General features: G+C 47.9%; 2 protein-coding genes across 2 annotated transcripts; one reads left to right on the forward strand and one right to left on the reverse strand.

The window, feature by feature from the left end:
• The first annotated feature begins 3577 nt into the window (after positions 1 to 3577).
• LOC119323093 (transmembrane protein 208-like) lies at positions 3578 to 6845 on the forward strand. Its single transcript, XM_037596668.1, has 5 exons — positions 3578 to 3739; positions 4319 to 4518; positions 4869 to 4953; positions 6283 to 6351; positions 6439 to 6845. Exons 1-5 carry the CDS (start codon positions 3656 to 3658, stop codon positions 6529 to 6531), a joined length of 531 nt encoding a protein of 176 aa, XP_037452565.1. The 5' UTR covers positions 3578 to 3655; the 3' UTR covers positions 6532 to 6845.
• A 147-nt stretch (positions 6846 to 6992) lies between these two features.
• On the reverse strand, positions 6993 to 8991 carry LOC119323091 (purine-uracil permease NCS1-like). Its single transcript, XM_037596667.1, has one exon. The coding sequence runs from the start codon at positions 8931 to 8933 to the stop codon at positions 7311 to 7313; it is 1623 nt and encodes a 540-aa protein (XP_037452564.1). The 5' UTR covers positions 8934 to 8991; the 3' UTR covers positions 6993 to 7310.
• Positions 8992 to 72089: the final 63098 nt, after the last annotated feature.

The following is a 72089-nucleotide window of genomic DNA, read 5'->3' on the forward strand; positions in this document are numbered from 1 at the left end:
TCAAAAGTTTTGACGAACACTCTCGCCAAATCATCCCAACAGAATATGCTACCTGGTGGAGTTGTGTCAGCCAAGCCCGAGCGGAGCCCTCGAGCATCAGCGGCAGGTGCTTCATGGCCACGTTGTCATTACCGCCGCCAATCTGAACTGCCACCCGGTAATCTTCCAGCCAGATCTCTGGCTTGGACTCGCCGGTGAACTTGCTGATCCCCGTGGCCAACTTGAAGTTGCTGGGAATCTCTGTTGCCAGTATATAACGGCTGAAGCACTCGGGAACCGATGGTACGAACCACTTGGAACATCAGGATCTTGGCCTTCTTGCAAGGCCCTACCCCCGTCGACCAGATTCTGAGCGAGAACGGGTCTCGCATTGAACTGCGGGTCTCGGGTGTCTCTCGTGTGACTTAGCCTATGATTGCCGCCGTGTGTCCGTCTGTCGTTGTAGAGCTGGCGCCCGTACGTGCCATCTCGCGGTGGAGGCATCAGTGCATGATCGTAGTCGTCGTGATGACGGGGCGATGCAACTCGATCGCGCCTCCGATCTTCGTAGTGATCTCTTGAGGAGGATGTGGCCCGACGCCTACCGGAGTCGAGTGGGCTGTGAGCCGACTGAATGGTCTCCGCACACATTGATGCGCTATGGATACGATCTCTAGATTGGGACACCGCTGCATTCTGTGATAGTGTCGTCTTCAGGAGCACCTGGATCTGCTGAATCCCTTCCCCGGCCACGGAACCGGGGGGCTGGATGGAACCCGCGATCCAAGTAACGGCTGCCAGATTTTGTAACGGTGTACTGAGGACTTGATACTTACGAGGCTAGTTACTCGAGAAGAGCCGACGCTTGTGCCGACTGGAACCGGATTGACGGCGCTCACGTTCGTCCAGCTCCCGCCGAAGTCATTCGAGGCGATAGCGCTAGGCCAAGGTGGCCAGGCGAGTCGACTCCATAGCCAATGCCTCGGGGGTCGTCCCGGTGATGTGGGTGTTCAGGAGTTGTTTGTTCCTGCGACAAAGCTCATCTCGCTTCTCCCGGGTGAGAGCTTGGGGTACGTACAGCTCGTGGCCCGGGGCACCGCCGTTAGTGTTGTCATGTGACGCACCCACACGGCCGTCCCGGCCATCCGTGTGCCCTGGGAGTGCGCGTTGCTCGGAGTTGTTCGCCATGAGAATTTCGGCGGTCGACTCGATACTTTCGCACTCGGACTCCTCAGGGGAATCGCGGAGTGACCCGTTGGAGAGGTCGAGGGAGGGCTCGCGGCCTGGGTAGCCACGGCGTGCTTGATCCAGCACTACAGCCGCGAGCGCCCGGAACGCTTGCGGCAGCGTGCGATGGTAGGGTGGGCGGCCACTCGGTATGGAGCTGAGGGCTGCCGGAGAAGGAATCTGTAGGATGATGCGTAGAAATGCGCCGCGCCGCGAACGGGCAGTGGCTCCACATCCAGAGGGGCCTCGCGAAGCCACGCTGGGTCGTCGGCGATGAAGGAGAGTGCCCTGAAACGGATTTAGCCGCCGACTGACATGATGATGAAGAATTCCACCTACACCGTGAGACTTTGCTAGATGCCTAGCCCCACCATGGGCGCCAACTGTCGGGGTTACAATCCTGACAATGAGTACTGGGGGTACGAATAAGGGGCCGAACCTAGCTACGGTGCAGGTGTAACACTCGGTGTTTGACGAGTTTAGTCCCCTCTCAGTGGAGGTAAAAGCCCTATGTCTCGTGCCCTAAGGCTTGCTTTGATTTGATAGGTATGGTTACCAAGGTTGCTCGTGCTCGGTTATGGAGGGGATGCGGCTTATATAGAGTGCGCCACAGCCCCACATCCTCCATGTCGCTTAGGCATTAAATGACACTGAATGTGTCAGTTACAGGTGTAATGAACCTCTACTACGGCAGTTACAGGTAACGGTAGCCACGACTCTGTTTAATAGATGACTTAGGATTCCTCGACCGTTGCAGCTCCCACGTCACCCGCTTGCCTCCTTGGTCCGAGTGGTGGTTCGTCAGCCGAGTGGCGGGTGGTCGTCCTAGTGCCGGCGAGCCGTCCGAATGGACTTCTTGATGTATGCATAGTTGCATACGAATGCCGACATAGTCCAGGGACCTACCCAAGGTGGTGATGGGCCCCATGTGGGCCTCAAATGATGGGTCCTTGACCCTATCTATAATAGGTGACTTCATCAAGGGACAAAGCTCAGGCGGAGGTAGGGTGGTGCAGGGAGGAGGTCGGTGGTGTCTTGCCACGAGAGCGATGGGGGCGTAGGCCACTTGGGATTTTTTTACCAACTCAGCATGCAATGCCACATCAGCATGATCAGTCAGTACTCAGTACGGTTAAAGACAAAACCACCTCAAATTATGTCCAAAACCTCTCTGGGAAATATTTATTCGGTTTTACATACCTGAGGGGGTTGAATAACCGGTTTTGGGAACATCCAAAGTGTAGGCAGGATTACAATCGGATGAAACCAAGTCAGATAGTAGTAGCCTATGGACAGCTCCAACATTTGATTTTGGACGCCGATATCCACCACACTTGTGGTATATTCGACATGCGCCCACATACCGTGTATGATGTGAGCAAGAGGCAGCCCACACGGACTGTGTGTGGACGGACATTAGAATTGCCCACATGTGTGGGCGCGGCTACTTCGTGCCACACGCCCAACAAGTACTAGTCATCTTCACCCTGCGCGTGTGGCACGAAGCAAAAATGCCTGCACGTCTTGGCGCAGCTACGTTAGGTACCCCGCGGGATGACGATTTAGTTGCCATCCTGATTGGCAGATGCAGTTATCCGGGATGACAAGTGTAGTTGTAAAGGCATAACAACTTTATTTGTTTTGGTTAACTATAGTTGCCATGTCTAATTTATGGTAGTTGTCACGTGTAATCAAACCGTAATTGCCGTGTGTGATTAACTACTTGCCATATATGGTCAAACAATAGTTGCCATGTGTGTTTACCTAGTTGCCACGTGTGGTCCAACCATAGCTGACATGTATTGTTAATCACAGTTGCCATGTGTGTTTATCTGGTTGCCACGTACGCGCAACTGCAGTTGCCGTCTAGCAAAGAATCACAGTTGCCATGTGTGTTTACCTAGTTGTCACGTTCGCGTAACTGCAGTTGCCATCCACAACATAGGAGTGTCGTGTTGGCGAAAAGCAGGTGGTGCCTGTGTGGGCAGAAACTAGTTCGCCCACACAGCGCAGCTGGCAAACAGTGTGGTGCGGGCGTGTGGGCAAACTCTCCAACGCCCACACACCAACCCCGTCCTACGTGGCACACCAAATCCATCTTTTCATATCAAGATTCATGCAAAAGACAGTGAACGACGATTCAGGAGTGTAGGCGAGTTGGGGAACGCCCATACGTGTCCGCGTTAGCGTTTCCGTTGATTTTTTTTTTGAGGGTCGTTTCCATTGATTTTGATCCGATTGGCCACATCTTGGGGAAAAACTATACTCTACTGTATATGGTACTGGGCCGAAAAGCCCAGGTGGATCCAAGCCCGGTTAGAGTCAGCCCAGTTCCCTAATATTATTGTTGTTAATATCGAAGATTGACTCGACAGAGAAATTACACACCGGAAGAGAGAAACCCAACGACGACGAGGGAGAGAAGGAAAGGATCTCGTGCAGCTCGGCCATGGCGAACCAGGGATCCAAGAAGATTGTGGAGAGGAACAGGAAGCGCATGGATCTCCTCTGGCGCATAATCCTCGTGTCCAACGTGAGCGGCCCCCTTCGATTCTCCCTTCCGCCCCCCTCAGATCCGTGAATTACTTGGGACTTTCGTAGATCGTTGCTGCTCGATACTTTGTATTTGACGGAGTTCGACTGATTTTGAGCTTGCCGTAGTGATTCCGGTGAAGCCTACTTAGGACCAGATTAGCTCATCTGGCCTGGAGCAATCGTCTGTACTCTGTAGTCTGCACACTGGAGTAGTAGTCCGTGTCCATTCCGTCTCTTTTTCGAAGGCGTAGAATTGAACCTTGCATGCCAGTATGTGGTGTTGGGAAGTAAAAATCCAGTAGGAGGGAGGAGCGCTCTGCTGAGAGATGGCTTAATTTTATTCAAGGAATCTCCTGCGCTGCCTTGTTTAGTTTTGTTTAATGGCCTGCCGAGACTTTGTAGCGTCCTTCTGTGAATTACATTTGTTGAACCACATGTAAGAGCTACAAGGTGTATTTCTGGATGTATACCATCATCTAATCTAGTTATATAATTTTACTAACTATCTGACAGATTTAGCCATTTTGAGTTCGAGGACTAGTTCATCTGTTCATGTGTAACTTTTGCTTCTTTGCAGGTTATTTACATAGTAGTGAGGATGGCTGTAATGTACTCTTCTTTCACCTGGAAGCATTGGATTGGCCTCGTGGTGACATCTGCTGCATACTTTCTTTCATACAAGCAACTCTCTAGTATGACAAAGCCCGAATATTCTGACGCGGACAATCGTGAACTTCTGAGTTCGGGTTATGACTTGGCCACTGGTGGGCTTTCTGAGTAAGGAACTGCATGATGGTGTAATACTTAGCTTTTGATCATTGAACTTGATGACAAATCACTGATTAGAGGATTACATAGTCTATGGCTGTCTTTTTTTTTTGCGGGGATAGTCTATGGCTGTCAGCTTCCTTACAAATAATGTACAGTACCAACTTTAAATGTACATTGATAACTACTCCCTCCGTCCCACAATATAAGATCGTTTTTCAAGCTAACATAGTTGGAAAAAATGAGAAGTTGAGAAATTGCTATTTTTTCACTGGAGGATTATGTGAACTTGTATATGCGGTGCTTCTTTTATTTCCTATAACCCAGTTACAAACTGTTTTCTGTATCTTTTCCTGCAGATATATAGAGGATGTGATATACATCACAGCATTTGTGCAGCTTACGTCCATTATTTCTGGAAAATTTTGGTGGACATATCTGGTGGTAAGATATGCACGACCTGGGACTTCATACTGTATTCTTGTTTACCATAGCAATTCATTGCTGTCCTGCTAAAATCACCCTAAGGTTCCTTTTTCTTAATAAAGAGCATATTAAATATATGGTACAAAAGCCTGCTTATTGTGTAATCCCGACTCCAAAAATAAGGTGCACACGCTTTTCAAGATTCAAGTTTGGTGTGAATTTAACCAATAAAATGTGGGTTACATGTCATTATACCATTAAATTCGTATTTGAAAGAATTTTTCCAATGGCATAATTTTAAGTTACATGACTTGTATATTATTTGTCTAATTGATGGTCAAAGTTAAATCTCGAAAAGTATGCACACCCTCCTTTTGGAGTCGTAGGGAGCAGTATCTTACAAGATGGACCTTGGATGGAAATAATTTATCATTCTTGATCCTTTTCGTTAGACAGACGACAGCTATGTACTATTATTGTTGCGTATGACTTTAGCTTCCACTACTGGTTCATTCTTAGGATTGTTTTGTCAAGTTTGCAACTAGTGTTGCAATATATGGCAGCTGAACTGAAAGATTGTCACAACCCAGTCCAGTTAGAATTTGGTCCAACTGCAGCCCATTGTTGGCTGTATGCATGAGCACATATGCGATAATAGTCTCCATTGCTTAGTGAAGATAGAGCACCATCAATATATATTGCCAAGGGTTCCAAGGGAACTAACCATGTCGCATGATTTCTGAAAAATGCAAGTGGTTAGTTACGTAGTATGTGGCCGGCCCAAATAACGGGGCTGTCACAATGATCAATGTAAATTACCTTCACCTATCGGTACATGTTGCAAGTTTTGTTCTATATATATCTCGACACTTGCAGACAACTTACATCTCGGGGTAAAGCAGGCTTTAGTGTTTCTTCACTAAATAGACATCTGACTAGTTACTTCTATTATTTGTGCTTTCACGCAATTTTCCCAATCCACAACATTTCAATTTTTTAAAATCATGGGCACACTTCATGCTATAATTTATATATACTTGAATTGTTTTGTGCAAAAAATATGCATCCTGTATAAAGAAAACAGCAGTGCAGTTTGAATAGTCAATGCAGTAATGTGTTATCCAAATTTTACCACTCTGTTTTGAGTGGAATACATATGGGTCATATTTTTGCACCAAACTTGCAAGTGCTTTGTATAGCAACAGGGGAAAACTTTTTTGAGTGGAAAACCCATTTAGAATATAGTATCTACTCTGTTCTCAAGAGTTGTAGACACTACCAAGAGGGTTCCCCAATATTGTCAACTTCTGATTATATTGCTTATTATCTATACATTCCTATATGCAGATACCAGCTTTCGGTGGATACAAGATCTTTTTTCTGTTGAAAGGAACATTCTTCGGTGGTGGTTCAGAGGTAAAATAGACCACGTACCAATGTTAGCAATTGTTACCATTCAGGGTTATTGAAATGACACATAAGTATTGTACCTCCTGTTTTCAGGGTGAAGTCGAAGATGAGAAGTCTCGAAAGAAGAGGGAGAAAATGGAGAAAAAGGCATCTAGAGGGAAGATGGTGAAAACCAGGACCCGTTGATATGACACATACATACCCCATGCCTTGGAAGAGTAGGTTGGTTTTTCATATCATAGCTGTCCAACTAGAGTGCAAGCTGTTGGCGATTTTGCTAACATGAATGATATGATTCATGTATCATTTGATCCGACAGCTAGCACAAATGTCAACTAATCTTTAAGTTATGAATACCAGCATTGGTATTTGTATATTTTGTGACCCTTATGGTTATGTAAACCAACAATGAGGCATGGTAACCCAGACATCTTAGTGACACATTTGAGACTGATTTTCTTTTTCTTCTTCTTGGCTAGAGCATCTTGTCATTTCGCGGCTTCGAGCTTGTCTTTGTTACGAACTGCATATGTTGCCTTTGTGGTAGCTAGAAATTTCATTAGGAAGTGCTTCGCTTCCATTGCATACAAAGGAGTGGAAACACAACTTCTCTTGAACTAAATCGAGGCCTGATTCTCAGAGATACATTGCAGCACAGATAAGAATGATAATTCTGTTTTAAGTTTCTTATAATATACTACTCCCTCTGTTCACAAATATAGGATGTTTTGGATACTTCAATACGAACTACATACATCCGATTCGGAAAAAAGTTAGAACATCTTATATTTGTGAACGGAGGGAATACTTTGTAAGTTGCATGGGAGCTCTACTCGATTTCATTATGGGCAAGAACTGTAAATGTGTTATACACGCCTTCTTTTCTTCAGCGTGCCATTCAGAAACCCACTTTCAAAAGTATTTATTTCCAAATTCCAAAGGTTTTCTGCAAGCCCACTTCAGTATCAACTGCTTTGGTATTTCACTTCACCGCCTCTCCGGCGACAGAGCAGGCAGTAGACGGTGCCGGCGACGAAAAAGCTCACAAACCAGGCATTGTTATAGGCCGCGACGAGTGCACCGGAGACACTCGGCAGAACGCCAACCTTGTGAAGAAACCCCGGCACGATCGGCGCAACTCCGGCCGCCATCGCCACCATGGCGGCAACGTTGAAACCGCCCTGGAAATAGTAGGGGCTCTCCCTCTCCTCCGAGTAGAGCGCGTCGACGTCCAAGGCGGTGCGCCTCACAATGTAGTGGTCGGCGAGGATGACCCCTCCTATGGGTCCCATGAGCGCCGAGTAGCCGAGCAGCCAGGTGTAGACGAAGCTCTCGCTGGAGCTGAGCAGCCGCCATGGCTGGCAGGCGATGCCCAGCAACGCGGTGATGAGCGCCCCCTGCGAGAACGTGAACCTCCGTGGGCTCATACTGACGAACGCGTTCGCCGGCGCCACCACGTTGGCAGCGATGTTGGTCGTGATGGTCGCCAGGCTGATGCCGAAGATGGCGAGGACCGTCGTCGCCGGCCCGCCGATGCGCCCCAGGAGCTCGATTGGGTCGGAGATGATGTGGCCGAATATGGCCTCGGTGGAGGAGGTCACGGCGAGCCCCGCGAAGGTGAACATGCCCATGAACACCGGCAGCCCGGCCTGGCCGAGCACCTGGTCCGCTTGGCTGCGCGCGTACCGCGCGAAGTCCGGTATGTTGATGGCCACGGTCGCCCAGAAGCCAATGTTCGCCGTGAGCGCCGGGAAGAACACCTTCCAGAACTCGGCGCCCGTCAGCCGCGGCGGCAGCGAGAGGATGCGGCCGAAGCCGCCCGCGGACACGTATGCCCAGGTGAGCAGCGCGGAGGTGAGCACGATGAGCACCGGCGCCGAGTACCTCTCCAGCTTCCGGATGCCCTCCATGCCGTTCATGATGACGCCGAGCTGCGCGGCCCAGAAGGCCAGGAAGCACGCGAACTCGAGCGGCGCCGCGCCGAGGCCGGGCACCGGCGTGAGCAGCGGCTGGTACGTCTTGAGGGCTGACGGCAGGAGAAGGAACACGGCGCGTCCCCCGATCCAGGACTCGATGCCGAACCAGCCGCAGCCGACGAGGGCGCGGATGACTGCCGGTACGTGCGCCCCGCGGACGCCGAACGTGGCGCGCGCGAGCACCGGGAACGGCAGCCCGTGCGTGACCGCCGGCGCGGCCGTGAGCACGAGGCAGACGAGGACGACTAGGTTGGCGAAGGCGACCGTGGCGACGCCCTGGAGAGCGGACATGCCCAGGTCGACGAGGCTGCCGGCGAGGTAGTAGGACGGCACGCCGACCACGAGGCCGATCCAGAGGCTGGCCAGGTCCCAGGCCGTCATGGTGCGCTCCGAGAGCGGCGTCGGCGACAGGTCCGATTCGCTTCCCGAGAGCCTGGGTCTCGCCGGCAGCATCCGCGGGCGCGCGGCGAGCGTGAGGCTTGGTCCGCGAGGGGATAGAAGAGGCGGCCGCGGCGGTGACGCCTGCTGGGAGCTCGTCGACACGAGGCGGTGGCGAAAATGGTTGGGCTGGCGCACGGCGAGAGCTCTGGACATCGCCATGGACACGGCCATGGTCGTCGGAGGGGCAGGGGAAGGGGAAGGAGATGAGGGCAGAGAGAGCTCTTGACTTGTTGGAGCTTCGTTGGAGGCATGAAACGATAGGGGGGATCTTGTTGCTTGGCGGGTTGCACCACGGGTGACTGTGCAGCCGGGCCCGCAACCCTCGACAGCGAGATCAGATTCTGTTGGCGCTCGGCTGCCATGGTTCCTCGCAGTCCAAGAGTGAGCTGAACCGTCCGATGAGGAATGGACGGCAGTGGATTGATCAGGTGCACAATATTAAACACTTTTTAGATGCAGTGGAGGAAGTGATCGGGAAGGTGACGCCCGGGGATCTGGCGTGTTGGGAGATACAATTTGGTGTGATGGTGATTTGTTGGGTTGATGATGCTATAAGAAAGCCAGAACTCTGCAGTCCGTCATCTACAGCATGTTAGGGCCATGTGATGATAGGCCAGGCCAGTTTTAGTTTAGGAGCTGATCTCGTCCAAGCTGCCATCGACGCATAATTGGACGGAGCACTCAACTTGAGCATTGTTTATAGCGGAGGTAAAGTAGAGGTTATGACATGACCAACGACTATGAGTGTACCATATGAGTACGCAAGTCCATAACCAGTTAACCACGTTTCGTCGAAGTCGAATGATACAAACGAATGATTAGCTTTTCTTTGGGTAAAACTAAATAATTAACAGTGACCACTGATGGCCATTCAAGAAAAAAGGTGACCACTGATGCGGTGTGAGAGAGTTTTTTCGTAGGGGCAGTAAAAGCTTTTCCAACACGTAGGCTAATCAGTCAATCAGAAGTGATTGGTGTAAAAAATAAATCAACCAGAAGTGTTTTTTTTGGCATGGTAATACGTGTCTCATTCATATCATAAAGATCAAACTACAAGTCACGTTTGTTAGATCGGTGTTAGAGGTGTTCGGTGAAGCTTCGGGTTTAATGATCAATTACCAAAAGTCGATGGCTATCATGATCCATGGGGATAACAGCGACAGAGATCGGGTTGAGTCCCTTCTGCATTGCCAACTGGGCAACTTCCCGTGCAAATACCTCGGGCTTCAACTAGCCATTAGGCAGCTATCGAGGGCAGACTGACAGCCTATGATCGATCAATCTAAGAAATTCACCCTGGCTTGGCAAAGGGGGCTGTTGCATCGTCCAGGTCGTCTGGTGCTCGTTAATTACGTGATCGCGGCCAAACCTATTCACCATTTATGGTCAGGGAGGCTCCAGTTTGGGTGTTTGAAGAGACCGATCAATGGTTGCGCTCCTTCTTTTGGGCTGGCAAAGATAAAGTGAACGACGGTCAATGCCTTGTTGCTTGGAACTCAGTTTGCAAACCAACATGGCTAGGTGGTTTGGGTGTTCGCAATCTCTAGTTGCAAGGGTTGGCCCTGCGAGTTCGATGGGAGTGGCTAAGAAGGAAGGACCCTGATAGACTGTGGCAAGGTTTACCCATGGTTGTGGACAGAGAGGCTCGCGAGGTCTTTGACAGCATGGTGCATATCACGTTGGGGACGGGCAGCAAGGTCCTGTTTTGGAGAGATAGGTGGATTCATGGCTTTGCGGTTAAGGATATTGCGCCTTACATCCATGCTTTAGTGGACATGCGCACGATCGACCGCCGCACGGTCGAGGAAGGGTTAGTGGATGGGCGATGGTTGCTTGACATCAGCGGCGAGGTTAACTTTGGTGGCCACATGCAGCTTTTGCATCTCAACCTTGCGATCAGCACGATCGATCGTGACCCCACCAGAGATGATTCTTTCTCATGGTCGGCAGACCCGTCCGGTTCTTATACTGCCAAGTCCACCTATTTTCGGCTCTGCCAAGGTGCCGAGAAGTTGGGCTCTTTTGAAGTATAAAATCTTCGTGTGGTTGGCAGTGCAACACCGGATTTGGACGTCTGATAGAAGAGCAAGGCATGGCCTTCAGGATGCTCCGTCCTCTTGTTTCACGTGCCTTCAAGATGAGGACAATGCGGAACACATTCTCACACAGTGCGTATATGCCAGAGAAGTATGGTACTATATTTTCGAGCCGTTGAGCTTGCGGGGCAATATTCCTAGACCGGAGGAAACCTTACTAGATTGGTGGTTGACCACGAGGACTAACTTCAAGAAAGGTTTCAAGCGCGACCTCGACACAGTGATCATTGCGACCACCTAGGCTCTTTGGAAGCAACGCAACGCCAAAGTTTGTCACCGGATCAATCAGCAAAAGACTGCGTCAGACCTGGCCCTCGCCATCATTGCGGAGCTTAAAGAATGGAGATTCGCGGGATTGGATGGAGGAGGTTATGGCACGTTTTGTGAGAGTGTAGGCATAGGCTAGCTAGTGGGTGTGCGTTTCTCTTTGGAAGTTAACTTCCACCCTTGTACTTCTTGTAAATGATGCATGGTCTCTCCTTCAATAAAATTAAGGTACGCCTTTGGCGTACTCTCAAAAGAAAAACAAGTCATGTAAGGACCGACATGACAAAACTGAAAAGATAGCAGAACATCTCCAACCTTGACACCAACGCCCGTCACCTGCCTCCGGCACCACCATAGCATCCACCAAAGAAAAGAATGACAGATCACCTCCTCGCCCGAGCTCGACGCAGCTCTATCACTGATATGCAGCTTTGCGTACCTCTAAGGTGGCTCACCAAAAATGAATCCCTTGTCGTTGAACGAATCGGATCGGGGCAACATCCCGACACGCCATCGAACAACAGATCTGGCATCCCACCACGGCTAAGACGGCGAAGGAGGAAACCATACCTGCCATCCACAAACCACGAACCCAGCACACGTTCCGTCTTCCAGATGTCGTCGATGCAGACCACAATCTGCATCTGCTCCTTGACTACCTCCCAAGCTCCACGCCGACACTGGAGCGAACGTCGGCGCAACGACGGAGCCGGGGACACAGGTCCACCACGAGGATGTCACCGCCGCCACGTCATCCTTGCTTGAACAGACTGGTTTCCAAATCCATCCCCAACCATAGGACCGATGGCCTTGTCACGGAAGGATCCGAAGAATCTTTATTAAACACTGTCATTGTCGTCGTCGAAGCCAAGATGATGAACGACCTAAAAACCTAGACTATAAGAGAGTAAAAATGATCCACACGCGTGGATCTGGCAACCCCCCTCACCACCGACGATCGAGGTCGCCGGCGGAGGGGAGTCTGAAAGGAACGAGAAAAGGGGTGATTAGACCCTCAACAAGTAAAAGTGGCAATTTTATTGAAGTTCTTCAAGTTGAGATGGAGTTTTAGCACAAGTTTAAGCATTCACAATACTTTTCAAGCAAGCATGGCAAGAGTATGAGCAGCGGAGAGAGTAAAGCATGCAAATTTGCAAGAAAGTAAGGGATGGGATTGGAGTGTGCAAACGCAATTGAAGATACAGAGATTTTGGCGTGGTTCTGATAGGTGGTGCTATCGTATATCCACGTTGATGGAGACTTCAATCCACGAAGGGTAACGGTTGCACGAGTCCACGGAGGGCTCCACCCATGAAGGGTCCACGAAGAAGAAACCTTGTCTATCCCACCATGGCCATCGCCCAAGAAGGACTTGCCTCACTCGGGTAGATCTTCAGGAAGTAAGTGATCTCCTTGCCCTTACAAACTTCTTGGTTCAACTCCACAATCTCGTCGGAGGCTCCCAGGCGACACCTAACCAATCTAGGAGGCACCACTCTCCAAAAGGTAATAGATGGTGTGTTGATGATAAAGTCCTTGCTCTTGTGCTTAAAATGATAGTCTCCCCAACACTAAACTCTCTCTCACTGATTTGGATGTGGTGGAAAGAAGATTTGAGTGGAAAGCAACTTGGGGAAGGCTAGAAATCAAGATTCTTGTGGTTGGATTGAAATGTCTTGATCTCGACACATGAGTATGTGGTTCTCTCTTAGAAAATGAGTAGTGGAAGTGTAAGCACGTTCTGATGGCTCTCTCACAAATGGAGAAGGGGGTGGAGGGGTATATATAGCCTCCACACAAAATCCAACCGTTACTCACATTTGACCCAACTCGGTCAGACCGAATAGAAGAACTCGGTGAGACCGATTCAGTTCAAAATGTGAATGTTAGGATCTCTGTGAGACTGACTCAAACAACTCGGTGGGACATATGTGCTAGGGCTGGGGCAACACCTCATCTCAGTGAAGCCGATTGCGTTAACTCAGTGAGACTGATTTCAGCAAAGTGCAAACGGAGAGTTGGTCAAGCAAACTCGGCGGGACCGATTCCTCATTCGGTGAGACCAAAATTTTACAAAGGGAATCATAGGGTTTGGAGGGCCATCTCGGTGAGACATAGATCCATATCGGTGTGACCGAGGTGTTACGGTTTCTAGAAATGGCTATGTCAAATGAACTCGGTGGCGCCAGATAGAATATTTTGGTGCGGCCGAGTTTGACTTTGAGTTTTGGACATTTTTGGAAATTAGAAAGTGGTTGAGGGCTTTGGAGCAATATCACTAAGCACTTTGAGCAAGTAGACCATTAAGCAACACCTCATCCCCTTTTAATAGTATTGGCTTTCCTATGGACTCAATGTGATCTTGGATCACTAAAATAGAAATGAAGAATCTTGAGCTTCTGCCAATATGTGCCCTTAGCATTTTGAAGGGGTTCCACATCCTCTTGTCCTTGCCATGCCATTGTTGAACTTGTCTGAAATACACTAGGTAGAAGTATTAGTCCAACAAGAGATATGTTGACATTAATTACAAAAATCACCCACAGAGCACTTGTGCTTTCAATTTCCCCTTTTTGGTAATTGATGACAACATATGTCAAAGCTTTAGATTAAATATATACATGGTAACAAGTAAAGCTTTGGGAAAACATGTAACATGCATAGGCTCCCCCTACATGTATGCAATCATGTGAAGTTGGAATGTGAGAACATGTGAATGCATAAGCATGATAGAGCAAACAATGAGTTACATGCATCTTGGCTATATGCATTAGAGAAAATGATGTGGATAAGAAGTGCACCTCCATGTTCATGAATCCTTATTGCAAACAATATGTACATCAGCAAGAGATCATCATGCACGTGAGTGTGATGCATATACTTACCTTGTGGTCTTGAGCTGGCTTTGGAAGGAGTAGACTTGAGAAAACAGGGTTAGATAACACAAGAACACTCTAGGTAAAGCAATTTTAGGAAACCACAAGAGTACCAAGACTGGGATGACATATAATGGGTGAGTACTAAGTACTCCATTTAGATACTGACATGTCCCCAAAGATTTAAAGACATGCAATGAATTCCAAAGATTTTTCTCCCCTAGATATGGACTCTTTCTCCCCCTGAATCTGATATTGGATAATGGGAGAAGGTAGGGTGAGAGAAAATCAGAGCAAGAAAAAAGAACAAGAAATTGTACGGTCAACCAAAATTTAGAGCAACAAGAATATCAGGCAATAAGATCAAACATGTTGACATGTCTTTCCCCTCTTAAAAACATGTGACTTCTCTTCTCTTTTGTCAACAACATCTGTAGAAGAGCTTAGATGATAAGCTTTGATGGTCTCTCTCTCTCCCTTTGACATCAATTTCCAAGAAGGGCACTTCTGAAGCATGAGTCAAATAGTTGTGGTCCTTGAGAGTCACTATAAAGTAGTAGGTAGCCTGAGATGCTGATAGAGGATAAAATCATTGAGTGGAGCTGAAGAGAATAGGCAATAAAAAAATTGCAAAATATTTTCTCATAGTTGAAATCGGTGACGTCGATTTTTGTCCTTCGGTGACGCCAAAATGAAAGAGTCAGAGAAAGTCCAGATCGGTGAGACCGAATCAGTCCATGTCGGTTGAACCGATGAACTATTCACAAGGAGTCCTTATGTTTCGGTTGAGCTGATGGGTTTGGATCGGAGGGACCGAGTTCAACTTGGAGTAAAGATTTTGTCAATCTCAGCTCACTTGGCAAATTAAATCTCACAAAGATTTGCAAGGAATTAACAGAAAGATTTGTAATGAATTAAACACTGAAATTACGGAAATGAAAAAGAAACCTGGATGAAGTTTTTTTATAAAGGGAAACAAAATAGCAAGAACACAAAGTAAATGAGCAAATAAATACTAGAGAGTCACCTATGTTAGAGTATATTGACTGAGGAGTCAAGTGATAAGACTTGATCATAGGTCATACTCATCGTTTAAGCTCAAAATGGGAATACATTTTTCATTTAAGCATTTTGATGTATTCACGTCTCGGTGAGTTGCTTTGACTCATGACTTGGAGTAAAGCTTCTCTAAGATGGAATATCATACCTTGGGTTGTGGTGTTGATGTTGATCATGTAGTTGAACTTGTGTTGGATTCTCAAGGTTGATGTAGTCCATCAAGGGTTGGGAGCACCACTTGAAGTTGAAGTTCATCTTCCTACATGGGTTAGTCTTGCAAGGAAGAGCACTTGTGTATCCAAAATGACAATCATTAAACTTGATACCAAATGAAATTTGATATATTGAAATTGTCAAAGGATATGTTGAGTGAGTTCATGCTTCCTTGTATTCAACAACCATGTAGTAGGAACTTGGTGATGTAGAGATAGCTCAAAATGTGAGTGACTTGCAATCTCATGGATTTTGGGCTCATCCAAGTACCTACAAGGATTAGATAACATGTAAGGGTACAAGTATAGATCCAAGACATATGATTATCATCATAAGAGAAATATCAAGGATTAGTCATAAAAAGCTCATGCCTTGCATGTATCCAAATGGAGTTTCTACTCCAAGTTTGAGGCATCAATGATGTTCATTTCACCTCTCAAATGGCAAAATACTTTCTCATCATGCGGTTTGGTGAATATATCCGTCAATTGCTTATCAGTATGAACATGCTTAAGATTGATGTCTTCTTTAGCAACATGATCTCGTATGAAATGACGACGAACTTCAATATGCTTAGTTCAAGAATGTTGCACAGGAATGTGAGCAATCGTAATAGCACTTTCATTGTCACAAAGCAATGGAACATGTTTCACATGTATCCCATAATACTTAAGGATTTGGGTCTTCCAAAGTAATTGAGCACAACATGATCCGGCGGCAATGTATTCCGCTTCAGCGGCGGATAAAGATACCCAGTTTGTTTCTTGGAGGACCAAGACACAAGGGATCTACCAAGAAATTGACACGTACCAGAAGTGGACTTTCTATCAACCTTGTCACCGGCATAGTCCGAATCAGAGTAGCCAACATCAAAAGAGGACCTCTTAGGATACCAAATGCCAAATTTTGGTGTATGAATTAAGTATCACACTATCCTTTTCACAGCCTTAAGATGACACTCTTTGGGCCGCTTGATATCGTGCACACATGCACACACTTAGCATAATAACGGGACGGGAGGCACAAAGATATAACAATGAACCAATCGTAGAGTGGTAAAACTTTTGGTCAACCGGTTCGCCATCCTTAGTCAAGTCAAGATGTCCACTAGTACGCATAGGTGTTTTCATACCTTTGCTTTCTTGCATGTTGAACTTTTTGAAAATGTCGTTGGTATATTTTGTTTGAGAAACAAAGGTACCTTCCTTCGTTTGCTTGATTTACAAACCAAGGAAAAATTTGAGTTCACTCATCATAGACATCTCAAACTTCTCTGACATTAGCCTTCCAAACTTTTCACTAAAATGGGGGGGGGGGGTAGTAGAACCAAATATGATATCATCCACATAAATTTGGCACACAAAAATTCACCATTAACCCTTTTAGTAAAAAGTGTAGAATCAATCTTCCCAATTTCAAAGCCTTTTTCAATAAGGAACTTGGTCAATCATTTATACCATGCTCTAGGAGCTTGTTTAAGACCATAAAGAGCTTTGTGAAGTTTGTAAACATGATCGGGTTTATTAGGATTGACAAAGGCGGGAGGTTGCTTGACATAGACTTCCTCCTCAATTTCACCATTTAGAAAAGCACTTTTAATGTCCATTTGGTATAAAGTGATATCATGGTGATTGGCATAAGCAAGAAAGATGCGTATGGACTCAAGTCTAGTAACGGGGGCGTATGTCTCACCATAGTCCATACCTTCAACTTGAGTGTAGCCTTGGGTGACGAGACGGGCCTTGTTGCGTACAACTTGTCCATATTCATCTTGCTTATTCCAAAACACCGATTTGGTTCCAAAGACATTGTTCTTGTCGTTGGGCTTTTCTAGCAATGTCCATACTTGACTCCTCTCGAAATTGTGTAGCCCTTCAAGCATAGCATTCATCCAATCCGGATCCTCAAGAGCTTCTTCTACCTTCATAGGTTCAACACTAGAAATGAATGAGTAATGTTCACAAAACTTATCCAAATGAGTTTTAGAGCGAGTGATGTCGGTGTTCCAGGAACGAGGGTCCCCAGACTTGCCTGCCTGCGGCCTGCGGCGTGGCTTGAGTGGTGGCCCAGTACGACCCATCTTCATCAGCGCAAGACTCAAGACCCTCGCGAGGGGCCAAGCCTCGCGGGGCAGAAGACACGAGGCTTCCTCAGGAGCGGCCTCGCCAGGCAGGCTCGCGAGGAGGCGGAGAGATCAAGGCAGGGGTACCTCGCGAGGTGCTCATGACGCAAGCCGTGACGATCGAGACCAGGCGGGCGCCAGGCGGGCGCCGGCCCGTGCAGTGTCCTTGTTTCCTTTTTGGTGCAAAGGGGGCAAGAACAGGCGTGGAGTACCGGGGCATCAGGCAAAGGTTACCATCTCAGTGCAACGAGACCAAGACCAGCAAAGCGGCAGGGTGGAGGTCACCGTGGAGCCCAAGACGGCGTCATCACCAGTGCCTTTGGTAGCCAAAGACCAACTTTAGTTACGATAACTTGTATTAGATGTTCCCCTTCAAAATGGCCGTTGTTGGCGCCCTTCCCGCTCAGTATTTGGGAAGAGGACCAGGGCCTCTATAAATAGGGATAGACACCACAGTAGGAGGGGATCAGATCCTTCAACAAGTAGTTCTTCGCACCAGCTCAAGAACACCTCTCGTGAGGCAGTTCTTCCCTGTACTATTCATCATCAGCCCCTGAGGCAATCCACCACACCACACACTGGAGTAGGGTATTACACCACAACGGTGGCCTGAACCAGTATAAATCTTGTGTCCCTCGTGTTGTTCATCGTTTAGCTTAGATTCTCGCGAGGCGATCGGACGTGGAGTGGTAGGGGGGAGATCTTCGCGCGCACCCCAGAGTTTGAACCTTAAGGGTCTGCCGGAACCCAACATCCAACATTTGGCGTGCCAGGTAGGGGTGCGCCGAAATCTTCCTTCTTCCGTCCTGCATTCCGCCGCTTCACCGCCTCCATGTCCGGCGACCCGACGGCCAACTCTGACCGCTGGGCAGCATGGCCTGCCCATGCCGTGCTGCCTGCCCAAGGTGACCTCAACCCCGCACCTCAGGCAGCCCGCGCCCCACAGAGCGCTGCGGGGCGCGGGCGACGCGGTTAGGCATTGCCTGCCCTCACTTCGCGGCAGGTATGATCGGCAGCGAGGGCCTCAAGCCATGCTGTGGTCACGACACCGCACACCCGACGGGAGCAGGCGAACATGAAGGCCGCGCTCACAGTGGCGCGAGAGCTGCTGCGGTGCAGACTGCAGGAAAGTGGCCATGATGTGCTGCTGGAGCGCGTCGCCGAGCTCCTGGATGCCGCTGCTTCAGGGGCACCCCCGTTCTGCGTCCAGCTTCCACCCCAGGCCCCGGGCGGATCACGCCGCGGGCCAATCCGTGCCCACGCGTCCCCGAGCGCGCCTCAAGGCTTCATCAACACCAGCCTGGCCATCAGCGCCGGGCGGCAAGCTGCGCCGGCATCATCCCTGGTAAGCGAGGGCATGCGCATCACCGCCTACGGCCCTAGCAGGCCGCTGCCCTACCGCCCCCAAGATGGAGCTTCAAGTCGAACTGCATGGCGCACGGAGCACTACGGCGAGGCCTTTGGGTGGTGACCCCGGAGGCCTATGTGCCCTACATGGTGGATCGAGAGTACGCACTGGATGAAGACCACGGCTCGTTCCTCGGGCCAAGCTGGGAGGAAGAGGCGCCAGAAGCCGGGCTCTTTCAGGAGCCTCACAGAAGCCTTGACAACCGTGCCGGCGGCAGCAACTATCGGGTACAGCTAATTCCTCAGGAGCAAGCTTATGCTAACCATGGGTCGCAGGAGGTTTAGGTCATTGCAGCGGATGGTTGCCCCAGTGCAGCAGCCTCCCTCCCCTCAGGAGGAGGGCACTGGGGGCAGCAGGAGAGGGGCCGGGAGCCAGGCTCCTCCCCATAGCATGCGGAGCAAGGCGTTCTTCGGAGGTAGGCCCTCTGCCGGGGAGGTGCCCCAGGGCCTGCCCCCGGCAGAGGACCCGTGGTCATCGGGGGAACCGCTGGCGTCCCCTTTTCCCCATTGGCATCGTCCTGGTTTCCGGTCGCCGTCGATGGTGGTCAAGGGTGGCGCAAGGCGGGGCCCTCATCTGGCGATATGAAGCAAGGCCGGTACCTATGAAGAAGGCCATGTGCCTATGAAGCTCGCCGCCTGTGACACTCTCACGTAATAATGAGTTGGGGTTGTACACGCCCCGGAGTCTCCGGAGAGCCGCCCTCGGGCCTTGGGGGCTCCCTCCCATGCCCAGTGGAAGCACTTAGCTCCGCGCTGGTGAGAAGACGTAGAAGACTAGACTAGGTGCCGGACGCGGCCTTTTGCTTTTTGCTTCCTTTCATGCGAACAAGCTTTCTCGTTTCGGATCTAAGTTGAAGTTGAATTTGTGTTTGCGTATGCGGGGAGGGGTGTCATGTCTTATTCGTGTGCTTTCTCGTGCTTCGATTTCTGTTCGAATTGGAATTCACACTAGCTGCCTCCCTCTCACGAGCCCCTCGTGAGTAGGGCAGGGCCCAGCATGTGCGCCCGTCGTCCCGCGGCCGGCATTCGCTCTCGCCAGGCTCTCGCCGCATGGCCAAGCGGGACCCACATGAGGCCCTCGGATGGATGCCGCGAGCTTACTCGCGACCCGCCAAGATAAAGGTAAAACCACGACAACCTACTCATCACGAAAATCACGACATCATGCAGGCGCCCATCCGGCGCCGATCTCGACAACACATAGGCAATAATCTTTTTACATGAGGGGCTTCCCCTTCCAAAATGCTCTCACAACCTTTAGGGCCACGCCCGAGTCTCTTCCTGCGCAGGACAAACAGCAGGGGGAAGCATGGGATCAGTCGGACATGTCGCTCACTACATCCCCCAGGGCGTCCCCAGAGGCGTCGCTGGCACCGCTGTCGTTGCCGCTGGCCTCCCCATCATCGTTGTTGGCACTATCTTCACCATCATTCACCACATCGGCTTCATCAGCAGCAACGATCACCCCGTCGTCATCAAAAGTGAAGGCCCGGATGAGTGCATCTACATTGTCCTCCACCCACCGCGCTAGGTCGCCTCGGACGGCCTCAGGCACCGGGGTGATGGCGGCGTCGAAGTCGAAGAGGGGGTCGATGTTCTGGAGATAGCTGAAGACACGGGAGAATGCCCGCGCGAGCAGGCCACGGCTCCGTTCCTCCACCAGCTGGCGAGACCTCTCAGAACGGCTCTCCAGATGCGTCACCACGTCAGTGAAGAACTGGAGATTGCCGGCGTAGTTGGTCACATGCGGCTCCTCAGCGGCTGCCTCACAGATATTGCCCAAGGCCGTGTTGGCCTTTTACCTGAGTGTCCGGAGCATGGGGCCATGCATGTGTTCCAGCGTCTGCCGCTGGTGGATCTCGTCCGCATTCCGCTGCGCAACGGCCTCAGCATCATCAACCCACCATTGAAGAAGAAGCAGTTCGGCGCGGGAGGAGGCCAGCTCAGCCTGCGCCGTGCCTAGTGCGGCAACAGTGGCCTTAGCTCGCTGCATGGCTTCGGTCAGCCTGGTCCTGAGAGCAGCAGTCCTGCCCGCGGCTTCAGCCTTGATCAGCTCCAGCCGCTCTTCATACTCGCGCTCAAGACCGGCGCGGGCTTCTGCCACGCGACGGTCGATCTCTTCCTAGATAAGAGCCTCTCGTGCACCGACGTCGTCCTCCACCTGGATGACCTGGCGCTCCCTCGTCTCCAACCGATCAAGATCGAGGTTGCGCTCGGCAGCCTCCAATGTCAGCGCTTCCTCGCGCCTCTGGAGCTCCTCCTCTTCAGCGGGTGCCCCTTTCAGCGAAGCAAGGGCGGCTCGGCGCAACTCCACCTGCTGCTCCAAGGAGTTGCACTAGTCTTGGAGCTCCCACGCGCGCTCCTCCGCAGCTTCGCGTTGCCTATCTGCCTCCCGAGCCTCCTCGATGGCCTGGGAGAAGGCCTCCCGAGAGGCCGCCAGAGATGCCTCGGCCTTGGCATTATCGAGATCACGCTGATGGCGCGCGAGACCAATAGCCGCCTTCAGCTTGCGCCGCTCCTCGATCAGCCGCAGGCCTTTAGCTTCAAGACGCCCATCCTCGATCGCAACCTCTGCACCAAGCTGGCGCACTGCGTCTGTCGCCTTCTGGAGGAACTCCCGTTGGACAGTGCTGCGCTCCCGCGCACGCTTGAGCACGTCGTCAATGTCATCCTCCGCCATCGGCGCTGGTGGAGGACCCTGGAGTAGCTCGCCCCCTCTCGGCAGGGGGCTGGGGGCTGGCGCCCCCACGATCACCGGACGGGCCCTGCAAGGGACCCAGCCAGGCGTCGATCCACCTCCTGGTAAAGAACTGAAGGTCGACTTCAACCACTCGCCTCCTATGATCAGCGGAGGAGCCCGGGGCAAGCTGGTTGTGCCCAAGGAGAGCTTGTGGAGGAGGAGCGGCACGCCCACAGGTTCAAGGCACACCGCAGGCCAGCCTACCTCTCCAGCCGAGCTCGCGCCGAGGGTGGCACACAGACTTGGGGCGATCAAGGTCGATGGTGGAGGAGAAGCCTGAGGAAGCGGCTCCTCGGCTGGCTCCGCGGGCTCGACAGGGGGGATCCTGAAAGGTCACGATCAGCAAAGGGAACGGCAAACAAGGAACTATAAGAAGGAGGGACTTACTCGTCCACTACGAAGTACTTCCTGTGCTTCAATGGGCGGCACGGGCGATCATCACCACCGGAAAGCCTCCTTCCTCTTGCGAAGGGCCTCGAAATCTATGCGGAACTGGCCCAAGCTCGCGACGTGAGGGCCGGCACGCGGCATAGGAGCCGGAGCATCAGGGTGGCCTACATCAAGGGCACCAGCCTGAGAGGAGCGATCAGGTGCCACCTCTTGGTGGCCTGCCGAGGCCTCGGGGGCTTCAGCCTCGGGAGCTGCAAGTCACGCCCCTCATCAGCCACCACCTCGAGGGGGGCCCCATAAGCTCCGGAGGATGACGCCTCGGGAGCCCCACGTGACATCAGCACCTCGACATCAGGCCCCCCTAGCTCCTGCCAATGCTTGCCTCCCTACAACGACTCCTGAGGCAAGGTCGGCGCGGGCGACTAGGGAAAGGACTGCAGCAACCGGGTTCTCACGGGGCCCCGCGAGGCCAGCCGGGCACAACCCCCATTCGTCGAAGCGGGGCATCTGCCTCACGAACTCGACCCTGTTTGTGCAAAGATACAACAGGGCGCCTCCATGACGGACGCTGCCAGGAGAGGGGTCGCCAGTCAGAACCTGCAACACCTTCTTCAGCGTCTCAGGCGCGAGATCCCCTTCCTAGAGGCTCATACGGTCCTGACGACCGGAGAAAGCCCACATTGGGCGGGAATGGCGCTAGAGAGGAGTGATGCGGCGCTGGAGGAACTCCTTCACCACCTGGGGCGCCGTCACCCCGAGCTTCCTCAGCCTGTCGAAGCGATGCCAGGCAAAAGCAAGCTGGGGGTTTGTAAGCTCCTCGTGACCCTAACCAGGATTGGGAATAGCAGGCAATGTCGGGTGCGTGAGCAGGGGGCTGGGCACCCCAACATCCACATAGAGCCATCGCTCTCGGAACCCGCTCACAGAAGATGGGAGGCCAAAATCAATCCCCGAGGCGGCTGTCTCCGGCACGGCCTGGAAGCTCACGCATCCCGAACATTGGGAAGGGTCAGACAGGCGCAGAGAGAAGTGGCGTAGAAGGGCAACGGAAGGAGGAATCCCCACCATGGCCTCGCAGACGAAGGCGAAGACAACAAGAAGAGTAACGGTTTGGGGGCCAAGATGCATCATGTGGATCTGGTAATGGGAAAGCACCGCATTGAAGAAAGCGGAAAAGGGGGGAACTAGGCCCTCCCACAAGGCATCGGCAAAGAATCGGACCTCCGTGACGATCCTGTCAAAGGAGGCATGGGATGCGGGCCAGATCGTCGTCCTCCTGCACTCATTGAAGCTGGAGGCGAGCGTGGGGCAGACCTTCTCCAAGGCTTCCAGATTGAGTATGAGTGACTTGTCGATGGCGGGAGCAGCCGCCGGAGGCGCGCTGGATGAAGGCGCAGGTTTCTTCCCCTTCTCCTTTTTCGTTGGCGTCATGGCAATGGAAGGGGGGAAGAACTCAAGATGGATTGGAGGCGGAAGCAGAGGCTCGAGGAAAAGGGAACAAGAAGCGTGCAGGCAGCAAAGGGAGAATAACTGTGTACAAGCCTCGTGGCCACCTAGCCGGGCGCATAATGGGGCAGCATGGGGAAGCGGAGGCGCCCACGTCCAATCAACCACCATGCGGCGCCCAAGGCCGCAGGCTGATGGGGCCCGCGGCGCTTCGCACTTGCCCATTCGCTTCTCTGCTAAGCTAAGTCCGAGCACGCCTTGGGCCCGGGGGCTACAGTCGGCGTTCTGGGAACGGGGGTCCCCAGACTTGCCTGCCTGCGGCCTGCGGCATGGCTCGAGTGGTGGCCCAGTACGGCCCATCTTCATCAGCGCAAGACTCAAGACCCTCGCGAGGGGCCAAGCCTCGCGGGGCGGACAACACGAGGCTTCCTCAGGAGCGGCCTCGCCAGGCAGGCTCGCGGGGAGGTGGAGAGATCAAGGCAGGGGTACCTCACGAGGTGCTCATGACGCAAGCCGTGACGATCGAGACCAGGCGGGCACTAGGCGGGCGCCGGCCCGCGCAGTGTCCTTGTTTCCTATTTGGTGCGAAGGGGGCAAGCACAGGCGTGGAGTACCGGGGCATCAGGCAAAGGTTGCCATTTCAGTGCAACGAGACCAAGACCAGCAGAGCGGCAGGATGGAGGTCATCGTGGAGTCCAAGACGGCGTCATCACCAGTGCCTTTGGCAGCCTAAGACCAACTTTAGTCAGGATAACTTGTACTAGATGTTCCCCTTCAAAATGGCCGTTGTCGGCGCCCTTCCCGCTCAATATTTGGGAAGAGGACCAGGGCCTCTATAAATAGGGATAGCCACCACAGTAGGAGGGGATCGGATCCTTCAACAAGTAGTTCTTCGGACCAGCTCAAGAACACCTCTCGTGAGGTAGTTCTTCCCTGTACTGTTCATCATCAGCCCCTGAGGCAATCCACCACACCACACACTGGAGTAGGGTATTACACCACAACGGGGGCCCGAACTAGTATAAATCTTGTGTCCCTCGTGTTGTTCATCGTTTAGCTTAGATTCTCGCGAGGCGATCAGACGTGGAGTGGTAGGGGGAAGATCTTCGCGCGCACCCCAAAGTTCGAACCTTAAGGGTCTGCCGGAACCCAACATCCGACAAGTGATTCTCCCGGTTTGAATATCATCGAAGATTTGTTCAACGGATGATCTCTTGTGACTCTTGCTCTAACTCGTGAGAGATTTTGCTTACGTTGAGGTGGAACATCCTCTTCATCATCATCTTCATTGTTGTTGGCGTTGCCGTTCTCTTGCCGAGGTGGAGAAGGAGGTTGAGGTGGATCATCTTGTTGTACTTCTCATTTTCTTCGTGTTGACGTGTTCCACTTGTGGATGCCTCCAAGTCAACTTGTGGTTCACCTTGTTGTGAAGTTGAGGCTTCCACTTGAATGGACGAAGTACTCTCCTTCACCTCCATTGGGGGAATCTTGCCAATAGACAAGTCTTGAATTGCTTTCGAAGGATCTTTGTCTCCTAAATCAATTGGCAATTGCTCTACTTGTGAGTCGTTAGATTCATCAAACTTCACATCTACCGTCTCTTCAACCTTTCGGGTGAAATTGTTGTAGACACGGTAAGCGTGAGAGTTTGAGCTGTAACCGAGTACAAAACCTTCATGAGATTTAGGAGAAAATTTTGAACGACGATGCTTATCAAGAATGTAGCACTTTGATCCAAATACTGAAAGTATCCAACTTGGGGTTTGTTACCGGTGAGAAGCTCGTATGTCGTCTTGCCGAGAAGCTTGTGACAAGCTGTCTCAACCGCTTCCGCCCAAAAGTGTCTTGGCGTTTTGTATTCGTCAAGCATCATTCTTGCCATCTCAATAAGTGTCCGGTTCTTCCTCTCAACAACTCCATTTTGTTGAGGTGTGTACGTAGCTGAGAACTCATGTGAAAACCCTTCTTCGTCAAGAAAGGTATCCACATTGTGCTCTTGAACTCCGTTCCATTGTCGCTTCGAACCTTATTGATCTTCACTTCCAATTGGTTTTGTGCCTTCCTAGAAAAATTCTTGAAGATCTTTTGGACCCGCGATTTATCATCAAGAAAGAACACCCACATAAATCTAGAAAAATCATCAACAATGACTAAACCGAACGAGTTACCACCGAGACTCTTGTAGGCGCTGGGACTAAAAAGATCTGTATGAAGTAGCTCAAGCGGTCTTCTCGTGGTCATGATGTTCTTCACGGGATGAGTTCCTCCAACTTGTTTTCCTGCTTGACAAGCAATGTAAAGTCTAGCCTTGTCAAATATGACATCTTTAACACCAAGGATATGATCACCTTTAATAAGCTTATCAAGATTTCACATGCCCACGTGAGCTAACCTTCTATGCCATAACCAACCTTTAGAAGATTTAGCAAGTAAGCAAGTTCAAGGTTGAGCTCTCTTAGTGAAATCAACAATGTATAGATCACCTCTACGAATACCGGTAAAGACCATATTATGATTATCTCTTCGAAAAACTTGGCAATCTACTTAAGTGAATAGAACATTAAAACCGAAATCGGCTAGTCTAGATACGGAAAGTAAATTGTAGCCAAGAGATTCAACGAGCATAACATTTTGGATAGAGCTGTCATGGGAAATGGCCACCTTACCGAGGCCAACTATCTTACCCTTGGAGTTGTCACCAAAAGTGACATACTTACAAGACCGTCGTTTTTTGCAAGCTCATGGAACATATCCTTGTCTCCGGTCATATGATCAGTACAGCCTCTATCGAGAACCCATTCCTTTCCTCCGGCCATGTAACCGCGAAGGTTAGCCATAAGACCAAAGTGTCTCATTGACTCATCAAGATCAAAGTCACTATCATCATCCTCATCATAATATGCATGTTCAACATCATCATGTGAGTGATCATCACCTAGAGAGAGAGTGATTCATTAGATTTATGACAATGGCAATGCACATCTTTATGAATTCTAATGACTTGTGAGATGATGCTACTAATGACTCCAACATCTCCTTTGGCACGCATAAGGTCACGAATCTCAAATAGACAGTCATCAAATTTAGGGTCACTAGGATTCATTTTATGAAAAGAAATGGACTTTTGAAGAATCTCATCTAGATTTTCAAGGAATATTTTGGAAACCGCTCCTCAAGGTATCTCCATATAGTATAAGCACATTAAAATGTAGGCAAGCATATAAGCTAATTTCTAGGCAAACATCTAATGATAAGATCAATAGTTCTTAGGTTGTTGGTCATGTCAAGATACTCATTGGTGGTAGGATGCAAAGGATCAATGGGAGGCTCACAAGGACTAGTAATATACTTGTTCAAATTATATTCATTGAGAATCTCAAGCATCTCATTCTTCGAAGCATTATAGAACTCTCAGTCAAGCATAGGCACTCTATGTCTAATACTCCCAATCATAGACTCATCCATCTTCCTCCAGTGGTGATTAAACCAGAGCAATGGAGACCAAAGCTCTGATACCAATTGAAAGGACCTAGAAGAGGGGTCTAGAGGGGGTGATTAGACCCTCATCAAGTAAAAGTGGCAATTTTTTAGGTTCTTCAAGTTGAGGTGGAGTTTTAGCACAAGTTTAAGCATTCACAATACTTCTCAAGCAAGCATGGTAAGAGTATGAGCAGCGGAAAGAGTAAAGCATGCAAATTTGCAAGAAAGTAAGGGATGGGATTGGAGTGTGCAAACGCAATTGAACACATGGAGATTTTGGCGTGGTTTCGATATGTGGCGCTATCATATATCCACGTTGATGGAGACTTTAACCCACAAAGGGTAATGGTCGCACGAGTCCATGGAGGGCTCTACCCATGAAAGGTCCACGAAGAAGCAACCTTGTCTATCCCACCATGGCCATCGCCCAGGAAGGACTTGCCTCACTCGGTAGATCTTCATGAAGTAGGCGATCTCCTTGCCCTTACAAAGTTTTTGGTTCAACCCCACAATCTTGTCGGAGGCTCCCAAACGACACCTAACCAATCTAGGAGACACCACTCTCCAAAAGGTAATAGATTGTGTGTTGATGATGAACTCCTTGCTCTTGTTCTTCAAATGATAGTCTCCCTAACACTCAACTCTCTCTCACTGATTTGGATATGGTGGAAAGAAGATTTGAGTGGAAAGCAACTTGGGGAAGGCTAGAAATCAAGATTCTTGTGGTTGGATTGGAATGTCTTGATCTCAACACATGAGTAGGTGTTTCTCTCTCAAAAAATGAGTAGTGGAAGTGTAGGCATGTTCTGATGGCTCTCTCACAAATGGAGAAGGGGGTGGAGGGGTATATATAGCCTCCACACAAAATCCAACCGTTACACACATTTGACCCAACTCGGTCAGACCGAATAGAAGAACTCGGTGAGACCGATTCAGTTCAAAATGTGAATGTTAGGATCTTGGTGGGACCGACTGGAAGAACTCGGTGGGACCGATGTGCTAGGGCTAGGGAAACACCTCATCTCGGTAAAGCTGATTGCGTTAACTCGGCGAGACCGATTTCATTAAAGAGAAAACAAAGAGTTGGTCAAGCAAACTTGGTGGGACCGATTGCTCATTTCAGTGAGACCGAAATGTTACTAAGGGAAACAAAGAGTTTGCAGGGCTATCTCGGTGAGACTGAGATCCGTATCAGTGTGACCGAGGTGTTAGGGTTTCTGGCAGTGGCTATGTCCAATGAACTCGGTGGCGCCAGATAGAATATTTTGGTGGGGCCGAGTTTGACTTTGAGTTTTGGACATTTTTGGAAATGAGGAAGTGGTTGAGGGCTTTGGAGCATTTCACTAAGCACTCTGAGCAAGTAAACCATTAAGCAATGCCTCATCCCCTTTTAATAGTATTGTCTTTCCTATGGACTCAATGTGATCTTGGAGCACTAAAATAGAAATGAAGAATCTTAAGCTTTTGCCAATATGTGTGCTTAGCATTTTGAAGGGGTTCCACATCCTCTTGTCCTTGCCATGCCATTGTTGAACTTGTCTGAAATACACTAGGTAGAAGTATTAGTCCAACAAAAGATATGTTGACATTAATTACCAAAATCCCCCAGGGAGCACTTGTGCTTTCAGAGTCGCTGGAGAATGGTGTTGGAAGATTGGACTCTCCTGGCGGCGGCTAGGGTTCCAGCTGCTAGGAAAAAGAGACATCGAGAGTAAAATGATCTAATCAGAAGTGCTTTGGGGAAGGAAAAACTATAGGAGATGGTGCATTAATTGGGCATTTGGTGTACCTCATCAGAGGGCCAACTTCTAAGACATTAGGGCAAATGACCCCAAAGTTCGCCCACGTCTATTTGAAGATAAACGGACACAAACACGGTCCAAGGCTGAAAGTGCAACTATCCTTAGGTGGTTTCAGTAATTCCTAACAACATATAACTCATTGAGCTAACATTATTCCAAGATGAATATTTCAGGAAAAGCTCATTGAATGGCATGGCATGGATGAGAAAAGTGGACCCCTCAAAATACTAAGGATAAAAGGATTGGCTCAAGCTCAAAGCTCAAGACTCTACATTTTATATTTTAGAGATCCAAGATCACATTGAGTCTATAGGAAAAGCCAATACTATCAAGGAGGGATGAGGTGTTGCTTAATGAGTTTCTTGCTCCATAGTGCTTAGTGATATGCTCCAAAGCCCTCAACTACTTTCCCACATCCACATATGACCCAAACCAAAAGTCAAACTCGGCCCTACCGATTCTTTCTATCCGGCGCCACCGAGTTCATATGTCATAGCCACTGCCACAAACTCTAGGCAAATCGGTCTCATCGATAGGGATCTCGGTCTCATCGAGATGGGATTGTAATCTCTTTGTTTCCCTTCGTAACGTTTCGGTACCACCGAGATGAGCGATCGGTCCCACCGAGATTGCAATGTAAACTCCCTGTTTCCTTTTCGTAACGTTTCGGTCCCACTGAAATGAGCGAATCGGTCCCACCGATTTACCTGACCAACTCTTTGGTTAGGTTATTACCAAAATCGGTCCCACCGAGTTTGTGTAATCGGTCTCACCGAGATTACGTTATGCCCTAACCCTAATCATATCGGTCCTACCGAGTTGCATGTCGGTCCCACCGAAAATCCTAACGTTCACTAGATTTGCTGAATCGGTCCGACCGAGTTTCCCAATTCGGTCCCACCGAGTTTGGTAAGTTGTGTGTAACGGTTAGATTTTGTGTGGAGGCTATATATACCCCTCCACATCCTCTTCATTCGTGGAGAGATCCATCAGAACGAACCTACACTTCCAACTTGCTGTTTCTGAGAGAGAACCACCTACTCATGTGTTGAGGCCAAGATATTCCATCCCTACCCTATGAATCTTGATCTCTAGCCTTCCCCAAGTTGCTTTCCACTCAAATCTTCTTTCCACCAAATCCAAATCCTGTGAGAGAGAGTTGAGTGTTGGGAAGACTATCATTTGAAGCACAAGCGCAAGGAGTTCATCATCAACACACCATTTGTTACTTCTTGGAGAGTGTGTCTCCTAGATTGTCTAGGTGACACTTGGGAGCCTCCGACAAGATTGTGGAGTTGAACCAAGGAGTTTGTGAGGGCAAGGAGATCGCCTACTTTGTGAAGATCTACCGCTAGTGAGGCAAGTCCTTCGTGGGCGACGGCCATGGTGGGATAGACAAGGTTGCTTCTTCGTGGACCCTTCGTGGGTGGAGCCCTCCGTGGACTCGCGCAACCGTTACCCTTCGTGGGTTGAAGTCTCCATCAACGTGGATGTATGATAGCACCACTTATCGGAACCACGACAAAAACATCCGTGTCTCCAATTGCGTTTGAATTCTCCAAACCCTTCCCTTTACATTCTTGCAAGTTGCATGCTTTACTTTCCGCTGCTCATATACTCTTTGCATGCTTGCTTGAATTGTGTTAAGATTGCTTGACTTGTGCTAAGTTAGCCAAAATCTGCCAAAGACTAAAATTAGGAAAATGATAAGTTTTTATTTGGTCAAGTAGTCTAATCACCCCCCTCTAGACATGCTTTTGATCCTACAAGTGGTATCAGAGCTTTGGTCTCCATTTGCTTTGATTTCCATAGCTTTTGGTGGTCATAGCCTTGGTTTCACAACCTAGGAGAGTATGGCGTCTAGCGAGGGAAATTATCACCGTAGAGGTCCTTACTTTGATGGTACTAATTTTGCTAGTTGGAAGCATAAGATGAAAATGCATATTCTTGGACATAACCCCGCCGTTTGGGCTATTGTGTGTATTGGCTTGCAAGGTGAATTCTTTGATGGGAGAGAACCGAACCGTGAAGCGAGCGCGGAAGAGTTGAAGATGCTGCAATACAACGCTCAAGCTTGTGATATCCTCTTCAACGGATTGTGCTTCGAAGAATTCAACAAAATCAGCCGTCTTGAGAATGCAAAGGAAATTTGGGATACTTTGATTGATATGCATGAAGGTACCGACTCCGTCAAGGAATCCAATTTGGATGTGCTTCAAAGTCAGCTTGACAAGTTCAAAATGAAGGATGGTGAAGGTGTCGCTGAAATGTACTCTAGGCTTGCTCTTATCACAAATGAGATTGCCGGCTTAGGAAGTGAAGAGATGACCGACAAATTCATCATCAAGAAGATCCTAAGAGCTTTGGACGGAAAATATGATACCGTGTGCACATTGATCCAAATGATGCCCAACTACAAAGATCTCAAGCCAACGGAAGTCATTGGAAGAAATTTTGCTCATGAGATGTCACTCAAGGATAAGGAGGAACTTCACAACAAGTCAAGTGGTGCTTACAAAGCCTCATGTGAAGCCCCCACATCATCAAGTGAGAAACAAACTTTCAATGAAGAATTGAGCTTAATGGTGAAGAACTTCAACAAGTTCTACAAGAGTAGAAGCAAAGAGAGAAGCTCCAAGTCAAGGTCCTACAATGACAAAAGATCTTCTAATCGAGAGCGTAATTGCTACAATTGTGGAAGACCCGGACACTATTCCAATGAGTGTACGGCACCCTACAAAAGAAGAGAAGAATCACCTAAAAGGAGAAGTAGAAGAGAAGAATCACCACCAAGAGAGAGGAGGAGTAGAGATGATCGTTACGAACGAAGAACATCCCGGAGAAGCAAGGATTCGGAAAGGAAGGACAAGTAATCAAGGAGCTACACAAAATGAAGACATCAAGCTCATGTTGGTGAATGGGTATCTGGCTCCGACTCCGACAAATCACTCCGAGAGAAGCTATCACTCCGACTCCGAATATACTCAAGATGAAGGTGTTCCCGGTCTAGCACTTGTGTCAACCAACTCCTACGACATATTTGATTCACCAAATGAAGGACTTGGAATATGCTTCATGGCTAAAGGCCCAAAGGTAACACACCCCAAGTATGTTGATTTCAGTAGTGATGAAGATGACTTGTTAGGTGATGATGATTTACTTGTTGACAACTCTAGTGATGAATACTATGATGAAACATCAATTAATCATGCTAATCAAATGAATGACAATGATAAGGAGAAGATTGAGCTCCTAACTACAGAACTAAACACTCTTAAGTTAGCTCATGAAACTATCTTAGAAGATCATCGAGAACTTTTTAGGACTCATGAGAAGTTACGCTTTGAAAATCTCAACCTTGAGCAAGAGCATGATTTCTTAAAGGCAATCAATGATGATCTTCATAAGAAAAGTTCTTCTTACATTGCCAAGCGTTTACTCTTATCTACTTACATGCCTCAAGTCAAGTCTATTAACAAGAACAAGAAGGATTCTTCCTCTAGTAGTAACAATAATCATGCTAAATCAAATGTTGTTGCTTCTAGTAGTTATCTTGATTCCACTAACGATTCTCTTAGCCAAGTTACACTTGAGCAAGAAAATAGCTTATTGAAGGGAATTATAGAGAAAGGTGTTTACAAGAGCCTTGCCGGGAGTAAGAAATTTGAGGAAATTGTACGCAGGCAAGGAAGGCACCGGAAGAACCAAGGTGTTGGTTTTGAACGAAAGTTCAATGCCAATGGAGTTGAGTTGGAAGAAGATCAATACCCCAAGACGAAGTTTGTTCCTCAACAAGAGAAGTATGATCCTACTTCCTTCAAAGGGACACAAGCTCAAGATGATCTTCCACCACAAGACCACAAGCAAAAAGGCAAGGATAAGCTTCAAGAGGAGATTGATGCATTTGAAGAAGCTCCTAAGGCCTTGGTCAAGTGGGTTCCCAAGACTACATCAAGTTCTACTTCATCAAGTACGACTACAACTCCAAGGATTCCCATCAAGATGGTGTGGATCCCGAAGAAGAAGAACTAGAGAGTGCTTGAGGGTGACTCCGCCAACATATTTCACTCATATCATTTTGGCAATAACAAGTGCAATCAACTTCCACATCTTGCACTAGTTCAAGGAGTCACAAACCCTCTTGTTGGTAAGACAAGGGACAAGGTAACCTAATGCTCTCATAGACATCATCTTGTGTGTGCATCACTCTATGTCTATGGATATCCTTGTTTGTTCCTTGTGGGACTAACCCGTGTAGGTATTGAAAGTGCAACTCACTCCAAAGGATTGCTCCAAATGATCTACATCAACTGGATCCTCAGGCACACTCTATTGCCCAAGTCAGGTGATCACAACATGATCAAAGGCCATGCAATAAATCTGCTACACTTATTTGATGTGCCACAAAAGTTCAAGGTCATGATCCTTATAGTTGAAACTATCAAGAGGACAGCAGCTGACCAAAAGAGAAGTTGTGGGTATGCCCCACAGATCCAGGAGCTGATTAACTCCAAGATGGGCACTGGCACATACTTGTTGGACAAGGATCACATGCCTATCTATCCAGACTTTGAGGACAACCAAGTGGTTATGGATGAAGATGAACCATCATCTGTGTAGGCACAGGCAAAGAAGGAGAAGGCAAGGACAGAGAAGGCTACCAAGATGCCAACAATGGAAGAGGCATCTCAGTACTTTTTGAAGAGCAAACAGGATCAGCTTGGCTACTTGATTGCATCCACTCTGAGGATTGAGAAGGGGCTGGCCACCTTGACTCAAAACCAGGAGAGCCTGGAGAGGATCATGGACCAGAAGTTCTATGACTTGGATTTGAAGGTAACTGAGATCCAGTCTGTTGTTGAGCAACTTCAGGATGATATGCAGGAGAGGAAGGGCAAGACAACCACTGAGGCATTTGCCAGAGTGCCTAGAGCTCAGAGATCAGCTGCAGTGCCAGTGACAGACACCAGAGCCACTTCATCTGCACCAGCTACAGCTCCAGTGCAACCAGCTCCAGCACCTGCTCCTCCAGCTCCATCCACATCTACTGAAGTCTTCGTCCAAGGAGCCATCTCTACACCACCACCTGAAGATCAAGCCTGAGAGTCGATTTAGTGCTATGCATTTTCTATGAACTTTTTGGTAACTTGTTGCCAAAGGGGGAGAAAAATGTATAGATCATAGGCTTCGAGAGAGAGTGTTGCTTTTGGTCTCTCTTGTTTTGGTGGTTGAACTTTATTTTCTTGTTTGAGATACTTTATGCTTTTGTGAGATACTTGGATGATCATGTGTTTGATCATATGCTACCTTAATGCTTGCTGGATGACATTATCCTTTTATCTCTATATGATCATTCACTTTGCTTGGTGATGAGTGCATGTATTTAATTATTATCATTTTTAGCGCTCCACCAAGATGCATGTGACATGGAAGAGTAACCCATGAGCCTAACTCTTTGTGCATTTGCAGTCCAAAGCAAATTTTAAACTATGCACAAATTTAGGGGGAGCTCTTGCTTATCACATACTTATCAAAGCGACAATGTTTTTCACTCTTATTATCATTTGTCGAAGCTTTGATCTATATGTTGTCATCAATTACCAAAAAGGGAGAGATTGAAAGTGCAACTATCCCTAGGTGGTTTTGGTAATTCCTAACAACATATAGCTCATTGAGCTAACATTATCCCAAGATGAATATTTCAGGAAAAGCTCAATGAATGGCATGGCATGGATGAGAAAAGTGGACCCCTCAAAATACTAAGGATGAAAGGATTGGCTCAAGGTCAAAGCTCAAGACTCTACATTTTATATTTTAGTGATCCAAGATCACATTGAGTCTATAGGAAAAGCCAATACTATCAAGGAGGGATGAGGTGTTGCTTAATGAGTTTCTTGCTCCATAGTGCTTAGTGATATGCTCCAAAGCCCTCAACTACTTTCCCACATCCACATATGACCCAAACCAAAAGTCAAACTCGGCCCTACCGATTCTTTCTATCCGGGGCCACCGAGTTCAGATGTCATAGCCACTGCCACAAACCCTAGGCAAATCGGTCTCACTGATAGGGATCTCGGTCTCACCGAGATGGGATTGTAATCTCTCTGTTTCCCTTCATAATGTTACGGTACCACCGAGATGAGCGATCGGTCCCACCGAGATTGCAATGTAAACTCCCTGTTTCCTTTTTGTAACATTTTGGTCCCACCGAGTTTACCTAACCAACTCTCTGGTTAGCTTATTACCAAAATCGGTCCCACCGAGTTTGTGTAATCGGTCTCACCAAGATTACGTTATGCCCTAACCCTAATCATATCGGTCCTACCGATTTGCATGTCGGTCCCACCAAAAATCCTAATGGTCACTAGATTTGCTGAATCGGTCCGACCGAGTTTCCCAATTCGGTCCCACCGAGTTTGGTAAGTTGTGTGTAACGGTTAGATTTTGTGTGGAGGCTATATATACCCCTCCACCTCCTCTTCATTCATGGAGAGAGCCATCAGAACGAACCTACACTTCCAACTTGCTGTTTCTGAGAGAGAACCACCTACTCATGTGTTGAGGCCAAGATATTCCATTCCTACCATATGAATCTTGATCTCTAGCCTTCCCCAAGTTGCTTTCCACTCAAATCTTCTTTCCACCAAATCCAAATCCTGTGTGAGAGAGTTGAGTGTTGGGGAGACTATCATTTGAAGCTCAAGAGCAAGGAGTTCATCATCAACACACCATTTGTTACTTCTTGGACAGTGGTGTCTCCTAGATTGGCTAGGTGTCAGTTGGGAGCCTCTGACAAGATTGTGGAGTTGAACCAAGGAATTTGTAAGGGCAAGGAGATCGCCTACTTTGTGAAGATCTACCGCTAGTGAGGCAAGTCCTTCATGGGCGACGGCCATGGTGGGATAGAAAAGGTTGCTTCTTCGTGGACCCTTCATGGGTGGAGCCCTCCGTGGACTCGTGCAACCATTATCCTTCGTGGGTTGAAGTCTCCATCAACGTGGATGTACGATAGCACCACCTATCGGAACCACGACAAAAACATCTGTGTCTCCAATTGCGTTTGAATTCTCCAAACCCTTCCCTCTACATTCTTGCAAGTTGCATGCTTTACTTTCTGCTACTCATATACTCTTTGCATGCTTGCTTGAATTGTGTTAAGATTGCTTGACTTGTGCTAAGTTAGCTAAAATATGCCAAAGACTAAAATTGGGAAAAGGATAAGTTTTTATTTGGTTAAGTAGTCTAATCACCCCCCCTCTAGACATACTTTTGACCCTACAAAGGCGCGAGAGAAAATAGACAAACATTCATTTTTAGTCCGCTTTTGATCCATTACCAGCCAAATTTTGGGCCGCATTTGCGTCCAAACAGACACGCTCGAACGGGCGGGACGCGCACCCTTGTCCCCCTGGCTTGCCCGTCGGGGAGACAACCAATTTTCCTCTTCCCCTGCCCTCCCTCCGCCACAGGCCCCCACCATCGCCGCCATCATCCTGCCTGTACTTGAAGGAAATATGCCCTAGAGGCAATAATAAAGTTATTATTTATTTCCTTATTTCATGATAAATGTTTATTATTCATGCTAGAATTGTATTAACCGGAAACTTAGTACATGTGTGAATACATACACAAAAAAAAGTGTCCCTAGTATGCCTCTACTAGACTAGCTCGTTAATCAAAGATGGTTATGTTTCCTAACCATAGACATGTGTTTTCATTTGATGAATGGGGTCACATCATTAGGAGAATGATGTGATGGACAAGATCCATCCGTTGGCTTAGCATTATGATTGTTACAGTTTCATTGCTACTGCTTTCTTCATGACTTATACATGTTCGTCAGACTATGAGATTATGCAACTCCCGAATACGGGAGGAACACCTTGTGTGCTATCAAACGTCACAACGTAAATGTGTGATTATAAATATTCTCTACAGGTGTCTTCGAAGGTGTTTGTTGGGTTGGCATAGATCGAGATTAGGATTTGTCACTCCATGTATCGGAGAGGTATCTCTGGGCCCTCTCGGTAATGCTCATTACTATAAGCCTTGCAAGCAATGTGACTAATGAGTTAGTTGCGGGATGAAGCATTACAGAACGAGTAAAGAGACTTGCTGGTAACGAGATTGAGCTAGGTATGATGATACCGACGATTGAATCTCGGGCAAGTAACATACCGATGACAAAGGGAACAACGTATGTTGTTATGCAGTTTGACTGATAAAGATCTTCGTAGAATATGTAGGAGCCAATACGAGCATACAGGTTCCGCTATTGGTTATTGATCGGAGATGTGTCTCGATCATGTCTACATAGTTCTCAAACCCGTAGGGTCCGCACGCTTAACGTTCGATGACGATTTGTATTATGAGTTATGTGTTTTGATGACTGAAGTTTGTTCAGAGTCCCGGATGAAATCACGGACGTGACGAGGAGTCTCGAAATGGTCGAGACAAAAAGATTGATACATTGGAAGGCTATATTCGAACATCGGAAAGGTTCCGAGTGATTCGGGTATTTTTCGGAGTACCGAGAAGTTGCGGGAATTCACCGGGAGAAGTAATGGGCCTTATTGGGCCATACGGGAAAGGGGGCGGCGTCCCCTTGCCCTTTCCTACTCCCTCTCTCTTTCCCTCTTTCCTTCTCTCCTACTCCGAAAAGGAAAGGGATTCCTACTAGGACTTGGAAGTCCTAGTAGGACTCCATACTCTTGGCGCACCCCTAAGGGGTCGGCCTCTCTCCCTCCTTTATATACGTGGGCAGGGGGCACCCCAAAGGCACACCAAGTTTTTCTTTAGCCGTGTGCGGTGCCCCCCTCCATAGTTACACACCTCGATCATATCGTCGTAGTGCTTAGGCGAACCCCTGCGCCGGTAACATCATCATCACCATCATCACGCCATCATGTTGATGGAACTCACCCTCGTCCTCAACTGGATCAAGAGCACGAGGGACGTCATCGAGCTGAACATGTGCTGAACGCGGAGGTGCCATACTTGCGGTACTTGGATCGGTTGGATCGTGAAGAAGTTTGACTACATCAACCGCGTTACTAAACGCTTCCGCTTTCGTTCTATGAGGGTACGTGGATACACTCTCCCCTCTCGTTGCTATGCATCTCCTAGATAGATCTTGGATGATCGTAGGAAATCTTTTGAAATTACCGCGTTACCCAACAGTACCCCCATTTTCTCGGCCACTTCGCCTTCCTGCAAGGCCGTCCGAACCACGACCATGCCATGCCACAGCGATCCCACGCCCATGTTTCAGAGGAGCTTTTTGCCGGCGTTCGTGGTTATTTTTTGCCGGTGGGAGAGAAGCTATGACCATCAATGCCGCCTATCGACCCCAAAAACTTTCGGCAGGCGCTGCATAGCCGCAGGCCGTCCACCCTCCAACACCAACCTTGCTTTGCTGCCTGCGAGGGGAGCTCGACGTTCTCTTTCTAGCCATGTCTCCACCACGACCGCAAAGTGCTCGACGCTTTGATCACATGGTATCATGGGTAGCGGGGATGAGTATTTCATTCACAACTTCATTTGTTCATCAGATGATGAAGAGCTTGTGGTGGCTGCATAGGTCGTCCATGACCACATTGGTAGGCAGCGGCCTCGCTTTAGGGAATAAATCCCGAGGCATGCTCTCGCCTTGAACCGCTATAGGGAGAGTGGCCACGCCCTACTCTATGCCGATTACTTTGAGAATAGCACACTCTTCAAACCACATCAATTTCGTTGCCGCTTTCGAATGAGGATACATGTGTTCAATCGTATTCGGAAGGGAGTGGTAGGATATGACCCATACTTTGAGTGCAAAGAGGATGCCCTTGGCAAGCTTGGCTTATCTTCTTACCATAAATGCACTACGGCTATTCGCATGCTTGCATATGGAATTCCTGGTGATCTTGTGGATGGGTACTGCTACTTGTGAACTGCGTTTAGATTTCCCCAAAGAGGAGGGGATGATGCAGTATAATATAGATAAGTATTTCACTCAGTTAAAAACCAAGGTTATCAATCCAGTAGGAGAACCAAGCAACACGTCGTTAGCAGCACCGCACATGAACAACAAATCCTTGCAACCCAGCGCAAACAAGGGGTTATCAATCCCTTTACAGTTACGAGCAAGATTAAATTGTATGGTATTTGATAGATAGATCAGACAAAAATACAAAATAAAATAAATAAAGAAAAATTACAACAAAGTATTTTTATGATTTTTATATGATAAAGATAGACCTGATCATAGTTTTCACTAGAGGCTTCTCTCAAGAAAATAGCATACAGTGAGTAGACAAATTACTGTTGGGCAATTGATAGAAAAACAAATAATTATGATGACATCCAAGGCAATGATCATACATAGGAATCACATCCAAGACAAGTAGACCGACTCCTGCCTGCATCTACTACTATTACTCCACACGTGGGCCGCTATCCAGCATACATCTAGAGTATTAAGTTCATAAAGAACGGAGTAATGCCTTAAGCCAGATGACATGATGTAGACAAAGTAAACTCACTCAATATAAATAAACCACATCGTTTTACCCTTAATAAAAACGATACATATGTGTCATGTCCCCTTCTATCACTGGGGTTGATGATGTCTACTACACAACCTTCTTCTTGTAGACGTTGTTGGGCCTCCAAGTGCAGAGGTTTGTAGGACAGTAGCAAATTTCCGTCAAGTGGATGACCTAAGGTTTATCAATCCGTGGGAGGCATAGGATGAAGATAGTCTCTCTCAAATAACCCTGCAACCAAATAACAAAGAGTCTCTTGTGTCCCCAACACACCCAATACAATGGTAAATTGTATAGGTGCACTAGTTCAGCGAAGAGATGGTGATACAAGTGCAATATGGATGGTAGATATAGGTTTTTGTAATCTGAAAATATAAAAACAGCAAGGTAGAAAGTGGTAAAAGTGAGTGTAAACGGTATTGCAATGCTAGCAAACAAGGCCTACTTTCACTAGTGCAAGTTCTCTCAACAATAATAACATAATTGGATTATATAACTATCCCTCAACATGCAACAAAGAGTCACTCCAAAGTCACTAATAGCGGAGAACAAACGAAGAGATTATGGTAGGGTACGAAACCACCTCAAAGTTATCCTTTCTGATCGATCTATTCAAGAGTCCGTAGTAAAATAACACGAAGCTATTCTTTCCGTTCAATCTATCATAGAGTTCGTACTAGAATAACACCTTAAGACACAAATCAACCAAAACCCTAATGTCACCTAGATACTCCAATGTCACCTCAATTATCCGTGGGCATGATTATACGATATGCATCACACAATCTCAGATTCATCTATTCAAACCAACACAAAGTACTTCAAAGAATGCCCCAAAGTTTCTACCGGAGAGTCAAGACGAAAATGTGTGCCAACCCCTATGCATAAGTTCATTGAACCCGCAAGTTTATCACCAAAACATACATCAAGTAGATCACGTGAATATCCCATTGTCACCACAGATAAGCACGACAAGACATAAATCAAGTGTTCTCAAATCCTTAAAGACTCAATCCGATAAGATAACTTCAAAGGGAAAACTCAATCCATTACAAGAGAGTAGAGGGGGAGAAACATCATAAGATCCAACTATAATAGCAAAGCTCGCGATACATCAAGATCATATCACCTCAAGAACGCGAGAGAGAGAGAGAGAGATCAAACACATAGCTACTGGTACATACCCTCATCCCCGAGGGTGAACTACTCCCTCCTCGTCATGGAGAGCGCCGGGATGATGTAGATGGCCACCGGTGAGGGATCCCCCTCCGGCAGGGTGCCGGAATAGGGTCCCGATTGGTTTTTGGTGGCTACAGAGGCTTGCGGCGGTGAAACTCCCGATCTATGGTGTTCCTCGATGTTTTTAGGGTATATGGATATATATAGGTGAAAGAAGTCTGTCAGGGGAGCCACGAGGGGCCCACGAGGGTGGAGGGCGCACCTCCCTGCCTCGTGGCCACCTCGAAGCTTCCCTGATGTCTACTCAAGTCTCCTAGATTGCTTCTGTTCCAAAAATAGCTCTCCCGAAGGTTTCATTCCATTTGGACTTTGTTTGATATTCCTTTTATTCGAAACACTAAAATAGGCAAGAAAATAGCAATTTGGGCTGGGCCTCCAATTAATAGGTTAGTCCCAAAAATAATATAGAAGTGTATAAGAAAGCCCATAAACATCCAAAACAAATAATATAATAGCATGAATACTTCATAAATTATAGATACATTGGCGACATATCAATTGAGCACCATAAGATCGAACTCATTAAAAAGCACATCTCCCATTGCAAGATAAATCAATCTAGTTGGCCAAATCAAATCAATAAATTGGAGAAGAAATACGAAGCTATATTAATCATACATAAAAGAGTTCATAGAAAACTTAAATAATATTCATGGATAGATCTGATCACAAACTCACAATTCATCGGATCCCAACAAATACACTGCAAAAGAGAATTACATCAGATTGAACTCCAAGAACAACAAGGAGAACATTGTATTGAAGGACATCGAGAGAGATAGAGAAGATGCCATCTAGCTACTAACTATGGACCCGTAGGTCTGTGGTAAAGTACTCACGCATCATCGGAAGGGCAGCAAGGTTGATGTAGAGACCCTCCGTGATTGAATCCCCCTCCGTAGAGTGCCAAGAAAGGTCCCCAGATGGGATCTCTCGTGAACAAAGGCTTGCGGTGGTAGAGAAAATATTTTGTGGACTCACCTGTTGGTTTCCTGATTAAAGAGAATTCATAGAGGCGGAGTTAAGTCAAACGGAGCTACATGGGCCCCACAAGCTACCAGGGGGTGAAGGAAATATGCCCTAGAGGCAATAATAAAGTTATTATTTATTTCCTTATATCATGATGAATGTTTATTATTCATGCTAGAATTGTATTAACCGGAAACATAATACATGTGTGAATACATAGACAAACTTAATGTCACTAGTATGCCTCTACTTGACTAGCTCATTAATCAAAGATGGTTATGTTTCCTAACCATAGACATGAGTTGTCATTTGATTAACGAGATCACATCATTAGTAGAATGATGTGATTGACATGACCCATTCCGTTAGCTTAGCACTTGATCGTTTAGTATGTTGCTATTGCTTTCTTCATGACTTATACATGTTCCTAAAACTATGAGATTATGCAACTCCCGTTTACCGGAGGAACACTCTATGTGCTACCAAATGTCACAACATAACTGGGTGATTATAATGGAGCTCTACAGGTGTCTCCAAAGGTACATGTTGAGTTGGCGTATTTCGAGATTAGGTTTTGTCACTCCGATTGTCGGAGAGGTATCTCTGGGCCCTCTCGGTAATGCACATCACTATAAGCCTTGCAAGCAATGTAACTAATGAGTCAGTTATGGAATGATGCATTACATAACGAGTAAAGAGACTTGACGGTAATGAGATTGAACTAGGTATTGAGATACCGACGGTCGAATCCCGGGCAAGTAACATACCGTTGACAAAGGGAACAACGTATGTTGTTATGCGGTTTGACCGATAAAGATCTTCATAGAATATGTAGGAGCCAATATGAGCATCCAGGTTCCGCTATTGGTTATTGGCCGGAAATGTGTCTCAGTCATGTCTACATAGTTCTCAAACCCATAGGGTCCGCACGCTTAAGGTTTCGATGACAGTTATATTATGAGTTTATGAGTTTTGATGTACCGAAGGTTGTTCGGAGTCCCGGATGTGATTACGGACATGACGAGGAGTCTCGAAATGGTCGAGACATGAAGATTGATATATTGGAAGCCTATATTTGGATGTCGGAAGTGTTCCGGGTGAAATCAGGATTTTGCCGGAGTACCGGGGGGTTACCGGAACCCCCCAGGGGCTTAATGGGCCTACATGGGCCTTAGCGGAGAAGAGGAGAGGAGGCAAGGGCTGGGCCGCACGCCCCTCCCCCTAGTCCGAATAGGACAAGGAGAGGGGGGCGGCGCCCCTCCTTTCCTTCCTCTCTCTCTCCCTCCTCTTTCCCCCCTTCTCCTAGTCCAACAAGGAAGGAGGGAGTCCTACTCCCGGTGGGAGTAGGACTCCCCATGGCGCGCCCCCTCCTAGGCCGGCCGCCCCCTCCCCCTGGCTCCTTTATATACGGGGGCAGGGGGGCACCTCTAGACACAACAATTGATCTCTTGATCTCTTAGCCGTGTGCGGTGCCCCCCTTCACCATAGTCCTCCTTGATGCTATTGTAGCGGTGCTTAGGAGAAGCCCTGCGACGGTAGAACATCAAGATCGTCACCACGCCATTGTGTTGACAGAACTCCCTCGACTCTCGGCTGGATCGGAGTTCAAGGGACGTCATCGAGCTGAATGTGTGCTAGAACTTGGAGGTGCCGTAGTTTCGGTGCTTGATCGGTCGTGCCGAGAAGACGTACGACTACATCAACCGCGTTGTTCTAATGCTTCCGCTTTGGGTCTATGAGGGTACGTGGACAACACTCTCCCCTCTCGTTGCTATGCATCACCATGATCTTGCGTGTGCGTAGGATTTTTTTTGAAATTACCACGTTCTCCAATAGTGGTATCAGAGCCTGGTTTTATGCATAGATGTTATATGCACGAGTAGAACACAAGTGAGTGTTGGGGAATGTTGCAGAAAATTAAAATTTTTCCTACGGTTTCACCAAGATCCATCTATGAGTTCATCTAAGCAACGAGTCAAGGGAGTGAGTTTGCATCTACATACCACTTGTAGATCGCGTGCGGAAGCTTGCAAGGGGATGGTGATGATGGAGTCATACTCGACGTGATTCAGATCACCGATGTCCAAGTGCTGAACGGACAGCACCTCCGCGTTCAACACACGTACGGGATGGGAGACGTCTCCTCCTTCTTGATCTAGCAAGGGGGAAGGAGTGGTTGATGATGATCCAGCAGCATGACGGCATGGTGGTGGATGCAGCAGAACTCCAGCAGGGCTTCGCCAAGCGTCTACGGGAGGAGGACGAGGTGTAGCAGGGGGAGGGAGGCGCCAAGCACAAGGGTGCGGCTGCCCTCCCCCCTGCCCTCCATTATATAGGCCCCAGGGGGGGCGCCGGCCCTGGGAGATTGGATCTCCCAAGGGGGCCGCGACCAGGGGGGAAACTTGCCCCCCAAGGCAAGTGGGGCGCCCCCCCACCTAGGGTTTCCAATCCTAGGCGCAAGGGGGGGCTAGGGGGGAGTACCAGCCCACCAGGGGCTGGTTCCCCTCTCACGTCAGCCTACGGGGCCATCCGGGACAGGTAGCCCCACCCAGTGGACCCCCGGGACCCTTCCAGTGGTCCCGGTACAATACCGGGTGACCCCGAAACTTTCCCGATGGCCGAAACAGCACTTCCTATATAGTTTTCTTTACCTCCGGACCATTCCGGAACTCCTCGTGATGTCCAGGATCTCATTTGGGACTCCGAACAACATTCAGTATGCTGCATACTCATATTCATACAACCCTAGCATCACCGAACCTTAAGTGTGTAGACCCTACGGGTTCGGGAGACATGCAGACATGACCGAGACGACTCTCGGGCAATAACCAACAGCGGGATCTGGATACCCATGTTGGCTCCCACATGCTCCTCGATGATTTCATCGGTTGAACCACGATGTCGAGGATTTGATCAAATCCCGTATACAATTCCCTTTGTCAATCGGTACGTTACTTGCCCGAGACTCGATCGTCGGTATCCCAATACCTTGTTCAGTCTCGTTACCGGCAAGTCACTTTACTCGTACCGTAATGCATGATCCCGTGGCCAACCCCTTGGTCACCTTGAGCTCATTATGATGATGCATTACCGAGTGGGCCCAGAGATACCTCTCCGTCATACAGAGTGACAAATCCCAGTCTCGATCCGTGTCAACCCAACAGACACTTTCGGAGATACCTGTAGTGCACCTTTATAGTCACCCAGTTACGTTGTGACGTTTGATACACCCAAAGCACTCCTACGGTATCCGGGAGTTACATGATCTCATGGTCTAAGGAAGAGATACTTGACATTGAAAAAGCTCTAGCAAACGAACTACACGATCTTTGTGCTATGCTTAGGATTGGGTCTTGTCCATCACATCATTCTCCTAATGATGTGATCCCGTTATCAACGACATCCAATGTCCATAGCCAGGAAACCATGACTATCTGTTGATCACAATGAGCTAGTCAACTAGAGGCTCACTAGGGACATATTGTGGTCTATGTATTCACACGTGTATTACGATTTCGGATAATACAGTTATAGCAAGAATAAAAGACAATTATCATAAACAATGAAATATAATAATACTTTTATTATTGCCTCTAGGGCATATTTCCAACAGTCTCCCACTTGCACTAGAGTCACCAATTTAGTTACATTGTGATGAATCGAACACCCATAGAGTTCTGGTGTTGATCATGTTTTGCTCGCGAGAGAGGTTTAGTCAACGGATCTGCGACATTCAGATCCGTATGTACTTTGCAAATTTCTATGTCTCCATCTTGAACATTTTCACGGATGGAGTTGAAACGACGCTTGATGTGCCTGGTCTTCTTGTGAAACCTGGGCACCTTGGCAAGGGCAATAGCTCCAGTGTTGTCACATAAGAGTTTGATTGGCCCCGACGCATTGGGTATGACTCCTAGGTCGGTGATGAACTCCTTCACCCAAATCGCTTCATGCGCTGCCTCCGAGGCTGCCATGTACTCCGCTTCACATGTAGATCCCGCCACGACGCTCTGCTTGCAGCTGCACCAGCTTACTGCTCCACCATTCAACATATACACGTATCCGGTTTGTGACTTAGAGTCATCCAGATCTAAGTCGAAGCTAGCATCGACGTAACCCTTTACGATGAGCTCTTCGTCTCCTCCATAAACGAGAAACATGTCCTTTGTCCTTTTCAGGTACTTCAGGATATTCTTGACCGATGTCCAGTGTTCCTTGCCGGGATTACTTTGGTATCTTGCTACCAAACTTACGGCAAGGTTTACATCAGGTCTGGTACACAACATGGCATACATAATAGATCCTATGGCTGAAGCATAGGGGATGACACTCATCTCTTCTTTATCTTTTGCCGTGGTCGATGACTGAGCCGAGCTCAATCTCACACCTTGTAACATAGGCAAGAACCCTTTCTTGGACTGATCCATTTTGAACTTTTTCAAAATCTTATCAAGGTATGTGCTTTGTGAAAGACCTATGAGGCGTCTTGATCTATCTCTATAGATCTTGATGCCTAATATATAAGCAGCTTCTCCAAGGTCCTTCATTGAAAAACACTTATTCAAGTAGGCCTTAATGCTGTCCAGAAGTTTTATATCATTTCCCATCAAGAGTATGTCATCTACATATAATATGAGAAATGCTACAGAGCTCTCACTCACTTTCTTGTAAACGCAGGCTTCTCCATAAGTCTGCATAAACCCAAACGCTTTGATCATCTCATCAAAGCGAATGTTCCAACTCCGAGATGCTTGCACCAGCCCATAAATGGATCGCTGGAGCTTGCATACTTTGTTAGTGTTCTTAGGATCGACAAAACCTTCCGGCTGCATCATATACAGCTCTTCCTTAAGATGTCCGTTAAGGAATGCTGTTTTGACGTCCATCTGCCATATCTCATAATCATAGTATGCGGCAATTGCTAACATGATTCGGACGGACTTCAGCTTCGCTACGGGAGAGAATGTCTCGTCGTAGTCATTCCTTTGAACTTGTCGATATCCCTTAGCGACAAGTCGAGCTTTATAGATGGTAACATTACCATCCGCGTCCGTCTTCTTCTTAAAAATCCATTTGTTTTCTATCGCTCGCCAATCATCGGGCAGGTCTGTCAAAGTCCATACTTTGTTTTCATACATGGATTCTATCTCGGACTTCATGGTTTCAAGCCATTTGTTGGAATCTGGGCCCGCCATCGCTTCTTCATAGTTCGAAGGTTCACCGTTGTCTAACAACATGATTTCCAGGACAGGGTTGCCGTACCACTCTGGTGCGGAACGTGTCCTTGTGGACCTACGAAGTTCAGTAGCAACTTGATCCGAAGTACCTTGATCATCATCATTGTTTTCCTCTTTGGTTGGTGTGGGCATCACAGGAACATTTTCCTGAGCTGCACCACTTTCCCGTTCGAGAGGTAGTACTTCATCGAGTTCTACTTTCCTCCCACTTACTTCTTTCGAGAGAAACTCCTTTTCCAGAAAGCATCCGTTCTTGGCAACAAAGATCTTGCCCTCGGATGTTAAGTAGAAGGTATACCCGACAGTTTCCTTAGGGTATCCTATGAAGACGCATTTTTCCGACTTGGGTTCGAGCTTTTCAGGTTGAAGTTTCTTGACAAAAGCATCGCATCCCCAAACTTTTAGAAACGACAGCTTAGGTTTCTTCCCAAACCATAATTCATACAGTGTCGTCTCAACGGATTTAGATGGTGCCCTATTTAAAGTGAATGTAGCTGTCTCTAGAGCGTATCCCCAAAATGATAGCAGTAAATCGGTAAGAGACATCATAGACCGCACCATATCCAATAGAGTGCGATTACGACGTTCGGACACACCGTTTCGCTGAGGTGTTCCAGGCGGCGTGAGTTGTGAAACGATTCCACATTTCCTTAAGTGTGTGCCAAATTCATGACTTAAATATTCTCCTCCACGATCTGATCGTAGGAACTTTATTTTTCGGTCACGTTGATTCTCTACTTCATTCTGAAATTCCTTGAACTTTTCAAAGGTCTCAGACTTGTGTTTCATTAAGTAGACATACCCATATCTACTCAAGTCATCAGCGAGAGTGAGAACATAACGATATCCTCCGCGAGCCTCAACGCTCATTGGACCGCACACATCGGTATGTATGATTTCCAACAAGTTGGTTGCTCGCTCCATTGTTCCGGAGAACGGAGTCTTGGTCATCTTGCCCATGAGGCATGGTTCGCATGTGTCAAATGATTCATAATCAAGAGACTCTAAAAGTCCATCAGCATGGAGCTTCTTCATGCGCTTGACACCAATGTGACCAAGGCGGCAGTGCCACAAGTATGTGGGACTATCATTATCAACTTTACATCTTTTGGCATCCACACTATGAACATGTGTAATATTACGCTCGAGATTCATTAAGAATAAACCATTGACCATCGGAGCATGACCATAAAACATATCTCTCATATAAATCGAACAACCATTATTCTCAGACTTAAATGAGTAGCCATCTCGTATTAAACGAGATCCAGATACAATGTTCATGCTCAAACTTGGCACTAAATAACAATTATTAAGGTTCAAAACTAATCCCGTAGGTAAATGTAGAGGCAGCGTGCCGACGGCGATCACATCGACTCTGGAACCATTCCCGACGCGCATCGTCACCTCGTCCTTCGCCAGTCTCCGTTTATTCCGCAGCTCCTGCTATGAGTTACAAATATGAGCAACGGCACCGGTATCAAATACCCAAGAGTTACTACGAGTACTGGTAAGGTACACATCAATTACATGTATATCAAATATACCTTTGGTGTTGCCGGCCTTCTTATCCGCTAAGTATTTGGGGCAGTTCCGCTTCCAGTGACCCTTCCCCTTGCAATAAAAGCACTCAGTCTCAGGCTTGGGTCCATTCTTTGACTTCTTCCCGGCAACTGGCTTACCGGGTGCGGCAACATCCTTGCCGTCCTTCTTGAAGTTCTTCTTGCCCTTGCCCTTCTTGAACTTAGTGGTCTTATTGACCATCAACACTTGATGTTCTTTCTTGATTTCAGCCTCTGCTGACTTCAGCATCGAGAACACTTCAGGAATGGTCTTCACCATCCCCTGCATGTTGTAGTTCATCACAAAGCTCTTGTAGCTTGGTGGGAGCGACTAGAGGATTCTGTCAATGACCGCCTCATCTGGGATGTTAATGTTCAGCTGGGTCATACGGTTGTGCAACCCAGACATCTTGAGGATGTGCTCACTGACAGAACTGTTTTCCTCCATCTTACAACTGTAGAACTTGTCAGAGACATCATATCTCTCGACCCGGGCATGAGCTTGGAAAACTAGTTTCAGCTCTTCGAACATCTCATATGCTCCGTGATGCTCAAAATGCTTTTGGAGCCCCGGTTCTAAGCTGTAAAGCATGCCGCACTGAACGAGGGAGTAATCATCAGCACGAGTTTGCCAAGCATTCATAATGTCTTGGTTCTCTGGGACGGGAGCGTCACCTAGCGGTCCATCTAGGACATATTGCTTCCTGGCAGCTATGAGGATGATCCTCAGGTTCCGGACCCAGTCCGTATAGTTGCTGCCATCATCTTTCAGCTTGGTTTTCTCTAGGAACGCGTTGAAGTTCATGTTGACATGAGCGTTGGCCATTTAATCTACAAGACATATTTGCAAAGGTTTTAGACTAAGTTCATGATAATTAAGTTCATCTAATCAAATTATGAACTCCCACTCAGATTAGACATCCCTCTAGTCATCTAAGTGTTACACGATCCGAATCGACTAGGCCGTGTCCGATCATCATGTGAGACGGACTAGTCATCGTCGGTGAACATCTTCATGTTGATCGTATCTTCCATACGACTCGTGTTCGAGTTCGACCTTTCGGTCTCCGTGTTCCGAGGCCATGTCTGCACATGCTAGGCTCGTCAAGTTAACCCTAAGTGTTTTGCTGTGTAAAACTGTCTTACACCCGTTGTATGTGAACGTAAGGATCTATCACACCCGATCATCACGTGGTGCTTCGAAACGACGAACTGTAGCAACGGTGCACAGTTAGGGGAGAACACTTCTTGAATTTTTTTGTAAGGGATCATCTTATTAACTACCGTCGTCCTAAGTAAACAAGATGCATAAACATAATAAACATCACATGCAATTATATAGTTGTGACATGATATGGCCAATATCATATAGCTCCATTGATCTCCATCTTCGGGGCTCCATGATCATCTTGTCACCGGCTTGACACCATGATCTTCATAATCATGATCTCCATCATCGTGTCTTCATGAAGTTGTCACGCCAACGACTACTTCTACTTCTATGGCTAACGCGTTTAGTAATAAAGTAAAGTAGTTTACATGGCGTTCTTCAATGACACGCAGGTAATACAAAAAATAAAGACAACTCCTATGGCTCCTGCCGGTTGTCATACTCATCGACATGCAAGTCGTGAATCCTATTACAAGAACATGATCTCATACATCACAATTCATCATTCATCACAACTTCTGGCCATATCACATCACATGATCAATCGCTGCAAAAACAAGTTAGACGTCCTCTAATTGTTGTTGCATCTTTTACGTGGCTGCAATTGGGTTCTAGCAAGAACGTTTTCTTACCTACGAATAACCACAACGTGATTTTGTCAACTTCTATTTACCCTTCATAAGGACCCTTTTCATCGAATCCGCTTCAACTAAAGTGGGAGAGACAGACACCCGCCAGCCACCTTATGCAACTAGTGCATGTCAATCGGTGGAACCGGTCTCACGTAAGCGTAAGTGTAAGGTTGGTCCGGGCCGCTTCATCCCACAATACCGTTGAAGCAAGAAAAGACTAGTAGTGTCAAGTAAGTTGACAAGATCCACGCCCACAACAAAATTGTGTTCTACTCGTGCATTAGAGAACTACGCATAGACCTAGCTCATGATGCCACTGTTGGGGAACGTTGCAGAAAATTAAATTTTTTCCTACGGTTTCACCAAGATCCATCTATGAGTTCATCTAAGCAACGAGTCAAGGGAGTGAGTTTGCATCTACATACCACTTGTAGATCGCGTGCGGAAGCTTGCAAGGGGATGGTGATGATGGAGTCGTACTCGACGTGATTCAGATCACCGATGTCCAAGTGCTGAACGGACAACACCTCCGCGTTCAACACACGTACGGGACGGGAGACGTCTCCTCCTTCTTGATCCAGCAAGGGGGAAGGAGTGGTTGATGATGATCCAGCAGCACGACGGCGTGGTGGTGGATGCAGCAGAACTCCAACAGGGCTTCGCCAAGCGTCTACGGGAGGAGGACGAGGTGTAGCAGGGGGAGGGAGGCGCCAAGCACAAGGGTGCGACTGCCCTCCCCCCTGCCCTCCTTTATATAGGCCCCCAGGGGGGGGGGGGCGCCGGCCCTGGGAGATTGGATCTCCCAAGGGGGCGGCGGCCAGGGGGGAAACTTGCCCCCCAAGGCAAGTGGGACGCCCCCCCCCCCACCTAGGGTTTCCAATCCTAGGCGCAAGGGGGTGGGCTAGGGGGGCGCACCAGCCCACCAGGGGCTGGTTCCCCTCTCACGTCAGCCCACGGGGCCCTCCGGGACAGGTAGCCCCACCCGGTGGACCCCCGGGACCCTTCCGGTGGTCCCGGTACAATACCGGGTGACCCTGAAACTTTCCCGATGGCCGAAACAGCACTTCCTATATAGTTTTCTTTACCTCCGGACCATTCCGGAACTCCTTGTGACGTCCAGGATCTCATCCGGGACTCCGAACAACATTCGGTATGCTGCATACTCATATTCATACAACCCTAGCGTCACCGAACCTTAAGTGTGTAGACCCTACGGGTTCGGGAGACATGCAGACATGACCGAGACGACTCTCGGGCAATAACCAACAGCGGGATCTGGATACCCATGTTGGCTCCCACATGCTCCTCGATGATTTCATCGGTTGAACCACGATGTCAAGGATTCGATCAAATCCCGTATACAATTCCCTTTGTCAATCGGTACGTTACTTGCCCGAGACTCGATCGTCGGTATCCCAATACCTTGTTCAGTCTCGTTACCGGCAAGTCACTTTACTCGTATCGTAATGCATGATCCCGTGGCCAACCCCTTGGTCACCTTGAGATCATTATGATGATGTATTACCGAGTGGGCCCAGAGATACCCCTCCGTCATACGGAGTGACAAATCCCAGTCTCGATCCGTGTCAACCCAACAGACACTTTCGGAGATACCTGTAGTGCACCTTTATAGTCACCCAGTTACATTGTGATGTTTGATACACCCAAAGCACTCCTACGGTATCTGGGAGTTACACGATCTCATGGTCTAAGGAAGAGATATTTGACATTGAAAAAGCTCTAGCAAATGAACTACACGATCTTTGTGCTATGCTTAGGATTGGGTCTTGTCCATCACATCATTCTCCTAATGATGTGATCCCGTTATCAACGACATCCAATGTCCATAGCCAGGAAACCATGACTATCTGTTGATCACAACAAGCTAGTCAACTAGAGGCTCACTAGGGACATATTGTGGTCTATGTATTCACACGTGTATTACGATTTCCGGATAATACAGTTATAGCATGAATAAAAGACAATTATCATGAACAATGAAATATAATAATACTTTTATTATTGCCTCTAGGGCATATTTCCTACAGTGAGTTGTGGGTGATACAAGTCATACTGCTTACCAGCATGTCATACTTTGGTTCGGCGGTATTGTTGGATGAAGCGGCCGGACCGACATTACGTGTACGCTTACGCGAGACTGGTTCTACTGACGTGCTTTGCACATAGGTGGCTGGCGGGTGTCAGTTTCTCCAACTTTAGTTGAACCAAGTGTGGCTACGCCCGGTCCTTGCGAAGGTTAAAACAACACTAACTTGACGAACTATCGTTGTGGTTTTGATGCGTAGGTAAGAACGATTGTTGCTCAGCCCGTAGCAGCCACGTAAAATTTGCAACAACAAAGTAGAGGACGTCTAACTTGTTTTTGCAGGGCATGTTGTGATGTGATATGGTCAAGACGTGATGCTATATTTTATTGTATGAGATGATGATGTTTTGTAACTGAGTTATCGGCAACTGGCAGGAGCCGTATGGTTGTCGCTTTATTGTATGAAATGCAAGCGCCCTGTAATTGCTTTACTTTATCACTAAGCGGTAGCGATAGTCATAGAAGCAATAAATGGTGAAATGACAACGATGCTACAATGGAGATCAAGGTGTCATGCCGGTGACGATGGTGATCATGACGGTGCTTCGGAGATGGAGATCACAAGCACAAGATGATGATGGCCATATCATATCACTTATATTGATTACATGTGATGTTTGTCCTTTATGCATCTTATTTTGCTTTGATTGACGGTAGCATTTTAAGATGATCTCTCACTAATTAGCAAGAAGTGTTCTCCCTGAGTATGCACCGTTGTGAAAGTTCTTCATGCTGAGACACCACGTGATGATCGGGTGTGATAGGCTCTACGTTCAAATACAACGGGTGCAAAACAGTTGCACACGCGGAATACTCAGGTTAAACTTGATGAGCCTAGCATATACAGATATGGCCTCGGAACACGGAGACTGAAAGGTCAAACGTGAATCATATAGTAGATATGATCAACATAGTGATGTTCACCATTGAAAACTACTCCATCTCACGTGATGATCGGACATGGTTTAGTTGATTTGGATCACGTGATCACTTGGATGACTAGAGAGATGTCTGTCTAAGTGGGAGTTCTTTAGTAATATGATTAATTGAACTTAAATTTATCATGAACTTAGTACCTGATAGTATTTTGCTTATCTATGTTTGTTGTAGATAGATGGCTCGTGCTGTTGTTCCGTTGAATTTTAATGTGTTCCTTGAGAAAGCTAAGTTGAAAGATGATGGTAGCAATTACACGGACTGGGTCCGTAACTTGAGGATTATCCTCATTGTTGCACAAAAGAATTACGTCCTGGAAGCACCACTGGGTGCCAGGCCTGCTGCAGATGCAACTAACGACGTTAAGAACGTCTGGCAGAGCAAAGCTGATGACTACTAGATAGTTCAGTGTGCCATGCTTTACGGCTTAGAACCGGGACTTCAACGACATTTTGAACGTCGTGGAGCATATGATATGTTCAAGGAGTTGAAGTTAATATTTCAAGCAAATGCCCGGATTGAAAGATATGAAGTCTCCAATAAGTTCTATAGCTGCAAGATGGAGGAGAATAGTTATGTCAGTGAACATATACTCAAAATGTCTGGGTATAATAATCACTTGACTCAACTGGGAGTTAATCTTCCTGATGATAGTGTCATTGACAAAATTCTTCAATCACTGCCACCAAGCTACAAGAGCTTCGTGATGAACTATAATATGCAAGGGATGGACAAGACTATTCCCGAGCTCTTCGCAATGCTAAAGGCTGCGGAAGGAGAAATCAAGAAGGAGCATCAAGTGTTGATGGTCAACAAGACCACCAGTTTTAAGAAAAAGGGTAAAGGGAAGAAGAAGGGGAACTTCAAGAAGAACAGCAAACAAGTTGCTGCTCAAGAGAAGAAACCCAAATCTGGACTTAAGCCTGAGACTGAGTGCTTCTACAGCAAACAGACTGGTCACTGGAAGCGGAACTGCCCCAAGTATTTGGCGGATAAGAAGGATGGCAAGGTGAACAAATGTATATGTGATGTGCATGTTATTGATGTGTACCTTACTAATGCTCGCAGTAGCACCTGGGTATTTGATACTGGTTCTGTTGCCAATATTTGCAACTCGAAACAGGGACTACAGATTAAGCGAAGATTGGCTAAGGACGAGGTGACGATGCGCGTGGGAAATGGTTCCAAAGTCGATGTGATCGCGGTCGGCACGCTACCTCTACATCTACCTTCGGGATTAGTTTTAGACCTGAATAATTGTTATTTGGTGCCAGCGTTAAGCATGAACATTATATCTGGATCTTGTTTGATGCGAGACGGTTATTCATTTAAATCTGAGAATAATGGTTGTTCTATTTATATGAGTAATATATTTTATGGTCATGCACCCTTGAAGAGTGGTCTATTTTTATTAAATCTCGATAGTAGTGATACACATATTCATAATGTTGAAGCCAAAAGATGCAGAGTTGATAATGATAGTGCAACTTATTTGTGGCACTGCCGTTTGGGTCATATTGGTGTAAAGCGCATGAAGAAACTCCATACTGATGGACTTCTGGAATCACTTGATTATGAATCACTTGGTACTTGCGAACCGTGCCTCATGGGCAAGATGACTAAAACGCCATTTGTCGGTGTCAAAACCGGCGGATCTCGGGTAGGGGGTCCCGAACTATGCGTCTAGGCAGATGGTAATAGGAGACAAGGGACACGATGTTTTTACCCAGGTTCGGGCCCTCTCGGTGGAGGTAAAACCCTACTCCTGCTTGATTGATATTGATGATATGGGTAGTACAAGAGTAGATCTACCATGAGATCAGAGAGGCTAAACCCTAGAAGCTAGCCTATGGTATGATTGTTGTTCGTCCTACGGACTAAAACCCTCCGGTTTATATAGACACCGGAGAGGGCTAGGGTTACACAGAGTCGGTTACAATGGTAGGCGATCTACATATCCGTATCGCCAAGCTTGCCTTCCACGCCAAGGAAAGTCCCATCCGGACACGGGACGGAGTCTTCAATCTTGTATCCTCATAGTCTTGGAGTCCGACCGACGGTGATAGTTCGTCTATCCGAACACCCCCTAGTCCAGGACTCCCTCAGTAGCCCCTGAACCAGGCTTCAATGACAACAAGTCCGGCGCGCATATAGTCTTCGGCATTGCAAGGCGGGTTCCTCCTCCGAATAATTCATAGAAGATTTTGAGCACCAGGATAGTGTCCGGCTCTGCAAAAATAAGTTCCACATACCACCGTAGAGAGAATAATATTTACACAAGTTCAATCTGCTGACGCATCCCGTGGCATGACGTCACACCACGGCCAAGCGTTTATTCAAATCATTTTTATCGTCCCACCTCAGCGCGTTTAGCGAAGCGATTTCCTTGGCACGTCTTGTCAAAGCAGAGATCATGTCCCCTTATTCCGGGATTCTCATCAATACGGGTGTGGGTAACCCAACCGCGCCATTGATTGCGGCGCTTGGGAGATAAGCGAGTTTTACCAGGCCGGTGGGGACACATAGTTTCGTTCGCCCATATATAAGGGGATAAGGATCCACCTTTTTACCTATGCCTTCTTCCTCCTTTGCTTATCCATCTCCGTGCACTCGAGCTCCAGCGCCCAAGTCCGCACATCTCACCTCGACCTTCTCCGACCATGTACGGAGCGGGAGGCAAGTGGATGGCCTCCTCCATCACGGAGGGGCACATCAAAAGGCTGCGCAAGGCCGGATACTTGCCCAGTGACATCGCACATCGGCTCCCCGATGAGGGGAAGCTCATTCCCACCCCCAGGCTCCATGAGAGGGTGGTGTTCCTTCCCCATTTCCTCCACGGACTGGGCTTCCCACTCCACCCATTTGTTCGGGGGCTCATGTTCTACTATGGCCTGGATTTCCATGATCTGGCCCCGAATTTCATCCTCAACATCTCGGCGTTTATCGTCGTGTGTGAGGCCTTCCTCTGCATCCAGCCCCACTTCGTCTTATGGATAAAGACTTTTAATGTCAAGCCAAAGGTAGTGGGAGGCCGCCAAGCGGAGTGCGGAGGCTCCATGGTGGGAAAGATGCCCAACATCACCTGGCTCGAGGGCGCCTTCGTGGAAACCATCAAGGGGTGGCAATCAGGGTGGTTTTACGTCACCGAGCCGCGTGACCCTGAATGGGCAGCGGCCCCCGAATTCAGATCTGGCATCCCCACATGGCTCACCTCCTGGAAAGAGAAGGGCCTGACATGGGGTGATTCGGAGGAGCTGACCGGACTCCAATCCTGTGTCCAATCCCTGGTGAACAAGAAGTTCAAGCTTGTCAATGTAGTCTAGGTTATGCTCATCCGTCGGATTCTCCCGTGCCAACAACGGGCTTTCAACTTGTGGGAGTTTGATCCGGCACAACACCAGACCTTGAGCAGGCTCTTCGACACTACGTATGAAGAGGCCTGGAGGGTGCTGTTCAAGGGCGCCGAGGCTCCCGCATCCGCTACCGAAGATCGCGGATTCAGCTCGCAGCGTCAAGCTGGCGAGGTAAGCTATTTTACCCTTTACGGGCACTTGTTTTCCATAGTTTGACTCTATGCGGGATCTAAACTCCCTTTACCTTTAACAGGCCTGGCAGAAGACGTCCGAGCAGGTTAACTGTCCGGTTCCCCTGCCAGAAGGCCCAGCGGACGCCCGATTAACGGGGCTGCTGGTCCCGGCGCCTTACGTGGTGCCGGAGAAGAAGGCCAAGAAGAAGGCCACGGGAACTCGGAGGAGTTCCCGGCGCCAGGTGTTATCGGACTCATCGTCTGATGACTCCAAGGCGGACTCCTCCCACGAAGACGAGGAGGAGAAAAAGGAGGCCTCTCCCCCAGCGGGGGGAGAGAAGAAAAGGAAGGCTTCCCCAATGGAGGAGGCCGAAGGGTCCAAGAAGGGAAGGACCCTTCCTCCGGACTGTTCCACCAACGCCGACGACGGCGAAGAAGAGTGGCCCTCAAGGGCCAAGCCCCTGGCGAGATCGTGAGTGTCCGGATTCCGGAATAACTTATGATTTCCCTTTCGTCGCATAGTGTCTTCTAACGCCGAACACAACCATGTATCCCGCCCAAGGATGACTTCCCCGCTTCGTCGAGCGGGTCCCTGGGTTCTTCGAATGTGAATAGTGCTTCACTTCCGACCGCCTCCTCCCCCCGTGACGTAGACGACACCGAGGTGGGCTCCCAGAAGGGGACCAGCCAGGAGGAGGAGGTCCCGGAGGTGCCGCAGGGCAACCTCCCGGACTTTGAACCGGACTCCGCACCGGAACCTTTGGTGGTTCCGGAGTCCGGCGTGCGGCCCCTTCGTAAGAAGGGCGAGACAGCGACGCCGGTGACCTCCGTCCAACCGGAGGCACCGGATAATTTGCTGGAGGCGCTCAACGGCGCCTCCATCGACGAGGAGCACCGCACTGTTATGAGTGCGGTGATTCAGAAAGTTCAGTCCGCCAAGGGCGGGCTGACTGAAGCCTGTACCAGCCTTTTAACAGGCTTTGAGGTAAGGAATTTAAGATATGCAAAATAGTACCGCATAGACAGTAGCCCCTGATGCTCAGTTCGGCGTTCGGAAAGAAAAGCCGAGCTGAGGATCTTAATAAGATATACGCAGGAGTCTAACATAAGTATGTCAATATGGGAATGCAGGCTGCGTTGCTGACCTCTGCCGCACTGACTGCAGAGGTCAATGCATTGAAGCAGAGCCTTGAGCGGTCCGAGAACGAGCTCGGCCGTGCGAAGAAGCGTCTCGAGGACAAGGAAGGTGAGAAATACCTTATTAAAGTTATACCTTATAGAAAAGGATTTTGGTTGCAAAAAAAATGACAGGAATAACATGGGTATTGCAGGGGCTACGAACGAGGTGGCGACCTTGAAGGAAGCGGTGTCCGAGGCCGAACACAATGCGGCCGCGGAACGCACCGAGCGAGAGAAGCAGGAGGCGCGGGTGGCGGAGGTGCGGCAAGAGCTCCAGGCTCTCATGGAAAAACACGAGGGTTTGGAGAGTGACTCGAAGACTCGAGAGTCCGAGCTCGCCTTGGCTCTTGAGAGTGCCAGAGCCGCCAAGGCCGAAGCCCAAGAAGCCCTCCAGGAGATTGAGGCGATAAAGAAGATTGCGGCGGGTAAGGCATTATCCATGCAAAGCAAGCACGTGAAAGTGAATTACTTGTTACTTACCCGAATCCGGATCTCTCCAGGAGCATTCGCAGATCTGCCCTGCAGTGTGTCCAATGCTGCCGCATTCTACCGGGTCGAGGAGGGGAGCTCGATGGAGAATGTATTCTGGTCTCAGTATGCTGAGGCCGGACATCCGGTGCCCCTGAGCGACCAGCTGAAGCAGCTGTCGAGCTCCACAAGGTGGCCGAACAGGCCATGAAGGGCCTCATAGTTCGACTGTGGCCCAAAGAAGCCATGCCTGGGAGCTACTTCGGTCTGGTGCGGCGGCTAGTGGACGCCTGTCCATGGGTTGAAGTCATCAAGCACTCCGCTTGCATTGGAGGTGCCCGTCGGGCCCTTGCCCGTGCTAAAGTGCACTGGGGCAGGATGGACGCCGAGAAGCTTGTGACGGACGCGCCACCGCCGGGCAAGGAGTATCGCATGCCCGAGATGTACTATAAGGGTGTCCTGAAGGGTGCCCGCCTTATAGCGGGCGAATGCTCCAAAGATGTAATTTTTGAGTAGACTCGCATTTTGTTATCCTGTGCGCTGAAAACTTTGTTCATATGCGCTAAGCAACGCTTGTTAATTTAAAATATTACCTTCTATGCGGTCGTTTATCAAATCTGAGAGATGGCAAGTCGTTGGCTTCAGCCCCCATGCCACGAGTGCTGGGGTATTCGGGATAAACTTGAGCGCTCTTGTTCCCATTTTTGGGTCCTTCTAGGGAGGCGCTCAACACAACGAACGAGGCAACCGGACTTATAATGCTTGAACACTCCCACTTAGCCATAGAATTCTATAATTTTTAATTTCGGCGAAGCCCCTAGTGTTCGGAAGGCCGAATTCGGGGCGCTATCCACACCTGGGCCGGACAAAGCCGGCTCCTCGCTCTAAGCGGCATAAGTCTTTAGGGACTCAAAAAGACCTCTCGAACAACGACCAGCTCTCGCCTTATCATGACGGTCAGTTTTAGCTTTCTCCACTGAGGTGCTCGACCCAGCTCAAATTGGGCACAATCGCAGTGGTTCTCCCAGCGCTACCTTAGCCGATATAACGGAACGTAAGGTACCAAAACATGGGAGCCGGGCAAACCCAACTATTGACCCAAGACATGATTCGGAGCCGATGCATATAATGCTATAAGTTCGGGGTGCCGCACTTGTGAAAGTGTTCGGACTTATCACACCATAATTTGGGGAACTTAAGCCCCTTGTGTATTTGTCTGTACCAAAGCGTACGGATGCAACATGTCATAAGTGAACATATATAGATAGAAAAAGGGAATGCAATGATAGGCAAAAAGTGATGCATTGTTTATTCAAAAAATACTGCAATGAAAGCAGAACGATACAGATAGTGCGATAAGCAAGGGATGGGACTATTTAACATGTGCCCCTCCAGGGGTAGGCTGTGGAATGGTATGTAAAACAGGTATAATGCTCGTAATGGAGACCACCTGGATATTCGACGTAGCTTTTCTGCTTCCCTGGCTGTTGCATCGTGAGTTCAGCAAATCTATTGCCGGACAGGGCTTCTGGAGAACGGAGTCCTGAGAATAAGAAAAATAAGAACGAAAAAAAGAATGACACACTTGGGAGCCCCTGCTGTGGTTGAGCCGCACTCTGGGCATGCCGTGGTCGTGCCCCTCCCCCTATGCCCATGGTATCTCCAGAGCATAGTGATGTACGCGTGGTACTGGTCTCGCGATTCACGAGGGCTGGGGTTGGGGCCGCATTGCTACCCGTGCTCGGAACGTGCCAGGTGGTCTTGTTGTAGGTTACTCCGGGCGCGCTTGACGGTGCCCGGTCGCTTAATAGCCGGACTCAAGAATTGCCTTAAGAGGCTACTCTGTACTTCCGCCACGAGAGCCGCTGTATGCTCCTCCGTTCGGAGAGAGCGTTCGGTGTTTCCATTGACTGTAATGACTCCTCGAGGGCCTGGCATCTTGAGCTTGAGGTATGCGTAGTGCGGCACCGCATTGAACTTCGCAAATGCGGTTCGTCCGAGCAGTGTGTGATAGCCGCTGCGGAACGGGACTATGTCGAAGATTAACTCCTTGCTTTGGAAGTTATCCGGGGATCCGAAGACCACTTCAAGTGTAACTGAGCCTGTACAATTGGCCTCTACACCTGGTATGACACCTTTTAAGGTCGTCTTTGTAGGTTTAATCCTTGAGGGGTCTATGCCCATCTTGCGCACTGTGTCCTGATAAAGTAGGTTCAGGCTGTTGCCGCCGTCCATCAGGACTCTAGTGAGGTGAAATCCGTCGACGGTTGGGTCTAGAACCAATGCGGCGAATCTTCCATGGCGGATGCTAGTAGGGTGGTCCCTTCGATCAAAAGTGATCGGGCATGAGGACCACGGATTGAACTTTGGGGCGACTGGCTCCATCCCATATACGTCCCTGAGTGCACGCTTCCGCTCCCTCTTGGGTATGTGGGTTGCGTATATCATGTTCACCGTCTGCACTTGTGGGGGGAAACCCTTCTGTCCTCTATTGTTCGGCGGCCGGGTCTCTTTCTTGTCATCGCTATGCAGCCCCTTGTCATTGTTTTCGGCAATTGACTTGCCTGCCTGCTTGAACACCCAACAATCCCTGTTGGTGTGATTAGCTGGCTTTTCGGGGGTGCCGTCTATCTGGCACGAGCGATCGAGTATCCGGTCCAAATTGGACGGGCCCGGAGTAGTTCTTTTGAATGGCTTTTTCCGCTGACCGGGTTTAGAGCCTCTGAATCCGGCGTTGACTGCCGTATCTTCAGTATTATCACCATTAATGCAGCGCTTGTGCTTATTGCGATGCGACCTGCCATTGCTGTCGTTGGTATCCGAACTACCAGAGTTTTTGGTTAGGTTGTTACTGCGAGCTAGCCAGCTATCCTCTCCCGCATAGAAGCGGGTCATGAGTGATGTGAGGGCTGCCATGGATTTGGCTTTTCCTGTCCTAGGTGCCGGGCCAGCCACTTGTCGTGGATGTTATGTTTGAAGGCTGCAAGGGCCTCTGCATCCGGACAGTCGATGATTTGATTTTTCTTGGTTAAGAACCGTGTCCAGAATTGCCTGGTCGATTCGTCTGGCTACTGAATTATGTGGCTTAGGTCCCGGCATCTGGTGGTCGCACGTATGTGCCCTGGAAGTTATCAAGGAATGCGGCTTCCAGGTCCTCCCAACACCCAATTGATTCTGCTGGCAAGCTGTTGAGCCAATGCCGAGCTGGTCCTTTAAGCTTGAGTGGGAGGTATTTGATGGCGTGAAGATCATCACCGCGGGCCATGCGGATATGAAGGAGATAGTCCTCGATCCAAACCGCAGGATCTGTTGTGCCGTCGTATGATTCAATGTTTACGGGTTTAAAACCCTCAGGGATTTGATGATCCATTACTTCGTCTGTGAAGCATAGTGGGTGTGCGGCGCCTCTGTATTGGGCTATATCACGATGCAGCTCAAACAAGCTTTGTCTACTGTGTTCGGCCCGGCCGGCATTGCTGTATCCGGCGTGACGATTGTCGTCATGTATCATGGGGCGCCCACGCGATCCGTAGATCGATCTTGTTTGTCTTGCCTTGTCCTCCAATATTACTCGCAAGTCCGGTGCATTCCCCCGTGGCTTTGTGCTTTTCGAGCGACGCCGGGGTACGGCTTTAGTGGAGGGCCTAGAGGCCTCTTTGTCGCGGCCACGAGGTGGCCGGTCGGCCGCATTATGCACTGGTGATGTAGGTTTGGGTGCTTCCTCCTCTAATCGGGGTAGCAGCTTGCGTTTGGGGTAGCTTTTGGAGGCGCGTTCGAGTTCATACTCTTCAGCCGCAAGGACTTCAGTCCATCTGTCGGCTAGCAAGTCTTGGTCAGCTCTAAGCTGTTGCTACTTTTTCTTGAGGCTGCTTGCCATGGCCATAAGCCTGTGTTTGAAACGCTCTTGTTCGACGGGATCCTCACGCACGACAAATTCGTCGTCGTCGAGGCTTGCCTCGTCTCCGGAGGGAGGCATATAATTATGGCCCTCTACCTCTCTGTCTGCCGCTTTCTCATGAGGGCTGGCTTCTCCATCCTCCTGTGCTGAATCTTGCTGGAGGGGTTTGTCTTCGGCACTGTCCGGGGTGTTATTGTCTCCGGTGCTAGAATCTCCATTCTTGCTGTGGCGGGATTTAGAGCGGCGCCGCTGACGCCGACGCTTAGGCTGTTTCTTGGAGGGGTCATCCTCCGCTGTTCCATCACCATTCCCATCCTTTGGGATGTCCACCATATATATGTCGTATGACGAGGTGGCCTTCCAGTGCCCTGTAGGCGCTGGGTCTTGGTCGTCTCCTGCATCATCATCCATACCGTCGATGTCTTTGGAGTCAAAGTCTAGCATGTCGGTTAAGTCATCGACAGTGGCTACGAAGTGGGTGGTGGGTGGGCTTTGAATTTCTTCGTCGTCCGCATCCCAACCGTCCTGACCATAATCCGGCCAGGGCTCTCCTGATAAAGAGAGGCACTTTAGCGAATTCAGGATGTCGCCAAAAGGCGAGTGCTGAAAGATGTCTGCGGCAGTGAACTCCATGATCGGCGCCCAATCAGATTCGATTGGCAGGGCGCGGGAGGTTCGGAGTCCAGCGAGGAATCCGGCACCTCGGAGTCACGGGCTTTGCGAAAGGCAGGGTCGGTATTCGGCTCTATCGCCGTAGAGGTAGCAGCCCCCGAGGCGGTGTCCAGCCACCCAGCCTCGATCGGCGTAGTCGGCTCCGATCTAAGGGTTGGAGCGGATTCTTGTGCGGCCTCCAGGGCACTGTCCGGCAGCAGAGCTAAATCATGCCCATCGTGACAGTGCGACACGCTTGGCTGTGGCTCGAATCCGTCGAAGATCAAGTCTCCGCGGATGTCGGTCGTGTAGTTCAAACTTCCAAATCTGACCTGATGGCCAGGGGCGTAGCTTTCAATCTGCTTCAGATGGCCAAGTGAATTGGCCCGCAGTGCAAAGCCGCCGAATATGAAGATCTGTCCGGGGAGAAAAGTCTCACCCTGGACCGCGTTGTTGTTGATGATCGAAGGAGCCATCGGGCCTATAGGTGACGACACAGAGGAACTCTTAATGAAAGCACCAATGTCGGTCTCAAAACCGGCGGATCTCGGGTAGGGGGTCCCGTACTGTGCGTCTAGGCGGATGGTAACAGGAGACAAGGGACACGATGTTTTTACCCAGGTTCGGGCCCTCTCGATGGAGGTAAAACCCTACTCCTGCTTGATTGATATTGATGATATGGGTAGTACAAGAGTAGATCTACCACGAGATCAGAGAGGCTAAACCCTAGAAGCTAGCCTATGGTATGATTGTTGTTCGTCCTACGGACTAAAACCCTCCGGTTTATATAGACACCGGAGAGGGCTAGGGTTACACAGAGTTGGTTACAATGGTAGGGGATCTACATATCCGTATCGCCAAGCTTGCCTTCCACGCCAAGGAAAGTCCCATCCGGAAACGGGACAGAGTCTTCAATCTTGTATCTTCAAAGTCTTGGAGTTCGGCCGACGGTGATAGTTCGGCTATCCGGACACCCCCTAGTCCAGGACTCCCTCACTGTTCTTCGGAACTATGGAGGGAGCAACTGATTTGTTGGAAATCATACATACTGATGTGTGTGGTCCAATGAATGTTGAGGCTCGCGGCGGGTATCGTTATTTCCTCACCTTCATAGATGATTTGAGCATATATGGGTATATCTACTTAATGAAACACAAGTCTGAAACATTGGAAAAGTTCAAAGAATATCAGAGTGAAGTGGAAAATCATTGTAACAAGAAAATAAAGTTTCTACGATCTGATCGTGGAGGAGAATATTTGAGTTACGAGTTTGGTTTACATTTGAAACAATGCGGAATAGTTTCACAACTCACGCCACCCGGAACACCACAGCGTAATGGTGTGTCCGAATGTCATAATCGTACTTTACTAGATATGATGCAATCTATGATGTCTCTTACTGATTTACCGCTATTGTTTTGGGGTTATTCTTTAGAGACGGCCGCATTCACGTTAAATAGGGCACCATCAAAATCCGTCGAGATGACGCCTTATGAACTGTGGTTTGGCAAGAAACCAAAGTTGTCGTTTCTTAAAGTTTGGGGCTGCAATGCTTATGTGAAGAAACTTCAACCAGATAAGCTCGAACCCAAATCGGAGAAATGTGTCTTCATAGGATACCCAAAAGAGACTATTGGGTACACCTTCTATCACATATCTGAAGGCAAGACTTTTGTTGCTAAATTCGGATCCTTTCTAGAGAAGGAGTTTCTCTCGAAAGAAGTGAGTGGGAGGAAAGTAGAACTTGATGAGGTAACTGTACCTGCTCCCTTATTGGAAAGCAGTTCATCACAAGAACCGGTTCCTGTGACAACTACAACAATCAGTGAGGAAGCTAATGATATTGATCATGAAACTTCAGATCAAGTTACTACCGAACCTCGTAGGTCAACCTGAGTAAGATCCGCACCAGAGTGGTACGGTAATCCTATTCTGGAAGTCATGTTACTTGACCATGGCGAACCTACGAACTATGAGGAAGCGATGATGAGCCCAGATTCCGCAAAATGGCTTGAGGCCATGAAATCTGAGATGGGATCCATGTATGAGAACAAAGTATGGACTTTGGTTGACTTGCCCGATGATCGGCAAGCCATCAAGAATAAATGGATCTTCAAGAAGAAGACTAACGTTGATGGTAATGTAACTGTCTACAAAGCTCGACTTGTTGCGAAAGGTTTTCGATAGTTCAAGGGGTTGACTACGATGAGACTTTCTCACCCATAGCGATGCTTAAGTCTGTCCGAATCATGTTAGCAATTGCCGCATTTTATGATTATGAAATATGGCAAATGGATGTCAAAACTGCATTCCTGAATGGATTTCTGGAAGAAGAGTTGTATATGATGCAACCGGAAGGTTTTGTCGATCCAAAAGGTGCTAACAAAGTGTGCAAGCTCCAGCGATCCACTTATGGACTGGTGCAAGCCTCTCGGAGTTGGAATAAACGCTTTGATAGTGTGACCAAAGCATATGGTTTTATACAGACTTTTGGAGAAGCCTGTATTTACAAGAAAGTGAGTGGGAGCTCTGTAGCATTTCTGATATTATATGTAGATGACATATTGTTGATTGGAAATGATATAGAATTTCTGGATAGCATAAAGGGATACTTGAATAAAAGTTTTTCGATGAAAGACCTCGGTGAAACTGCTTACATATTGGGCATCAAGATCTGTAGAGATAGATCAAGACGCTTAATTGGACTTTCACAAAGCACATACCTTGACAAAGTTTTGAAAAAGTTCAAAATGGATCAGGAAAGGAAAGGGTTCTTGCCTGTATTACAAGGTGTGAAGTTGAGTTAGACTCAATGTCCGACCATAGCAGAAGATAGAGAGAAAATGAAAGATGTTCCCTATGCTTCAGCCATAGGCTCTATCATGTATGCAATGATGTGTACCAGACCTGACGTATGCTTAGCAATAAGTTTAGCAGGGAGGTACCAAAGTAATCCAGGAGTGGATCACTGGACAGCAGTCAAGAATATCCTAAAATACCTGAAAAGGACTAAGAATATGTTTCTCGTTTATGGAGGTGACAAAGAGCTAGTCGTAAATGGTTACGTCGATGCAAGCTTTGACACTGATCTGGACGATTTTAATTCGCAAACTAGATACGTGTTTATATTGAATGGTGGAGCTGTCAGTTGGTGCAGTTCTAAACAAAGCATCGTGGTGGGATCTACATGCAAAGCGGAGTACATAGCTGCTTCGGAAGCAGCAAATGAAGGAGTCTGGATGAAGGAGTTCATTTTTGATCTAGGTGTCATACCTAGTGCATCGGGACCAATGAAGATCTTCTGTGACAATACTGGTGCAATTGCTTTGGCAAAGGAATCCAGATTTCACAAGAGGACCAAGCACATCAAGAGACGCTTCAATTCCATCTGGGACCAAGTCCAGGTGGGAGACATAGAGATTTGCAAGATACATACGGATCTGAATGTTGCAAACCCGTTGACTAAGCCTCTTCCACGAGCAAAACATGATCATCACCAAGGCTCCATGGGTGTTAGAATCATTGCTGTGTAATCTAGATTATTGACTTTAGTGCAAGTGGGAGACTGAAGTAAATATGCCCTAGAGGCAATAATAAAGTTATTATTTACTTCCTTATATCATGATGAATGTTTATTATTCATGCTAGAATTGTATTAACCAGAAACATAATACATGTGTGAATACATAGACAAACTTAATGTCACTAGTATGCCTCTACTTGACTAGCTCATTAATCAAAGATGGTTATGTTTCCTAACCATAGACATGAGTTGTCATTTGATTAACAGGATCACATCATTAGTAGAATGATGTGATTGACATGACCCATTCCGTTAGCTTAGCACTTGATCGTTTAGTATGTTGCTATTGCTTTCTTCATGACTTATACATGTTCCTACAACTATGAGATTATGCAACTCCCGTTTACCGGAGGAACACTTTGTGTGCTACCAAATGTCACAACATAACTGGGTGAGTATAAAGGAGCTCTACAGGTGTCTCCAAAGGTACATGTTGAGTTGGCGTATTTCGAGATTAGGTTTTGTCACTCCGATTGTCGTAGAGGTATCTCTGGGCCCTCTCGGTAATGCACATCACTATAAGCCTTGCAAGCAATGTAACTAATGAGTCAGTTACGGAATGATGCATTACATAACGAGTAAAGAGACTTGTCGGTAACGAGATTGAACTAGGTATTGAGATACCGACGATCGAATCTCGGGCAAGTAACATACCGTTGACAAAGGGAACAACGTATGTTGTTATGCGGTTTGACCGATAAAGATCTTCGTAGAATATGTAGGAGCCAATATGAGAATCCAGGTTCTGCTATTGGTTATTGGCCGGAAATGTGTCTCGGTCATGTCTACATAGTTCTCGAACCCGTAGGGTCCGCACGCTTAAGGTTTCGATGGCAGTTATATTATGAGTTTATGAGTTTTGATGTACCGAAGGTTGTTCGGAGTCCCGGATGTGATTACGGACATGACGAGGAGTCTCGAAATGGTCGAGACATGAAGTATGATATATTGTAAGCCTATATTTGGATGTCGGAAGTGTTCCGGGTGAAATCGGGATTTTACCGGAGTACCGGGGGGTTACGGGAACCCCCCGGGGCTTAATGGGCATGCATGGGCCTAGTGGAGAAGAGGAGAGGAGGCAAGGGCTGGGCCGCACGCCCCTTCCCCCTAGTCCAAATAGGACAAGGAGAGGGGGCCGGCGCCCCCCCCTTTCCTTCCTCTCTCTCTCCCTCCTCTTTCCCCCCTTCTCCTAGTCCAACAAGGAAGGAAGGAGTCCTACTCCCGGTGGGAGTAGGACTCCCCATGGCGCGCCTCCTCCTAGGCCGGCCACCCCCTCCCCCCTGGCTCCTTTATATACGGGGGCAGGGGGGCACCTCTAGACACAACAATTGATCTCTTGATCTCTTAGCTGTGTGCGGTGCCCCCCTCCACCATAGTCCTCCTCGATAATATTGTAGCGGTGCTTAGGCGAAGCCCTGCGACGGTAGAACATCAAGATCTTCACCACGCCGCCGTGCTGATGGAACTCTCCCTCGACACTCGGCTGGATCGGAGTTCGAGGGACGTCATCGAGCTGAACGTGTGCTAGAACTCGGAGGTGCCGTCGTTTCCACATCAATCACGTTGTTCTAATGCTTCCGCTTTCGGTCTACGAGGGTACGTGGACAACACTCTCCCCTCTCGTTGCTATGCATCACCATGATCTTGCGTGTGCGTAGGAATATTTCTGAAATTACTACGTTCCCCAACATAGGGGAAGGGGGGAGGAGGGGCGCCCTAGATCCCATCTAAGGGGCGGCGGCCACAAGGCAGATGGGATCTCCCCTAGGGAAACCCTAGGGTGAGTTGCCCCCCAAGCCAGGTGGAGGAAACCCTAGATGGGGTGCCCCACATCTCCAGGTTATGTGAGATGGGGTGAGGGGGGCGCACAACCCCTTAGTGGGCTGGTTTGCTCCCTCCCATTGACTCATGAAGCCCCCCAACACTTGCCAGGGCCTCCCGAAGCCCCTTCATCTAATATATCAATCTTCATCTAATATATCAATCTTCACCTACGGACCCTTTCGGAGTTCCTCATCATGTCCGGGATCTCATTTGGTACTCCGAACAACCTTCGGTAACCACCATAATGACTCAAATATACGTATATCGTCACCAAATGTTAAGTGTGTAGACCCTGCGGGTTCGAGAACTATGCAGACATGACCGAGACATCTCTATGGTTAATAACCAATAGTGGGACCTGGATGCCCATAATGGTTCCTACCTATTCTACGTAGATCTTATCGGGCGAACCTCGATGCCAACTCAACAGACACCCTCGGAGATACCTGTAGAGCACCTTTATAGTCACCCAATTACATTGCAATATTTGGTGCACACAAGGTATTCCTTCGGTGTCAGTGAGTTGCATGATCTCATGGTCATAGGAACATATATACTTGACATGCAGAAAATGATAGCAATAAAGATACGATCATATGCTACGTTTATAGTTTGGGTCTTGTCCATCACATCATTCTCCTAATGATGTGATCCCGTTATCAAATGACAACACATGTCTATGGCTAGGAAATCATAGCCATGTTTGATCAACGAGCTAGTCTAGTAGAGGCTCACTAGGGACACGTTGTTGTCTATGTATCCACACATGTATCTGAGTTTCCGATCAATACAATTCTAGTATGGATAATAAACGATTATCATGAACATGGAAATATGATAATAACCATTTTATTATTGCCTCTAGGGCATATTTCCAACAGTCTCCCACTTGCACTAGAGTCAATAATCTAGTTCACATCTCCATGTGATTAACACTCATAGTTCACATCGCCATGTGATTAACACCCAAAGAGCTTACTAGAGTCAGTAATCTAGTTCCCATCACCATGTGATTAACACTCAATGAGTTATGGGATTTGATCATGTTATGGTTGCGAGAGAGGTTTTAGTCAACGGGTCTGCAAAAGTCAGATTCGTGTGAACTTCGTAAATCTCTATTTCATATTGTAGATGCTGCTTCCACGCTCCGCTTGCAGCTATTCCAAATGGCTGCTCCATTATGCATATACTGTTTTCTACTCAGAGTCATTCGGATTGGTGTTAAAGCTTGCATCGATGTAACCCTTTACGACGAACTCATTATCACTCCATAACCGAGAAACATATCCTTATTCCTCTAAGGATAATTTTGACCGTTGTCCAGTGGTCCACTCCTGGATCACTCTTGTACCTTGATGTCTGCTAGAACTACGTCGGTATTTCCCCAAAGAGGAAGGGATGATGTAGTATAGTGACGGTAGGTATTTCCCTCAGTGATGAGATCAAGGTTATCGAACCAGTAGGAGAACCTCCTCACACCACGTAAACAGCACCTGCACACAAATAACAAATACTGGCAACCCGACGTGTTAAAAGGGGTTGTCAATCCCTTTAGGGTACGGCGCCTCAAGATAGGCAAATAACGTGAGGTAAAAGTGGTAGATAGGATAAATAGATCGTGAAATAAATAAATTCAGCAATGTATTTTTGTATTTTTGGTTTAATAGATCTGAAAATAAATGCAAGAGAAAATAGATCGCAAAGGCAAATATGATGAAAAGAGTCCCTCGGGCCGTAGATTTCACTAGTGGCTTCTCTCGAGAAAAATAGCAAACGGTGGGAAAACAATTACTGTTGGGCAATTGATAGAACTTCCAATAATCATGAAGATATCCAGGCAATGATCATTATATAGGCATCACGTCCAAGATTAGTAGACCGACTCCTGCCTGCATCTACTACTATTACTTCACACATCGACCGCTATCCAGCATGCATCTAGTGTATTAAGTTATTGAGAAAACAGAATATGCAATAAGAACGATGACATGATGTAGACGAGATCCGTTTATCTATTGCAGAGATATAGATCTCATCTTGTTATCCTTAGTAGCAACGATACATATGTGTCGGTTCCTCGTCTGTCACTGGGATGAAGCACCGTAAGATCGAACCCACTGCAAAGCACCTCTTCCCATTGCAAGATAAATAGATCAAGTTGGCCAAACAAAACCCAAATATCGGAGAAGAAATACAAGGCTATAAGCAATCATGCATATAAGAGATCAAAGAAGACTCAAATAACTTTCATGGATAAAAACATAGATCTGATCATAAACTCGAAGTTCATGAGATCCCAACAAACACACTGCAAAAGGACTTACATCATATGGATCTCCAAAAGACCATTGTATTGATAATCAAGAGACAGAGAGAGGAAGCCATCTAGCTACTAACTAAGGACCCGTAGGTCTACAAAGAACAACTCACGCATCATCGGAGAGGCACCAATGGAAGTGGTGAACCCCTCCATGACGGTGTCTAGATTTGATCTGGTGGTTCTGGACTCTGCGGCGGCTGGAATTGATTTTCGTAGACTCCCCTAGGGTTCTGGAATATTTGGGTATTTATAGGGCAAAGAGGTGGTTCAGGGGGCACCCGAGGTGGGCAACACCCACCAGGGCGCCTAGGCCTCCTAGCACACCCTAGTGGGTGCTGCTCCCGTCGAGCAGCCCCCCAGGTGCTTCCTTGGCCCACTGGCTTTCTTCTGGCCCAAAAAAAATCCTCCAGGAGTTTCGTTGCGTTTGGACTCCGTTTGATATTGATTTCTTGGGATGTAAAAAACATGCAGAAAATAGCAACTGGCATTGGGCACTATGTCAATAGGTTAGTACCAAAAAATGATAAAAAATGATTTTAAACATCCAAGAATGATAATATAACAACATTGAACAATCAAAAATTATAGATACGTTGGAGACGTATCATACCCCCTTGCCAGACACGTGGCAAGGCACACATCAGGTGTGGTACATAGCATGTCATATCGTATAGAGCCTTTGGCTAAGGCATAGGGGACGACCGTCGACCTTTCTGTTTCTTCTGCCATGGTCGAGCTTTGAGTCTTACTCAACTTCACACCTTACAAATCAGGCAAGAACTCCTTCTTTCACTGATCCATTTTGAACTTTCTTCAAAATCATGTCAAGGTATGTGCGCTGTGAAAGTCTTATCAGGCGTCTTGATTTATCTCTATAGATCTTGATGCCCAATATGTAAGCAGCTTTGCCCAGGTCTTCCTTTGAAAAACTCCTTTTAAACAACCCTTTATGCTTTCTAGAAATTCTACATCATTCCCGATCAACAATATGTCATCCACATATACTTATCAGAAATGTTGTAGTGCTCCCACTCACTTCCTTGCAAATACAAGTTTCTTGCAAACTTTGTATAAGCCCAATCGCTTTGATTATCTCATCAAAGCGAAAGTTCCAATTCCGAGATGCTTGCACCAGTCCATAAATGGATCGCTGGAGCATGCACACTTTGTCAGCATTCTCTGGATCGACAAACCTTCCGGTTGCATCATATACAAATCTTCCTTAAGGAAACCGTTAAGGAACGCTGTTTTGACATCCATTTGCCAGATTTCATAATAAAAAAATGCAGCTATTGCCAACATGATTCCCACGGACTTAAGCATCACTACGGGTGAGAAAGTCTCATTGTAGTCAACTCCTTGAACTTGTGAAAACCCCTTTGCCACAAGTCGAGCTTTATAAATTGTGACATTACCATCAGTGTCTATCTTCTTCTTAAAAATCCCCTTATTCTCAATGGCTTGTCGATCATCGGGCAAGTCCACCAAAGTCCATACTTTGTTTCCATACATGGATCCTATCTCAGATTTCATGGCTCCTAGCCATTTGTTCGAATCCGGGCCCACCATCGCTTCTCCATAGCTCGTAGGTTCACCGTTGT

This window comes from Triticum dicoccoides, chromosome 6B (assembly GCF_002162155.2).
Source record: "Triticum dicoccoides isolate Atlit2015 ecotype Zavitan chromosome 6B, WEW_v2.0, whole genome shotgun sequence".
NCBI lineage: Eukaryota > Viridiplantae > Streptophyta > Magnoliopsida > Poales > Poaceae > Triticum > Triticum dicoccoides.

Bases quoted from the DNA above. Each gene is read 5' to 3' on its own strand.
- LOC119323093 (XM_037596668.1), top strand. From the start codon at position 3,656: ATGGCGAACCAGGGATCCAAGAAGATTGTGGAGAGGAACAGGAAGCGC. The intron at 4,954-6,282 runs GTAAGATATGCA...TCCTATATGCAG, and splicing joins TTTGGTGGACATATCTGGTG to ATACCAGCTTTCGGTGGATA. The intron at 6,352-6,438 runs GTAAAATAGACC...TCCTGTTTTCAG, and splicing joins TCTTCGGTGGTGGTTCAGAG to GGTGAAGTCGAAGATGAGAA.
- LOC119323091 (XM_037596667.1), bottom strand. From the start codon at position 8,933: ATGGCCGTGTCCATGGCGATGTCCAGAGCTCTCGCCGTGCGCCAGCCC.